The 72,089-nt window shown below is 44.4% G+C and overlaps 1 protein-coding gene across 2 annotated transcripts; it reads right to left on the reverse strand.

The window, feature by feature from the left end:
• Positions 1-18,240: 18,240 nt before the first annotated feature.
• Positions 18,241-51,769, reverse strand: FRRS1L (ferric chelate reductase 1 like). 2 transcript variants are annotated; one of them, XM_075826845.1, is made up of 6 exons: positions 51,629-51,769; positions 47,016-47,212; positions 35,177-35,261; positions 34,220-34,358; positions 33,802-34,048; positions 18,241-23,329 (listed from the first exon to the last, which is right to left on the reverse strand). In XM_075826845.1, the coding sequence occupies exons 2-6, from the start codon at positions 47,206-47,208 to the stop codon at positions 23,157-23,159; spliced, it is 837 nt and encodes a 278-aa protein (XP_075682960.1). In that variant the 5' UTR covers positions 47,209-47,212; positions 51,629-51,769; the 3' UTR covers positions 18,241-23,156. The 2 variants fall into 2 exon arrangements, with proteins under 2 accessions (XP_075682960.1, XP_075682958.1); XM_075826843.1 differs by lacking the exon at positions 51,629-51,769 and adding an exon at positions 51,363-51,596.
• Positions 51,770-72,089: the final 20,320 nt, after the last annotated feature.

Genomic DNA, 72,089 nt, shown 5'->3' on the forward strand with positions numbered 1-72,089 from the left:
TCGCATTTGCAAAGCCCCTGAGGGGAGAAAACAGTGGAAACCCCCCACAAGTGACCCCATTTTGGAAACCACCCATTGAGGAAATGATCTAGAGGTATTGTGAGAATTTTAACCGCACAGGTTTTTTGCAGAAGTTATTGGAATTAGGCCATAAAAATTAAAATCTACATTTTTTTCAAAGAAAATGTAGGTTTAGGCTAAAAAAAACACCACAAAATTTGTAAAGCAATTTCTCCTGAGTACGGCAATATCCCATATGTGGTAATAAACTGCTTTTTGGGCACACAGTAGGTCTCAGAAGGGAAGGAGTGCCATTTAGCTTTTGCAGTACAGATTTACTGGATTGGTTTCTGGGCGCTATGTCACATTTGCAAAGCCCCTGTGGGACCAAAGTAGTTGAACCCCCCCCCCCAAAGAGACCACATTTTGGAAACTGTACCCCTCAAGGTATTCACCTAGGGTTGTAATGAGCATGTTAACCCCGCATGTGTTTTGCAGAAATTAGTGTGCACTCTATGTTGCAGAGTGAAAATGGGATTTTTTCCATAGATATGCCAATATGTGGTGCCCAGCTTCGGCCACCATAACATGACAGCTCTTTAATTATTATGCTGTGTTTCTTGGTTTTAGAAACATCCTACATGTGGCCCTAATCTTTTGCCTGGACATTCGACCAGGCTTGGGAGTGAAAGAGTACCATGAAAAATTGAGGCCTAATTTGGCAATTTACAAAGTATTGGTGCACAATTGCAGAGCTCTGATGTGAAATAATAAAAGAAACCCCTGAGAAGTGACCCCATTTTGGAAACTGCACCCCTCAAGGCATTTATAGGGGTGTAGTGAGCCTCTTCACCCCACAGGTCTTTTCCATAAATCATTGTGCTGCGGATGGTGCAAAGTAAAAATTTACATTTTCCATAGATATGCTGTTTCAGTGGCAAATATGTCGTGCCCAGCTTGTGCCACTGGAGACACACACCCCAAAAATTTGTGAAAGGGTTCTCCCGGGTATGGCGATGCCATATATGTGGAAGTAAACTGCTGTTTGGGCACGCTGTAGGGTTCAGAGGGGAGGGAGCACCATTTGGCTTTTGGAGCGTGGATTTGCTTGGCAGTAGATTTGTTTGAATATTGCTGGTGTTTTCGTTTATAATGTGGGGGCACATGTAAGCCGGGCAGAGTACATCAGGGGCATAGTCAGGTGGTATAATAATTGGGTTAAAAAAACAATAAAATAATCCATAGATGTGTGTTACGCTGTGCTCAATTCTTTCTGTACAGGCCAGTGTCGCACTGATAAATGTCCTTCCTTTTGGTCCACACTCCGCACATTTGCAGTTTGGGGAATTTTGCTGGGAAGTGTTGTCCTGGTATAATACGGGCGCCCTCACTTCCAGTAGATATATTTGGGCCCTACCCTTCCTGGTTCCCTAATTTTAGCACCTTGATAATTCGACTCTTGAAACAGAAGAAATGTTTCCCTCGAGCCGGCACAACTGCATATTGTTTATTTCCTGACTTATGGAAGCCTTAACTAATTGTATTTTTTGATAGACGTAGTGGTATGAGGGCTGTTTTTTTGCGGGACGAGCTTTAGTTATTATTGGTACCATTTTGGGGTAAATGCGACTTTTTGATCACTTTTTATTTCAATTTTTGGAAGACAAAGTGACCAAAAAATAGCAATTATGTCAGTATGTCAGCCATTTCATTGCTGTGGCTCCAATGAGCTGCACACAGCTTAAATGCAGCGATCGCGTTTGAGAGCTGCATTTAAGGGGTTAATGGCGGGAATCTAAGCTAATTTCGTCCCCGCCGTTACAGCCGGATGTCAGCTGTAAGATACCACTGGCATCCAGCGATGGTGGCACCGACTCAGCTTCTGAGCCGGTGTCCACCAATTGTCGTATGGATATGGCAAAATGCGGGAAGCACTATCTTTCCATAATGTATCCATGCGGCAAATGTCGGGAATGGGTTAATGTTTCGATCCTCTCTTCCTCTGACGGAAGAGAGGTAAACGTATACTTACGGTAGTCTAAATCGCCATAATAGGCGTCAATTTCAAATTGTATTCTTTCACTCCTGAGCCCTGACGTATGTCCAGGAAAAAGATTAGGGCCACATGTAGGGTGTTTCTAAGATCGGGAAACACAACATAACAATTTGAGAGCTGTCTTTTCATGGTGGCACATGCTGGGCACCCCATTTTGGACACTGACATTTTGGGGTTATTTTTCTCCTGCATTTGTTGATAAAATTGAATATTTTGAGCTGAAGCTAGGTCTTAGGCTTTTTTCACATCTGCGTCAGGGTTCCGTTCTGGCGTTCCGTCTGAGCTTTCCGTCAGAGCAGAACCCTGACTGAAACAAATAGAAACCATAGGTTTCCATTTGCATCACTATAGATTTCAATGGTGACGCATCCTGTGCAAATGGTTTCAATTTGTCTCAGTTCTGCAAGGGTTCCGTCGTTTTGACGGAACGACGGAACCCTTGCACAACTGAGACAAGCGGAACCATTTGCACCGGATCGTCACCATTGAAATCAATGGTGATTCAAACGGAAACCTATTGTCACGGCTGTGGTCGCGGACTGCCGCCGTTCCTTACCTTGCGACGGCCGCGACCACAGACTTTTGGCATCCCGTCAGCGTCTCCCTCCTAGGAGAAGCCAGCCATTGCAGCCGTCCAGCCCTGCTCTGAGTGTTAAGGTGCGCCCGCTCGGTCCTGGCCCTAAAGTACCAGTGTGCGCACATGTTAAAGTTCCCTAATAACCCCTGTTCATCCTGGACTATAAGAAGGGCTCCGACCTTCCACTCCTTGCCTGAGCGTTGTTGCATTTTTGTATTGCAAATGGTCCCTTAGTGTTTTCCTGTTCCCGTGCCTCGCCTCCTATCTCCTGTATCCCGTGCTGTGTTTAGTTCCTGAGCCTGTTTAGTATCGGAGCCATGCCTTGCGTTGCCTGCAGGAATATACCACGTCTGCTGTCATCTGCCATCCCGGATACCATCCGCCATGTCTGGCGAAACCTGCCATGCCTGCGGGAATACACCACACCTGGTGTCATCTGCTCCTCCTGGTGCCTTCCGCCACATCTGGCGCATCCTGCCACATCTAGCTCTATCTGTGCCAGAGCCCTTGCCGCCATCTGGACTATCCCAGGTACCATTGTGCTACACTTCTTCCATAGATTTTGCATAGCCTGTGAGTTGGTCAGCTGCCTCTCTGATACGGCGAGCGGCCTAGTGGGTCCACATACCCCTAGATCATGACAGTGCACTCAGGCCATGGAACCCGCTGGCCAGTCTAAGATCACAGATCTTGTGATACAGACGGATCTGCGTGACCTACGTGCGTGCCAGGATCAACTCCTCATGACTGTATACTCCATCATTGCCCGACTGGATCAACTCCTTTTCCAGATACTGCTGCCGTTCCACTGCCCGTTACTCCTCCTGTTTGTTCGGATCCACAGTTTCGCTGCCTCTTCCTCCTCGTTATGACGGTGACCCTAGAGCCTTTAGAGGGTTCATCAATCCGTGTACTATTCATTTTAGTCTACGAGCTCATCTCTTCCCCTCTGATGAGGCCAAGGTAGCGTTCATTATCTCACTTCTCGCTGACGAGGCCCTCGCATGCACGAACCCCATCTTGGAACGACAGGGACCTGAATTCGCGGACCTAGCCTTGTTCTTACAGACTTTCCATGCCGTGTTCGAGGAGCCGGGTCGAACATCTTCTGCCGCGGCCACTCTGCTAACCCTCAAGCAAGGAGGGTCCACAGTAGGAGTATGCTATGTCCTTTTGTAACCTGGCAGCAGAGTTGGCATAGAACAATGAAGAGTTGGTGGCAACTTTTTGGCAAGGACTGTCCTCACACATCAAGGACGAGCTAGCAGCCCGCGACCTTTCTTCTACCTTGGATGCTCTTATCCTGTTGGCCACCCGGGTCGACATGAGGATCCAGGAACGCATTAAGTAGGTTCGGCGGGAGAGACGTTTCCACAGACTAGCACTCTCGTTCCAGAAACCTCTATTGCCTCCTCCTGTTGCTCTACCTGAAGAACCTATTCAAGTAGACAGTCAAGTTGTCCGAGCAGGAGAAACAGTGCAAACGCTCTTCAGGTCTGTGTCTGTATTGCGGCCTTAAGGGCCATTTGGTACGACAATGTCCGCAAAAGCCGGGAAACTCCAGCACCTAGGGTTGGTTGTAGAGGCAACTCTAGGTGGGACGATGCCAAATGTCAAAACCTTCCAAATTATCTATTCCTGTGACCATCATCTCTGGAGGGATATCACACTCCCTCTCTGGCTATCTTGATTCTGGAGCGGCCGCAAATTTGATCTAGCAGGATTTAGTGGAACGCCTACATCTACCCACAGTTCTTCTAGAGAGACCCCTTGCTGTTGCCTCTGTAAATGGACTACCATTGTCCGATCCTATTAAGTCTATCCCTAAACCACTGACCTTACAAATCGGAGACCTTCACTCGGAACAGATCACCATCCTCATCCTGCCTAAAGCCATCAACCCTGCCATGCTGGGCCTGCCTTGGCTTCGCCTACATGCTCCAGTTCTCGACTGGAGTTCTGGAGAGGTCCTCCAATGGGGCCCCAAATGCCTTGCCCGCTGCCTGCCACCGGTTCGTCCTGTTTTGCCTTCACTGCCTCAGTCACTCTTCGATCTACTGCCACAATATGCCAGTTTTGCGGTCGTCTTCAGTAAGAAGGAGACAGAGACGCTTGCCCCCCATCGCATCTTTGATTGCCCTGTTTAATTACTTCCTGACGCCTCACCACCTCGAGGTCGAATTTATCCTCTCTCCCTGCCAGAGACCCTAGCCATGTCTGCCTACGTTAAAGAGAACCGAGAGAGAGAGGGTTCATCCGGATTTCAACCTCTCCGACAGGAGCCGGATTCTTCTTTGTGAAGAAAAAGTAGGGATCTCTTCGTCCATGTATCGACTACCAGGGCCTGAACCAAATTACGGTCAAGAATAAGTATCCCCTACCGCTTATCTCAGAACTTTTTGATAGAATTCGTGGGGCTGAGGTGTTCACAAAGCTGGATCTACGCAGAGCTTATAACTTGATCCGTATCAGGCAAGGGTGACGAGTGGAAAACCACATTTAACACTGGAGATGGGCATTATGAATACCTCGTGATGCCATTTTCACAATGTAACGCCCCAGCTATGTTCCAGGAGTTTGTAAATTACATTTTCCAAGACCTACTGTATGTCTGTGTGGTGGTCTATCTGGACGACATCCTGATTTACTCACCTGATTTGTTGACACATCGGAGGCATGTTCGCCAAGTTCTCTCGCAGTTAAGGGGGAATCGTCTGCATGCTAAATTCGAGAAATGTGTGTTCGAGTAGAACTCTTTGCCCTTTCTGGGCTACATCGTATCTGACCGTGGTCTCAAGATGGATCCAGAGAAGGTGTGATCCATCTTAGAATGGCCACGACCACAGGGCCTTCGTTCAATACAACAAATTCTGGGATTTGCAAACTTCTATCTGCAATTTATCCTGAACTTCTCATCTCTGACTGCTCCAATCTCTGCCCTCACCAAAAAGGAGGTGAACGCCAAGGTTTGGCCTCCGGAGGCAGAATCAGCATTTTCTGATCTCAAGAGCGCTTTTACCACAGCATCTGTTCCCCATCACTCTGATGCTTCTCGGCAATTCCTTCTTGAGGTGGACGCCTCTTCCGTAGGTGCGGGAGGACTACTATGCCAAAAGAGCTTCAAAGGCAAGATGGTGGCTTGTTGCTTCTTCTCAAAATTATTCCCTCCCCAGCAGATCGCAAATATTCCATCGGGTATCGGGAATTGCTGGCCGTCAAGTTGGCCTTAGAGGAGTGGATACACTTGCTGCAGGGTGCCATCCATCCTGTTATCATCTATACAGATGACAAGAACCTCACATTCCTACAGTGTGCTCAACGGTTAAATCCACGTCAGGCCAGATGGTCATTGTTCCTTGCCCGGTTTCAGTTTTCGCTTCACTTCCGTCCTGTAGACAAGAATGTGATGTCTGACGCCCTGTCTCGCTCCTTCTAAACCAATGACTCTGAGGAGACTCATCAATACATCATAGATCCTTCTAGGATTATTACTGCTAACCCCCTGCAAATTAGAGACATTCCGCCTGGAAAGACTTTTGTCCGCCCTGCTAACTGGAAGAGAATTCTCCGCTGGGGCCACAACTCTAAACTAGCTGGGCACTCTGGTGTCCATAAGACACAGGACTTGATAGCTCGTCACTATTGGTGGCCAACTCTGCCTGGTGATGTTGTGGACTGTCTACTCATGTGTGAATTGTGCCTCGAACAAATCTACTGGCACCAAACCTGCTAGCCTGCTACTACCCCTGCCTGTTCCTGATGCCCCATGGCAGCATATTGCTATGGACTTTATCACTGACCTTTCTTCTTCAGCGGGATGTACTACAATCTGGGTAGTAGTGGATCGTTTCTCTAAAATGGCACATTTTGTTCCTCTGACTGGTCTCCCATCTGCTCCTCGCTTGGCAAATCTGTTTATTCTGCACATCTTCCGTCTGCACGGATTTCCTCTGCATATTATCTCGGACCGGGCAGTACAGTTTACATCCATGTTCTTGAGATTCCTGTGCAACCTGTTAGATGTAAAACTGGACTTCACTTCTGTCTATCACCCACAGTCCAATGGTCAAGTGGAGAGGACCAATCAAATTTTGGAGAACTATCTCCGTCATATCGTTTCAGCCCAACAAGACAATTTGGTTAAACTTCTGCCTTGGGCGGAATTCTCGTAAAATAATCACAAAAGTGAATCTACAGCCTTATTTCCTTTCTACATTGTGTACAGCCGGAATCCTCGAGTTCCTCTTCCCGTGCCAGCCATGACTAAGTCTGCGATCCTCCAGGCAGTGGGCCGCATGAAAAAGCACGCTGATGAAAGGAGAAAAGTTCTTCCTCAGTTCTCTCCTGGAGTCAAGGTCTGGCTCTCCTCGAGAAACATTTGTCTCAAGATGCCCTCTCACAAATTCTCTCACAGGTTCCTCGGTCCTTTCGAAGTTCTGCAACGGATTAACCCTGTATCCTATAAACTTCGGTTGCCTCCTACTCTTAAGATCCCCAACTAATTCCACGTGTCCCTCCTTAAGCCTATGGTTCTGAACCGCTTCAGTAAAGCTCCTAGTTCTGCAGTTGCTCTCAGCGGTTCGTCTGATGTGTTCGAAGTGAAGGAGATTCTGTAATATACATAGTTACATAGTTAGTACGAAAAAAGACACATGTCCATCAAGTATAAGAGAGTAGGAGGAAGAACTTTCTATCTAGTGGACTGGAGAGGGTTTGGTCCGGAGAGCCAGAAAAGAACCTCTATAAGGAAGTTCCTCTTACGCTCCGGACCCAGAAAGAGGGGGCGTAAGGGGGGTACTGTCACAGCTATGGTCGCAGAATGCCGCTGTTCCTCACCTTGCGTCCGGCCCTGTTCTGAGTGTTAAGGTGCGCGCACTAGGTCCCGGTCTTAAAGGGCCAGTGCACATGTTAAAGTTCCCTACTTAACCCCTCTTCATCCTGGACTATAAGAAGGGCTCCGCCCTTCCACTCCTTGCCTGTGCGTTGTTGTAATTTTCCCATGTTTGTATTGCTAATGGTCCCTTAGTGTTTTCCTGCTCCCACTGTTCCCGTGCCCTGCCTCCTATCTCCTGTATCCCATGCTGTGTTTAGTTCCTGAGCCTGTTTAGTATTGAAGCCGTGCCTTGCCTCGCCTGCTGGAATACACCATGTGTGGTGTCATCTGCCATCCCGGATACCACCCGCCACGTATGGCTCTACATACCACGCCTGCAGGAATGCACCATGCCTGGTGTCATCTGCTCCTCCTGGTGCCTTCCGCCATGTCTGTCACAACCCGCCACATCTAGTTCCATCTGTGACAGAGCCCTTGCCGCCGTCTGGACTATTCCAGGTACAATTGTGCTACATTTCTTCCATAGACTGTGAGTTGGTCAGCTGCCTTTCCGCAACGGCGGAGCCGCCTAGTGGGTCCACATACCCCTAGATCGTGACACCTACTGTTTCCGTTTGTTTGTCAGGGTTCCGTTCTGACGGAAAACTCAGACGGAACCCTGACACTGATGTGAACGAAGTCTAATTGAAAAAAAATGTACGGTAATTTTTTATTTTCACTGCCCAATTCTAATAAAATCTATAAAACACCTGTGGGGTCAAAATACTCACTACACCCGTAGATGAATTCCGCAAAGGGTGTAGTTTCCCAAATGGAGTCACTTTTGGGGAGTTTTCACTGTACTGGTACCTTAGGGACGTGCAAAATTGACATGGTGCAGAGAAACCAATGCAGAAAAATCTGCGCCCCAGAAGCTAAACGGCACACCTTCAGTTCTGAGCCCTGCCGTGTGCCTAAACCGCAGTTTAAACATTTGGGGTATTTCTATACTCTAAAGAACTTGGTTTATAAATCTTGGGGGGATATTTCTCTTTTATTGCATATGAATGTTATTATTTTTCTTAGCTAAAACTACATCTTATTGGAAAAAAATGTAATTTTTTAATTTTCACATCCAAATTCTAATAAAAGCTATAAAAACACCTGTGGGGTCAAAATGCTCACTACACACCTAGATGAATTCCTTGTGAAGTGTAGTTTCCAAAATGGGGTATTTTGGGGGGTGTTTTGGCACCACAAGACCTCTTCAAACCTGACATGGTGCCTAAAATATAATCTAATAAAAAGAAGGCCCCAAAATCCACAAGGTGCTCCTTTGCTTCTGAGGCTGATGCTTTAGTCCATTGGGACACTAGGGTCACATGTGAGGTATTTCTAAAAACTGCAGAATCTGGGCAATAAATATTGATTCGTGTTTCTCTGGTAAAACCTTCTGTGTTACTAAAAAAAAAAAAATGGATTAAAATAGAATTTCTACCAAAAAAAAATGTAAATTTCACCTCCACTTTGCTTTAGTTCATGTGAAACGCCTAAAGCGTTAAGAAACTTTCTAAATGCTGTTTTGAATACTTTGAGGGCTGCAGTTTTAAGATGGAGTGATTTATGGGGGTTTCTAATGTATAGGTCCTTTAGAGCTACTTCAGAACTGAACTGGTCCCTAAAAAAATAGGCTTTTAAAATGTTCTTGAAAATGTGAGAAATTTCTGCTAAACTTACAAAGAAATTGAAAGTGACATTTACAGTCCCTCATCTGGACTCAATATTGACCATTCCTCTGTAGTGTTGTGTAAAAAAAGTATAGTAGATCCGGAGTTTTTTTTTATACATAAAATTTAACTTTTACTATACTCATTCAAAAAAATTCCACTGCTATACTAAATTGGACGTCAGATGCCAGAACTTGGCACCATTCTCTAAACATAGACTGATACATTGCCAGGAAACCCCGCTGCCACTGCAGGATTGTCTGAAAAAGCGCAAGATATCTTTATCAGCATCCAGAGAACATGGGTAAAAGCTGTTGGGCTAATCTCCCCTGATGACTTTGCTGGTCCAGAGGAAACGCGTCGGGAGGAATAGAATTTCTTTGAGAGGTTCCCCGGTCCCCTTGTCCAAAAGGAGTTGGAAATATCGGACATCAGAACGAGTAGGGGGTCATTGACACCAAAAACTTTATCATCGTCTCTCCTCTGGCAAGGAGATAGGTGGCACAAAAGCATATACATATGCTATAAGTGGATAGTAATGTTGGAAAATATGCAAAATTATGCACTAACACAGAAATTATCATCTCGATCGCACTGTCGAGGGTTAAAGTGTAGCTAAACATTTCACAAACTTCTGACATATCATAGTGACTTTTTAGAAGTTTGGTTTGGTGGGGGTCCGAGCATTGAGATCCCCACCAATCGCTAGAACGAAGCAGCTGAAGCGCTCAGCCTCATCGTGTCTGTTCGGCTTTTTCCGGAAATAAATGTATCGTGTACATAGACTTTATATTTAATCCGTACACGATACATTTATTTCCGGAAAAAGCCGAACAGACATGAAGCAGCTGCGCGCTCACACGAGTGCTTCAGCTGCTTCGTTCTAGCGATTGGTGGGGGTCTCAGTGCTCGGACCCCCCAACAATCCAAACTTCTGACGTGTCACTATGACATGTCAGAAGTTTGTCAAACATTTATCTACACTTTAAATGTACTATGCATGAATCTATTATGAAAATGCAGTACAGATTTATTCTATATGAATTTATTGTAGCGTACATGGCCATGGGCCGTCGGGTTTACTCACCTCCCGACGCCCGCAGCCATGGATCCGTGAGCGCTGCATCCAATCTCCTTCCTAGGAGACGCCAGCGCTGGCTGCCGCTCCCTTCTGCTGTGTCCCGTAGGGTGCACGCTCGTGCCCGGCCTTAAAGGGCCAGCGCGCCCACATCAGGAAATCATCATCATCAACGGCCCATGATTTCCTGGTCTATAAGAAGGCCCCAGCCCTTCTGATCCTTGCCTGAGCATTGTTAGTTTTCCCAAGTCTGTCTTGCAAATGGTCCCGTAGTGTTTCCTGTGCCTTGTTACCTGTACCTGTATCCCGTGCTGTTCTTGTTCCTGTCCCTATTAGTGTCGGAGTCGTGTCACGTCCTGTGTCATCTGCCACATACAGAGGAATTCGCCACGTCTGGCGCAACCTGAGGCTTCTGTGCCATCCTCCACGTGCTGTGTCACCTGCCACGACCAGTGTTATCTGCCACGTCTGGAGTAATTCGCCACGTCCGGAGTAATTCGCCACGTCTGGCGAAACCTGCGGCATCTGTGTCATCCGCCACGTTTGACGTTACCTGCTGCACCCATCTCCATCTGTACCAGAGCTGCAGCCACTGTCTGGACTATCCAGGTACCCTTGTGCGGGACATTGTATTGCTGGGGTTCCCTGTTTGGCCAGCTGCCTCCCCGGTACGGCCTAGTGGGTCCACAAACCCACTACGTGACATTATCTAAATGCAAATTTTGTATACCAGTAGAATTTTTTTAAATAAATATAGCAAAAGTTAAATTTTATGTATAAAAAAAACTCTGGATCTACAGTTTTTTTTGCTAAACTTGTAAGCCTTGTAACGTCCTGGAAAAATAAAAGGATGTTAAAAAAAACAATGCCAGCATAAAGTACACATATGAGAAATGTTAAAGAAATAAAAAATTTTATTGCACTGCCCGTTTGTAATGGGCAACTTGTATATGTAAATTATATTTATTTCCTCACCGAGCGTCTAGCTTTCAACACATAGACTTCGTTCGGCTCCCTCGTGAGGTCACGTGATCTGTAAACTGACTCGGCGATTCACACAGCGTCTTAGCCAGTTTCTCTATGTAAATCTATGAGACTGACACTTAGGGTATGTGCACACACACTAATTACGTCCGTAATTGACGGACGTATTTCGGCCGCAAGTACCGGACCGAACACAGTGCAGGGAGCCGGGCTCCTAGCATCATACTTATGTACGATGCTAGGAGTCCCTGCCTCGCTGCAGGACAACTGTCCCGTACTGTAATCATGTTTTCAGTACGTGACAGTTGTCCTGCAGCGAGGCAGGGACTCCTAGCATCGTACATAAGTATGATGCTAGGAGCCCGGCTCCCTGCACTGTGTTCGGTCCTGTACTTGCGGCCGAAATACGTCCGTCAATTACGGACGTAATTAGTGTGCGTGCGCAAATACCCTAAGTATTTTGTGTGGTATAACTGCCTGTCGTACAAGCAGATACATTCACATTTAAAAAAATGCACTTTTTTGTAAATTCTCAAAATTTTGGTGTTTTTCACAAATAAACACTGAATGTATCGACCAACTTTTACCTTTGACGACATAAAGTACAATATGTCATGAGAAAATCTCAGAATTGCTTGGATAGGTGAAAGCATTCCAAAGTTATTACCACATAAAGTGACACGTTCGAGTATGTTCACACACAAACTCAAAAACGTCTGAAAATACTGAGTGGTTTTCAGAGAAAACAGCCTCTTATTTTCAGGCGTTTTTGAAGCTGAAAATGAAGCTTTTTTCAATTTGGGGCTTTTTTTGAGGCTTCTTTTCAGGCGTTTTTTTGAGGTGTTTTTCATAGTGTTCAATGGAAAATCAGCTCCAAAAAACACCTCAAGTAGTGACATGCTACTTCTTTTTACGGAGCGTTTTTTTTTTTTTAAAACAGAGGTGTAAAAAGACCACCCTTATGAACTAAATGCTGTTTTTCCAATTGATTTCATTGGGCAGATGTTTGTAGGCGTTCAGATTCATTTAGGCGTTTTTCGAGGCATAAACGCCCAGAAATATACCTGAAACCACTGCATGTGAACATACCCTTAGATTTGAAAAATGAGGCTCTGTCAGGTAGTTCAAAATTGGCTGCAATGGGAAGGGGTTAATAGGCTGCCAAAATATTAGACTGCTTGTTCAATGTGACAGGTTCACTGATGTCTAGGGCAAGTTGTCAAATCCCCAAATAATCAGTGGAGGGTCCCAGCAATGATACCCCCATGATCAGGTCAGATCTTTTATTTCTCCAGGAGATAAGCTGCAAACTAACCTTTGCTTATCCTGTTATTAAAACAACATGCCTATTAAGCCAAACATGTTTGTGGAAGAGAGGTGTCAGCCGAACATCTGATGTGTGTGGCTAGTATGGTATTGAAATAATTCACATACTCTAAAAGAAATACTCAAAACTTTTTAAAAACAAGATATTTTATTGTACGAATTAGAACCATATACAAACAATACATTCCTTATACTTCAGTAAAAAGACGTCATACTACATACTGTAGCCTTCCCGAGTTCTCCCTAGAGCTTTTCCAGACACTCCTGTTACAGGCTAAATATTTGGATCTCCAAGTATAATAATACCAAAGTTATAAACAGTTACACTGCCTCCTTGATGCACACGATTGCAGTGTTTTTGTGGTCTGTAAAACCACTGATCCATTGCAGTCCACAAAAAACATTTTTTGTGCACCTGTGTGTCATCAGAATTAACAGATCCGCAACAAAAAAGTTGATGTCATCGGTTTAGTCAAGCCACAAACTTGGACTGTAAAATGGCTCGTCCTGAGTTTTGTGGCCCCACACGGATCCGGTAAAACCACGGTCGTGTGCATGCGGCCATAGAAATAAATGGGTCCACAATTTATCCACAAAAATGTGGCTAAATTGCGGAAGCAAACGCACAGAAGTGCGCATGATGCCTTATGTGGGACCGAATGCTTAATCAGATTATAGAAATAGGGTTGGGAACAGCACCACCGTCACTTTAAATGGGGATGTAAGAATGCAACAGACCTTCCTTATAGGCCAGCTCCAGCCCACTCAAGGATTCACAGGAAGAAGAAACAATGTCGCCAGCATTCTAAAAAAGCAAATCTGTTTATTGTCCCATAGTACTCGACACCAGCAACATTTAATCTCTAAAGCCCCATGCACATGACTGTAGAATTCGTCCATATTCGCAATTACGGACCAATTAATTTCTATTGACCACGGGAAGGTGTCTGGGCCGTAGAAAGCCTCCACAAAATATAGGACATGTCCTATCATTTTCTTTTTACGGCCCGTGCTCCGGTTGGTTGTCCGCGGCCATGCCCCTAATCGCGGACTGCGATTACGAGCACGGCCGTATGCATGAGGCCTTAGTGAGCTTTTCACCAGCTTTAACAAGGCTCACTTAGGGCCGAAACATTGTTGGTGTCTGTACTACGGGATAGGGTTGCCTAGCATACCTCAAACAGTTCAATACCATGAATTCATATGTCCGCACAGCTTAGTATTGTAAGGCTGGGTTCACACGAGCACATTAACGTCCGTAATGGACGGACGTATTTCGGCCGGAAGTCCCGGACCGAACACAGTGCAGGGAGCCAGGCTCCTAGCATCATACTTCTGTACGACGCTAGGAGTCCCTGCCTCTCTGCAGGACAGCTGTCCCGTACTGTAATCATGTTTTCAGTACGGGACAGTAGTTCCACGGAGAGGCAGGGACTCATAGCGTCGTACATAACTATGATGCTAGGAGCCCGGCTCCCTGCTCTGAGTTCGGTCCGGGACTTCCGGCCGAAATACGTCCGTCCATTACGGACGTTAATGTGGTCGTGTGAACCCAGCCTAACACATACATATAGTCACTGGCATGATTTGATGTGGCCAGCCCTGTAGACAGAGAAAATGGGGCGTGCACTGCACAGCGCCCCCATGTTCTCGGTCTTAAGTGCTGGCTGCATAAGATCCTGCTCATCATGCGGGCACAGCAAGTGTGTGGGCGCAATCAGGAGTGGGGCAATGGTTGTAATACACAGCCGCAGCCCCGCCCAAAAGGCAGATCAAAGAAAGCTCTGATCTATGCCGTTATCCCCTTGAATGCAGCAATCAAAGCTGACCACGACATTCAAAGGGAAAATAAGAAGGAGGACCTCCCTTTGATCGAGGAACATACCATATATGGACAGACAGCCAGGGTCCAGTGAAGGCCCCCAGGGCTGTCTGACCATATTTCCTCTTAATGCATACTTAGGTATGCCCTAACAACTGCCTGTGTACTATCAGTACACATGCTAATGAACTGGAATATAAATCTGTAAGAAACAAAACACACACACAAATGCACGTTTTTTACAATAAGTAAACATTATTCAAATATAAAATAATATACACATATTTGGTATTTTCGCAACTGTAACAACCTGCACAACAAATTTATAGCGGCATTTATGATGATCGGTGTATGCTGTACAAAAGAAGAAAATAAAAATTGCTTTTTTTCTGCATTTTTGCCAAAATAAAAATGTATATCAATTAAATGATAATGTAAACGTACCAGGAAACAGCACATTCACAAAGTACAACTCGTCCTACAAAAAACAAAGTCTCATACAGGTACGTCAAGAAAAAAGTTATGAGTGCAGGATGCAAAAATATCAAAAAAATTGCTCTGCCCTCAAGGCCAAAATTGCCCGTGTCCCTAAAGGGTTAACCACATTGTTGCGATTATGGAAGGTAAAATGGGGGTCACTTATTAATGTGAGACATGGTGTTATTAATTTAGAATCTCCATGTGCCTCACATTAAGGGAATGTTCACACGATAGACTAAAAACGTCTAAGGGTATGTGCACACACACTAATTACGTCCGTAAAAACAGCCGAAAATAGGCCGTGTGAACATACCCTAATAGTAATTAACCCCATCATGTACCTCACAAATTAACCCAATGTTGCCCATTATAACTTGGAGCAACATGATGTGGTCAATGACAATGTGAGGCACATGAGGGTTAAAAATTGACAACACCATGAGCCTGACATCAGAAAATGGAAGGACATTTTATTTTTGTAAGTATTTTTTATTTTATTCTACTATAGGACAATAAAAAGATTAGCTTTTTCTGAATTCTGAGGTCATTGCTTCTTCCTGTAAATACTTTATCATGTCTTAGGAAAATATATCTTTAATAATAATACCAAATCTTAGTTTTTACGATTCTCTTTTTATCAAATGTTTTACAAATGATTTGTGGAATGCAAACTAGCTGTGTAGCCAAAGCTCTCAACCAGTGGCACGAGACTAAGGCTTTATTCAGACGAACGTAAAATACGCGCGTGCAACGCGCGTGATTTTCACGTGCGTTGCCCGTAGCTATATTTGTCAATGGGGCCGAGCAGACATGGCAGCGTTTTTTGCGCAGCGTTGCTCCGTTGCCAAAAACTCACGACATGTCCGTTGATTCAGCGTTTTCAACGCATCACGCACCCATTGAAGTCAATGGGTGCGTGAAAACCACGCATGTCGCACGGAAGCACTTCCGTGCGAACTGCGTGTTTTCGCAACAGCTGTCAAAAGGATGAATGTAAACAGAAAAGCACCACGTGCTTTTCTGTTTCCGAACATCCAAACGGAGTGTCTTTGCGATTAGCGAACCCCGACAACCGAAGCTAACTTCACCGGGTTCGGCCAAACTCGTTTTGGCCGAACCCGGCAAAAAAATTTCCGGTCTGCGACGTCGGGAGACATTCACTGTGCATGGTGCTGAAAGAGTTAAACTGTTTCAGCACCATGGACAGTGACTTGCGATCCCAAAATACATGAACCTGTAAAAAAAAACGAAGTTCTAACTTACCGATTACTCCTGTCTCCTTCCTGCAGTCCGGCCTCCCGGGATGACACTTCAGTTCAAGTGACAGCTCCAGCCAATCACAGGCCAAGCACAGGCTGCAGCCAATCACAGGCTGCAGCGGTCACTTGGACTGCCGCGTCATCCAGGGAGGTGGGGCCCGATGTCAAGAGAGGCGCGTCACCAAGGAAACGGCCGGGAAGTTCTCGGTAAGTAGGAACTTTATCTTTTTTTTTACAGGTTTTTCGCTGTTGTGTTCGGCATTCACTGTCGAGGGTGCTGAAAGATTTAGCTCTTTCAGCACCTTGGACAGTGACGGGCGTCGACAAGCCTCATCTCTATGATGCCGGCTGCGCGAAAATCACGCAGCCGCGCATCAGACACGGATGTCACACGCAGCTGTCAAATGGTTTTTGCGCGCGCAAAACGCTCGTGTGAATCCAGCCTAAGATTAGGATGCAAAGTCTGTTAAGGGGTTTCTATTCCACAATAACATTTCAACGGTAACCTAACTTGGATCTTGGAACATTGACAATTACAAATTTGTAATGTGTGAAATGGCACAGTCTTTACACCTTTGTTTTGAGCGTAATAGGGAAGGAAATCGGGTTCTATTCACACCAGTGTATGTTCGAGGTATGTGCTAGGAAAGATCCAGGTGCATACACCGAATGTATCAATTGGGCCCTATTGACCTGATGTATGGCAATAGTGTCCTTTTGGCAGGCGTCACTTATAGATAAAAATTGTATACCACAAGTTGTTTTATTGCAGTGGGACGCTATATAGTGGCATATGTCGGTGCCTTCTGTCACAGGTTTACATTAGGAAATACTCCTGTCTCCAACAGAATGCTGAAATACAGTGTGAATCGAGCCTCAGAATAATACTTTTTGACAGATATATGATGTCCTCAAAATTCAGGTACCATTTTTTTGTTTTTCAAGTGCTACATATTGGTTCTGTAACTGCAAAATACAACATCTATCTACTAGGGTCTGCCAAAGCAATATATACGGCTAGGGCAGAGCAACTTGCAATTTTTAGGGTATGTGCACACGATGAGAGGCTTTTACGTCTGAAAAGACAGACTGTTTTCAGGAGAAAACAGCTGCCTCGTTTCAGCCGTAAAAGCTCCTCCTCGCATTATGCGAGGCGTCTTTGACGCTCGTAATCTTGAGCTGCTCTTCATTGACTTCAATGAAGAACGGCTCAAATTACGTTGCAAAGAAGTGTCCTGCACTTCTTTGCCGAGGCAGTCAATTTACGCGTCGTCGTTTGACAGCTGTCAAACGACGACGCGTAAATGACAGGTCGTCTGCACAGTACGTCGGCAAACCCATTCAAATGAATGGGCAGATGTTTGCCGACGTATTGTAGCCCTATTTTCAGACGTAAAACGAGGCATAATACGCCTCGTTTACGTCTGAAAATAGGTAGTGTGAACCCAGCCTAACAGAGTGACAACCACCTCAATTCAACATTGATTTGTCGATCATGCAGCTTGCATGACTGAGACAAAGGGTATGTTTATAATGCTCTCCCTTATATCTCTCTGTGAGACGTTTTGAGGAATCTTAGCGTATTGCAATAGCAGCAAAGTGAATGGGATTTTAACACATCTTATAAACATGCTGCATAAATTGAGCTGCTAAACGCTAGCGTTATAAGGCTGGATTCACACAGCGTTTTGCTGCTTTTTCGTGTCATTTTTAATGCATTTTTTTTAGCGCGTGCCAAATGCTACATTAAAGTCTGTAGGAAAAATATACTTTGCACTACACACAACTGCGTTTTTGTTTATGGTGTTTTTGAGGCAATTTTGTGGTTTTCTCTATAGGACTTCAAAATTGGCAGAAAGAAAATGCATGTTACATTTTAATAACGCTATCTTTTATCGAATTTTTTTTTATTTTATGCAGTTTAAATTGCCAGAAAAATTCTGTGTGTGAAGGAACCTTTAAGCTGCGTATTCACAGCAAATTCCAAAGGTTAAAAAATAAAAAAAGCCTTTACTTACCCCTAGTGGTGTTGCCATAGCAACGGGTTTCTGCTTTTCCGCCTGCTCTGTGTCCAGGTTGCCCCCTGTGACGACATTTCATCACATGTGACCCCTGCAGCCAATCACAGGCTGCAGCGTTCACATGTGATAAAATATGTCATAACAGGGGGCAACCTGGACACAGAGTAGCCGGAAGAACAGGGACGCATTGCTATGGCAACGCTAAGAATGGTAAGAATAGGCCTTTTTCTATTTTTCTAGAAGCTGGTTTCCGCAGAGTAAAATCTGTCTGAATATACGAACACCATTTGGTTTGAATATACGGCCGGATTTCCCTGCGTGTTCTGGGTCGTACAAGCTGCGGACTTTTATTGGGTGAACATACCCTCAGGGTAGATTCACATGTGGCAGATTTTGTTGCAGACATTTCAGTTCCATTCATCTGAATGGGGTTGTTTCTGCAGTAGTGCATGGATTTCTGCAAGTTCTATTTAAATGAATGGAACTGATTTTCAGTCACAGAAATTTCTGCAATAAATCGGCTGCATGTGAACTAAGGGTATGTTCACGCACAAAAACGTCTCAAAATACGGAGCTGTTTTCAGAAGAAAACAGCTTCTGATTTTCAGACGTTTTTTGTGCCACTCGCGACTTTTTTTACGCCCATTTTTGGAGCTTTTTTCAATAGAGTCTACGGAAAACGGCTCAAAAAACGTCCCAAGAAGTGTCCTGCACTTGTTTTTCGCATAAAAAAATGCCGCGAAAAATGCTCCATCGGAACAGAACGCAGTTTTCCCATTGAAATCAATGGGCAGATGTTTGGAGGCGTTCTGCTTCCGATTTTTTGGGCGTTTACGGCCGTGTGAATATACCCTTAGGCCACATTCACATGGCAGTATTCTGGTCAGTATATGTAAGCCAAAACCAGGAGTGGGTCCAAAATACAGAAAGAGGTGCAAATCTTTCCATTATACTTTTTGTCTGTGCACATTCACCTCCGGGTTTTGGCTTCCAAATACTGATCCAAAACACTGCCATGTGAAAGTGGTCTAATGGCAAGGGTATGTTCACACGACAGCGTCCATTACGGCTGAAATTACGGAGCGGTTTTCAGGAGAAAACAGCTCCTGAATTTCAGACGTAATTGCTCGTACTCGCGTTTTTTGCGGCGGCAATTAATTGGAGCTGTTTTTCAATGGAGCCAATGAAAAACGGCTCCAATTACGTCTCAAGAAGTGACATGCACTTCTTTGACGCAAGTGTCTTTTTACGCGCCGTCTTTTGACAGCGACGCGTAAAAAAAATGCCCGTGTGCACAGAACATCGTAACCCCATTGATTTCAATGGGCAGATGTTTGCCGGCGGTTTGGAGCCGTATTTTCGGACGTAATTCGAGGCGTAAAACGCCCGAATTACGTCCGTAAATAGGGTGTGTGAACATACCCTAAGGCTACACGGTGCGACACTAACCTGGTCGCTATGCGGCCAACAACAGCACCGGCACTATGTTCAGCGCGGCTGTCAAATAGCCTGTTAATGACTGTGTGTTGTTGCGGGTAAAACGTCCCTTTACCTGCAAAAATGTGCGGACATTAATTATTAGACTATTTATGGCCGCACAATTTTGCTTATTTGCTTATAATACGTAAGGCTTCTTCCCACACAGCAGTATTCTGGTGAGTATTTTGCATCAGTATATGGAAGCCAAAACCAGGAGCGGATCCAAAACATGGAAGAGGTACAAATCTTTCCATTATACTTTTTCTGTTTATTGTCCACTCCAGGTTTTGGCTTCTAAATACTGACCAAAATACTGCCGTGTGAGAGTGGCCATTAGTCTGGCAGCAGGGGGGCTGTTGTGCTGCTCCATCTGCACATGCTTAATTGGTCACCGCGCAGTACTGTAGAGACCCACCAGAGAGAGGTTTCTGGGAAGTGGCAAGTAGGCTTACATAGAGTGATCAAAATGTGTACTAAGAACCACATGCTAAGTTTTTGAAAAAATTGCTAAACAGATATAGATGACTGCAAAACTTGGCTGTGAGGACCATGTCTTCCTCTTTTTAAAACAAACACGATAGGGGAATTTTTTCAAAACTGGTGCAGAGGAAAAGGGTCATTTTTGCCCATAGCAGCCAATCAAATTTTACCTTTAATTTTGCAGAGGTCCTTCAGAAAATGAAAGGCGAAACTTGGTTGGTTTCAATGGGTAACTACGATACTCTTCCTTTACACCAGCTTTGCTCTCCTTATTGGCAGTTGGCCAACACCTTTTTCCTCTTTATTCATGGCTACTTGTGGGTGTGGTCACAAAATGTTGCAGACATCACTAAAGCTGGGTTCCCACCTGTGTCTTTTGTTTCTGATGTTCTGCTCCGTCAGAGCAGCAGAACAACAAAAATACCGGAAGCGCCGATTCCGCTGTACGACAGACACCATTGCCGCCCGACGGAACCCATTGACTTTAATGGGTTTGGATCGGGTTTCCGTCAGGTTGTCCGTGGTTTTAATCGTAAACAATAGCAAAGCATGCTGCGCTATTGTTTCCGGTATTTTCGGCCGGATCTGTGACAGAGGCCCCTAACGGAGCCTTCAAGGCAGATGTGAACAGGTCCTAAGGGTGCGCTCCCACGTTATCGCACAATTTTGCTTGAAGCACTGTGGTATTACTGGCAAAATCATGCGGCCATTGGATGCCGCATGTGGTCGTGGTTCACATCTTTATGAGGGTAACATACTGGTATAATCATCCGCATGTTGCCACCGCAGAGTGGGAATGCACCCCTATGAGGGTAACGTACTGATCTAATCATATATTTAGTGGGGTAAAATTTTTACTACAAATTAATGGAAGATTGTTTCATGAGGGCTATGACCTTTTGTTGAGTAAACACTTTTACAGAACCAGCTGGCTTTTGGTATATGAGAAATCAAAAATACTGTCAGAAAAATAATCTATAATGGCTTCTAAAAAAAACATGTAAATTAAGGCTGGGTTCACACACCCTATTTACGGACGTAATTTGGGTGTTTTAACCTCGAATTACGTCCGAAAATACGGCTACAAAGCGCCAGCAAACATCTGCCCATTCATTTGAATGGGTTTTACGAAGTTCTGTGCCGACGGTCATTTTTTTTACGCGCCGCTGTCAAAAGACGGCGCGTAAAAAAGACGCCCGCGTCAAAGAAGTGCATGTCACTTCTTTGGACGCAATTGGAGCAGTTTTCCATTGACTCCATAGAAAAACAGCTCCATTTACGTCCGTAATGGACGCTGCGGAAAACACCTGCACATGCCATTACGTCTGAAATTCAGGAGCTGTTTTCGCCTGAAAACAGCTCCGTAATTTCAGCCGTAACGGACATGCACGTGTGAACATACCCTAACAGTTAATAGTTCATCATATCTAAAACAAATGAGATAAGATCTTGTGTGGTCCATATGATGGATTTTATGTTGGGCAACCTGTTACTATAAGGCCTTATTCACACAAGCGTATTTCATGTCAGTGTTACGCAGGTTAAAACAACGGACGTCACACGGACCTATGCAATTCAATGGGGCCATTCAGACATTGTGTTTTTCACGCAGCGTGTGTTCGCTGCGTGAAACTCACAGCATGTCCTATACTTGTGCGTTTTTTGCGCATCACGCACCCATTGAATTCAATGGGTGCGTAAAAATCACGGACAGCACATGGACGCACATCCGTGTGTCATGCGTTTTTCACGCAACAGTTGCTAAAGAAATGATGAGAAAAAAAAATCACCTCCTTCAGTTTATTTTGCTGACGTGTGACATACGGATGACATCCGCGCGTAAAAAAACGCAGACACGCACTCTACAAGAATGTCACGTGGAACTGCAACGCAAGAAAAACGCTCAAAAAAGGGTCAGTTCACACATTGCGTAAATACTGCAGATTTTTCACAACGGAATTTGTTACAGAAAATCCGAAGCAAATACAGTAGCAGCAAAGTGGATGAGATAAAACAAATCTTATCCACACGGAGCATAAATACTGAGCTGGAAAACGGCTCAGAAATTGAGCTGCGGTGCCGAATTGTATTCCGCAGCATGTCAATTGTATTTGTGTAAACGCTGCATATTTGTTGCGGGTTTTCCCCATTGAATTCAATGGGGAAGTAAAACAAATAGCAGATGTTGTATTTTTTTGCGGTGGCTTCGTATCGATTCCGCTGCAAAAAAAGCAGCTCAGAAAAATAAAATGTTATACTTACCCAGTAGTCTGTGTTTCTTTCTCCAGGCCAGCCTCCTGGGATGACGTTTCATCCCATGTGACCGCTGCTGCCAATCACAGGCTGTAGCTGCGGTCACATCGGATGAAACGTCATCCCAAAAGGCCGGCCTGGATGACGTCAGGGAGCCGGCCTCCTGGGATGACGATTCATCCCATGTGACCGCCGCTTCAACCAATCACAGGCTGCAGCGGTCTCCTGGGATGAAACGTCATCCCAGGAGGCCGGCCTGCTAACAGGCTGGCTAAGTGCTGCAGTTTTCCGCAGTGGACATTCCAAGCGAAAAACTGAACAATAGTTTGGTGCGGTTTTTGGCCCGGAATTCCCTGCAGCGGATACGCCGAGTGCTTCTGCACAGCGTATCCGACCTGTGCAAACTCAGCCTAATAGTTAGAGTATTATGGTTTGGAAGCCTGAATGATAGAGATATGCAGTTTTAAAACATCGACTTGTAAAAGCTTTAAAAGCTGCCATAAGGAAACTATAAATGTAAGAGACCCTGTATATGATAGATACCTCAAATTTTACATAACTTTTTACACATATTAACAATTGATATTGTAGTTAATCTTGGCACATGACTAATGACTATGTAACCACCACATTAGTTTTACCAATACCTTTTGTAACTGTAAAATATTAAGTCACTGCTGGATTAACATATAACGTATTGCCTGTTGTTCCAGCAGAAAATGACATAAAATGTCAAGCACAAGACGGAGAACAAATTGTCCACATATTCTCTGTCTGATTCAAAGGTTAACAAATGCAGCCTTACGGGGTTCCCATTAGCAGATAGAAGGTCAATGCAACAATCAGAAGAAGGCAAAAAGGAGAAGAAAAGGTCTGGTAGGCTGCTGACGGCATGAAAATATCTTCATATCGGTAAATGCTGACTACATTCTCTGATACCGGAGGGGAGTCAATATCATGCCGTGTTATTGAACCTGGAAAATTATAGGAAAAATATTTTTAGATGTAAGGACCACAGACCGCATCATAATCACTCATGCATCTTTACTGAAGAAACACTGGAAGTTCAGGGACCTCTCCCATACAATATCTTATAAGCATTTTTGTAGTATCATGTTCTACAAGAATATTTCAAACAGTAAAGTGATTATACATTATGGACAATTCAACGAGTTTGACAGTGTCAATACAGAAAATTAAAGTAGTCATAAATTCCATATATTAAAGGGTTATTCTGCAAGATATGCCATAAATGTCTGATAGATGCGGCTCCCAGCTCAGGGACATGCACCTGCCTCCAGAATTGGGGTTACCAGACCCCCGTCCTGCCTGCTCAGCTATTTTGGTAACTCCTATAGAACAGAATAAAGAGCCTCACAACTAATTCTCTTCCTGGATGCGGCTACCTTGCTGCTACCTCGACAGGCAGGATGCGGGTTGGGTGACCACCATTCTAGAGGTAGGTGCTGGTTCCACACCCACATCTATCAGACATTTATGGCTTATCCCGCAGATATGCAATAAATGTCTAAAATGGGAGCAGGGGCAGATTAAGGGTATTATAGGCCCGGGATGTTTGGAAACTCTGGGCCTCCTTCAGCACAAAATTTGAACCGCTTATATAAACCAAGGCTTGGGCACTCGTTTCTGCAGACAGCCAAGGCTAGACCCTCCTAAATCTGTGCACTCAGCAACACCCCTAAACACACACAAATTTGCGAACAAATATAGATAAACTTACCATTTTTGCAGTATTCTCTGAGGGTCTTCTGGTTAATGAATTGTACTCCTTGATGCTATTGCAGTCACTTCCCCTTACCTTTCTGTGGATCTCCCTTTATTCACTTCACCTGCTTGTACCCTCATAGTCACTCGCCATGTACTAGACCTTTCCGTCCTTGGTTTCTCTCCCATTTAACACATTTAAAGGGGTTATCCCATAAAAAAAAATTTTTTTTATCCCCTATCAACAGGGTAGGTGATAAATGTATGATCACTGCGGGTCCAAACAGCTTGTCAATGTGTCCACAGGATAGGTGATAAATGTATGATCGCTGTGGCCTGACTGCTGAGACCCTAAGCAATCATGAGAACGAGGGTCCCGTGAACCCTGCTTGAATGGAGCGGTAGTCACGTGTGCATACGGATCCATTCATTCTTTATGGGACCCACGGAGATAGCTGAGTACTGTACTTGGCTATTTCCAACAGTCCTATAGAGCAGTGATCCCTAAAAGTTGTCCAGTTGCCCCGAATGTCCGCTGTGGAAAACTTATGATCATTTAGCCGGCCTGCTAGCAGGCTGGCCTCCTGGGATGACATGTCTGTGATTGGCTGCAGCGGCAGTCACATGGGATGTAACGTCATCCTAGGAGGCCGGCCCTCTGACGTCATTCAGGTCGGCCTCCTGGGATGTTTCATCCCATGTGACCGCCATACGTCCCAACCGTTCCGGATTCAGCGGGACAGTTCCACATTCCGGGCGGCCGCTGTCAACTGTATCTGCGTCCTCAGGACACAGATACAGTTGAACCCAATTCTGAAGCAGCTTCAAAATTCGTTCAGAGAGGAGGAGCAGAGGGAGCTCCTCCGCTCACCGAAGACTCCCAGGCACAGCACTACTTTAAGCGCTGTGCTCGGGGAAGCCCATGACGTCACTGTCCATATATGGACAGTAAAGTCAGTGGCTACTCCTTGAGCGGAATCCCCATTACCGATTATCTGGCCGGGGATTCTGCTCCTAGAGGAAACCCCTGAGGTCACTCTCCATATATGGACATTGACGTCAGGGGCTCCTCCTGGAGCGGAATCCCCTGCAAGAGTCAGCAACGGGGATTCCGCTAAAGGAGTAGCCACGGACGTCACTGTTCATATATGGACAGTGAAATCAGGGCTTTCCTTTAGGAGCGGAATCCCCGGCCTATGCACTGGCTGGGGATTCTGCTCCTAGAGGAAGTCTCTACAGGGGGGTGGCACTATCTTCAAGGGGGTGTGGCACTATCAAAATAGACACTGGCACCATATAGGGGCACTATCTACATATGCACTGTCTACAAGGGCACTGGCACTTTATATGTGGGCACTGACACTAGGGGCAGCTTTGGGGGCATTAAAATATATAAGGGCAGCTAGGGGGCATTATAATGTATGGGGCATTAAGCTGTATGGGGGCATTATACTGTATGCGGGCATCTGTGTTGGCTTTATACTCTATGGGTGCATCTATGTGGGCATTATACTGTGTGGGAGACACTATGGGAGCATGATACTCTGTGCGCTGAACCGGGTTTGGATGGGATTAGAAGCGTGGATTGAAAGAAAAAAAAAAATTGACGCCACACGCGCCGTATCGGTTGTCCCTCTTTGTGATACTTGAAAGTTGGAAGGAATGGTGACCGCCGCTGCAGCAGTCACATGGGTTGAAACATCATCCCAGGGGGCCGGCTTGGAGGAAGAACACTAATTGGTATGGGCACCTTGCCTGTGTCTCTTACTCTCTCTGCTCCCTCCTCCTGCTCATCCCTATCCAAAAACTTCAATGGGCAGGTTGTGTATTGACACACCTCCACTTCCCGTAGTCCATCTTCTCTACTCTGTAACTAGGGACGGATTCTGCATGACAAAAGGGGGTGGACAGCAGATTACATAACGGGAGAAACCTAGTGGCAGTAACTTCACACAGAATTTGCATGGATTAAACTAAATTTTAACAGTAAATAAATTATAAAGTTGATCTATATCAGGTAAGTTAGTGGCCATTAAAGCCAACATGACCCACAGTTATGTCATGGTGTCCGCGTGGGCACAGGAGCGAACACCTTGTAGCCCAGCTTTGACTGACAGCCGGGTTCCCGCTGCAACGGCCGGGAGATAACTCACGGCCATTTAACCCCTTAAGGACACGGCCAATTTTGGCCTTGAGGACAGAGCAATTTTTTTAGACTTCCCTCTTTGCATCCCGACGCTCATAACTCTTATTTTTTCTACGACGTAGTTGTATGAGACTTTGTTTTTTGCGGGACGAGTTGTACTTAATGTATTAGTACAAAAAATGGTACCTACATAATCGTTTCATTTCTATACATTTTTATTTTGGCGAAAATGCAGAAAAAATAAAGCAGTTCTGCTGCAGTTTTAATTTTTTTATTTTTTACACCATACACCGACCATAAATAATGGTATACATTTGTTGTACAGGTTGTTACGGTCGTGGCGATACCAAATATGTCTATATTATTTCATGTTTTGGGACTTATATTTTAAAAAGTTTATTATAAAAAATTTGTGTTTGTGTATTTTTTTTACTTTTTAATTATTCATCATTAATTTTTTTTTACATTCATTTAACTTTTTTTTTTTAATCCCTTAAAGGGATTTATCATTTTTATTTTTATTTTGTAACTGCAATGTACTGGCATAGATCTTTATGCCAGTACATTAGCCTGTGTACTGATTGTACACAGGAAGTTGTTAGGGCATACCTCAGTATGCCCCAACAACAGGAAATATGTTCAGACAGCCCTGGGGTCCTTCAATGGACCCTGGGCTGACTGGCCATATGAGTTGTGGGCTTTGATCGCGTCACAGTTATTTTCTGTGACGCGATCAAAGCGCAGTCCCCTCTCCTTGAACGCCGTGATCAGCTTTGATCACGGCATTCAAGGGGTTAACGGCGGAGAGAAGATGTTTCTCTCCTCTCCGCTGTCAGAGCGGGGCCGTGGCTGTATATTACAGCCGTTGCCCCGCTCTTGATCGCGCGCAGGGACGGCTGTCACACAGGACGAGAAAACAAAATATAAAATGTAATAAATAGTTCCTATGTACCCCAAAATGGTACTAATGAAAACTAAATAGTCTCCCACAAAAAAAAGCCCCACATATGGCTACATCGACGGAAAAGTGTAAAAAAAAATTATGGCTCTTGGAATGCAGAGATGCAAGAACAAATTATTTGAAGAAATAAGTGTTTTTATTCTGCAAACGTGGTAAAACATAAAAAAATACATATTTGCAATCGCCGAAATCGTAGAATAAATGTAATATGTTATTTACACCGCGTGGTGAACAATGTTAGTTTAAAACGCAAAAAACAATGGCGGAATTGCTGTTTTTTCCATTCCCCTCAGAAACAGTTAATATGTACCCCAAAATTGTGCTATTAAAAAATACAACTTATCCCGAAAAGTACAAGCATTCATTTGGCTTTGCCGACAGAAATATGTAAATGCTATGCAAAAAAATTCCTGCACACCTTTACACCAAAATAGGCTTGGTAATTAAGGGGTTAAACAGTTGCCTAAAGAGGACATGTCTGTCTTAGAAAATCACTGTATTCCCCATGAAATAACAAATCTGGAGTATCTATTCTTAGAACTCTACGTTGTACCGTTCACCTGTTATTCCTCCTAGAAATTTTATTAATAAATTGAAAACTAGGTGTTGTGTTGCCAGTTGTGGGTTTGTCCTTACACAGGCTGACACTGTCCAATCAGCGCTGACAGAGAGACTGTAGGGACACGCCCCTTTGACAAGGGGAATGGTAACACCCAGTTGTCAATTTATTCATAAATTACCAACCGACCGTGGAGCCGGGGGCATTCAGCGTCGATCTCTCGGTCATGCAACTTGCATGACCGAGACAACAGGTATCATTACAATGCCCTTCCTCTTCTATATATAGCGCTGTCAGAAGTTTTCAGGCCTCAAAACTGCTGCCAGTTTTCCTTTAACTCCTTGCTTTATTTGTACAGGCATGTATGTCCAAATATACCTGCGAGTACGGTTGACCTGTCGCTTCCATGCTTGAAAGGCGCTGATTGACAGGGCAAGTCATTCTGCCCTGTCAATCAGCGCATTTGAACGACGCGTCGTTCAGCTCCAGCAGACCTGATCAGAAGAGAGCAGATCTGCATTGCCACTAGATGGCGTGGGAACGGGATCAGGGTGAGTATGTAATTGTTTGTTTTTTTTCTACTAAAACTGAGTGGCATTATCTACAGGGGGGCTCTATATGTGGGGCACTATATACAGGGGGGTCTATATGTAGGGATGTGGGGCATGATCTACAGGGGGTCTATATGTGGGGAACTATATACATGGGGAGCTATATGTGGGACACTATATACAGGGAAGGGCTATATGTAGAGCACTATCTATAGGGGGAGCTATTTGTAGGGCACTATCTATAGGAGTGGCCTATATGTGGGACACTATATACAGGGGTGGGTTACCTGTGGGGCACTATCTACAGGGGGGCTATATGTGGGACACTATATACAGGGGGAGCTATATGTGAGGTACTCTCTACAGAGGTGGGTTATATGTGGAGCACTATAGGGGGAGCTATTTGTAGGGCACTATCTACAGGGGTGGGTTATACGTGGGACACTATATAGAGGGGTGGGTTACCTGTGGGGCACTATCTACAGGGGGGCTATATGTGAGGCACTATCTACAGAGGTGGGCAATAAGTGGAGCACTACCTATAGGGGAAGCTATATGTAGGGCAACACGGTGGCTCAGTGGTTAGCACTATTGCCTTGCAGCTCTGGAGTACATATGTGGGCACTATCTACAGAGAGCTGTATGTGGGGCACTATCTACAGGGGCTTCTATGTAGGGCACTATCTAAAGAGGCTCTATGGGGGGTCATTATCTATAGGGGGCTATGGGGGCACTATCTACAGGGGGCACAATGTGTGAGTGTGACAGTGTATGGTACTATTATAATCAGGGACACAGTGTATGGAGCTATTATAGTTGGAGGTGCAGTGTATGGCGCTTTATGATATTTAGAGGTGTTGAGAATTTTAACTTCGTTTATAGGTACAGAAATGTTTTAAAATTAAGAAGCTGAAGACATTGAGCGAAAAACTGCAGAAATGGGTCGTGGCCGGGAGAAATCCATCATAGAGATCTGGACTGGAGGGAGAAGAAAAGAACTAGAAAATAACTAGAATCTGAGACGTCACCGGTGAGTCACTTAATGTAAATGTTTATTCTGCCTCTAATTAGTACTGTAGTACAGTACTGTACTGTATGATCTGCAGCGAGATGATGGGTGGTATGATTTTTTTTTTTGTCAAACAGCATTTCCCAGCATATACTTACTATTGTTTGGGCCATGCTGGGAGCTGTAGTTTTACGCCGTACAAACCTATACGGCAGGGGTTGCACGAAATTAAGCTGTATTTCTTCTGGTGTTGTATATATGTACCGAGGTTTGTTCTGGTGCTGTATATATGTACTGAGCTTGGCTCTCGTGACGTATATATGTACGGAGCTTGGTTCTGGTACTGTATACATGTCAAGGCTTGGTTCTAATGCTGTATTTATGTACTGAGCATGGTTGTTGTACACTATATATGTATTAGCTTGGTTCTGGAGCTGTAATTATATAGGATATATTTATAATAACAAAATTGCAGGTCACATGGAATTGTTCTTAATTCGTTGTATATTTCATGGAAACCTGTCTGGTAGTTTTAACCCCTTGAACCGCCACCATTCGGTAATACATGACCTGACAATATTTCCAAATGTATGTTTTTCAGATGCAGAATCTTTAAAGTTAACTTTTATAATGGCGCACACTATATTCTAATTACTCATTAAAGGGCCATGGGGCGGTGCCACTATCCTGAAGAGTGACATAGTCCTGCCTCGAAACCTACCTTTCCATGTTTGATTGACATCCCACTGGCTGATACAACTTTCTCGGATGAGCCATTGCCTTGTACTACTTGGGGGGCTGTGTGGCACTATACACAAGGGGGAGCTGTGTGGCACTATACGCAAGGGGGGGCTGTGTGGCACTATACACTAGGGGAGCTGTGTGGCACTATACACTAGGGGGAGGGCTGTGGCTCTATCTACAGGGGGCTGTGTGTGGCGCAATCTACAGGGGGCTGTGTGTGGCACTATACAGTAGGAGCTGTATAGCACTATAAACAGTGGGGGCTTTATGGCAAGATCTACAGGGGGCTGTATGGCACTATCTACAAGGACGAGGTGGAGGCACTATCTACAAGTGGGTGTGACACTGTCTATAGGTGGGGCTGTGTAGCACTGTCTACAGGGGTGGCTGTATGGCACAATCTACAGGGGGCACTATCTATAAGGGGGGGCTACGTGTGACACCTGGGGGGCCCCAATCAAGAGTTTGCTATGGGGCCCAGTCTTTCCTAGTTACTGTCCCCACAACCAGTTCTCTGCATAGTTATCCTCTGTTCACTACAAAGAAGTCAATATAAGTAGCTTTCCACCCAGCTTGTCAGGGAAGGAGCAGTGCCTCTGCAGTAGCATAGCAGTATAGCTGAGGAGCAAGGGCGTAACTAGGATTCATAGGGCTAGTTTTAGTATATCGTTTGCAGACAAAATTACAGGGGGTAGATAGTAGTGTCATAAATCAGAGAACCCACAGAAAACAGAAGGGCACTTGTTTTTCCCTATCAAAATGAATGTTTTTTTTGTTGTTTTTTTTAAATCAGACTGGGCTCCCTCAGCCCCTGGGTCCCATAGCAGCTGCGACTTTAGTTACGTCCAAGCTGAGGAGACTCCTTTTTCCAGTAGCGGACACAGACATCTGAGGGCCCCTTGCTCTTCAATATCTCAGCATATACAGTATATTAGATTAGCAACACAAGATAATGAGAAAACATCTAAAAGGCCATTAATGTCTGGCTGTATGTGTACGTACAGTATATTTGCCTGGATGTTTGTCCAATGTATCTTGTGAGCTTGTTTTATGCGTACGTATGAGCACGTCCATGTATGTGGTGAGCTTTGAGCAATCGGCTGTTCTCCTCCACTAACAGAGGCACTCTGAGCATGGAGAGTCACCCGATACACAGAGCCACCCCTGTCCGGCACATAGAGTGCATCCATCACTTCAGTTAAATAAAACAGCAGCTGATTTCTGCTGACAGAGAAGGTATGTGGGTCGGCCTGGGGTGGCTCTCTGTGTCAAGCAGCTGCCACAGATGTTGGAAGCCATAGTAATAATGTGTTGCTTTTCCAGCACTATGTGCTGGACTGCCCAGGCGGGTGTTTGCCTTTGTGTGAGTGTAACTAGGCATGCCCCGCTAGCTAAACCCCTTGTATCTATCATCTAGGCTTCTTTCTGTTACTTTATCTATGCACGGAGCTTGGATCTGTTACTGTAGCTATACTATAAGATTGGTTCGGTTATCATATCAATGCTTTAGGCTTAGTTATGTTAGCAGATCTATGCTTTGAGCTTGGATCCTTATTCCTGCTCTAAGCTTGGTTCTAATACCAGCAGTGCTCAGTGGTTAGCATTGTTAGCTTGCAGCACAGAGGTCTTGTGTGCAAATATGACCAAGGACAAAATCTGCATGGAGTTTGTATGTTCTCCCCAGGTTAGCCTGGGTTTGCTCCGGGTACTTTAGTTTCCTCACACACTCTAAAAACATAGTGATAGGTTAATTGGCTTCCTATGAAATTGGCCGTTATATGCATCTGCCTGAGATAGGGAAATTAGATTGTGAGGGACAGGGACTGATGTGAATAGTGACACTGTCTTTACAGCGCTGCAGACTATATTGGCACTGTTTAAGTAACAGAAAAATAAATAATACCATATCTTTGCAGTTACTCCCAGTATGGATTGCATATTTATGTACTAACCTGGTTTCTTATATCATATCTATTCAATAAGCTTGGTTCAGATACCGTATCTTTTTGCAAAGCTTTCTTCTGGTACTGTATCTATACACTAAACCTATGTTTTTAGGGGGTGCACAAATGGTTTGAAGTTCTGCTGCGATGTGCCACACAATGTCCCCTCACTTTAACTGCACACCCTGACAAATGGGCTGCACACACCTCTGGATACAAATGTCATATTCTGACACTGGGGGTTGGCAAGTTCCCCTTGCCCCAGGATATCAGTAACATCAGTATCAGCTTTATAGCTCTATGGCGGATAGTACCCTTAATCCATCACTGGTATCATACAGGTTGCAAAGGATTAGAAAACCATGGGTGCTTTCTTCCAATAACAGTGCCACACCTGTCCACAGGTTGTGTGTGGTATTGAGGTCAGTCCCATTAACTTTATTATGGGGGCTAATGCCTTCCTCTGTATCAACACGGTAGGATTATAAGTTGGACTTAATGGAGCTTTGTCTTTTTTCAACCTTGTAACTGTGTTTTACTAATCTAAGGCCCCATTCTAATCACAAAGGCACTACGTTTATCTTGTACGTCGGGAAAGCACCCAATGTACAAGATAAACGTGTCCATAGGGCTCCATTATCCCGACGGAGACCAAAAGTGTCCTTTTGGCCTCCATTCGAGCTGGTATACATCGGTTTTTGAAGGATGGAGCAGCATAGTAGACTACGCTATTCCATCCCGAGGGATTCCGTAGAAAAACGTACACCGGACATTATAAATTTTTTAACATGGGAGCCTATGGGTGACGGATGCCACTGTATGGCATCCGCCACAGGTATACGTTAAACCTCGGGGAGCTCCCGACATCACTGTCCATATAGGGATAGTGAAGTCAGGAGCTTCCACAGTGTTGGAGTCCCTGAGCATAGCGCTATTAGATGGCTCTGTCCCAGGACTCCAGCCCCCTGAAAACTGAAGTCATGAAGAGTGTTGGAGTCCCTGAGCAGATCATCAACTGATGCTCTGCTTGCCGAATCCAATCCAATAGGGAAGTACTGAAGTCGCTGTCCATAAATGCACAGTGACGTCAGTAGTTTTGCCAGGGCCAGTCCCCAGGCAACGTATCCCACTGTATGCCATAAAGTGGGATACATTTGGGCCTTTTGTTGGAGGGTCTTCCCTATGTATACCTCCGACGGAAGCCCCTAACGTGATGTGAATAGGGCCTTAGTCTGAACAGTTATCTTCTAAAGACACCATTATCTTTATATCATTTTTTAATTATAGCTCTAGACAAAGTTTAAAATACATCATTGTGGTGTTTACATTAAAACCATGATGTAGATGTAGCACAGACCAGTGTAAGTTTATTGTTACTTGAAAAGGTAAACCAGTTTTAATCACTTGGTGGCAGTGGACTTTACACATAAAAATCTTACAACCTTACATACGTACGCCTCAATTTTCTCCTTCTACCAGTCTGGTACCCATGCAGAAACTTGGTTTAACATTGGTGCGTCATGACCTGTTAATAGTAATCATCACTTGACCATGGTAGCCAATGGCCGCCGCCTGACATGTAGTCACGTGACAAACTATTTGCTGTTGAGGTCACAGACTGTAGGAACAGTAAGGCAAGTATATGGAGAAGTTTGCACCACATTGGTGGCATATATATTAGACACTGAATTCTGGCACATGCTAGATCTGTATATAGTAAATATGGAACTTGTAATATGATGGAACAAAAATATCATACATAATAAATATATGTTACACTTGGGTTAAAAAACAATGAGTTTCCCCACCTTGAATTGCGGGGCCCCAGGCAAACAGATAATACCAGCTTAAGTGCAAATCCACTATTGTCTCATCTCTAGGAACATATACAGGACGTTTGAAACGACAAGTTACACGGTTGTTTTCAAATATGCCTTCCTCATCTCTGGCTGGATTCCTCTGGATCTCCTTAGCCCACTGGCCAACATTATAAAAGTGTTGTATGCGTACCCTTCCGTTATCATCATGTACACAGGCCATGACATCATCCCCTCCCTACAATAGAAACCTTTCATTAGCATCAGTATAAACTTAATATACATAATTAAATAGTATTATGATTTCAGCAACTAAAACTTATTTCATTGGATGAAAAGTTATGCAATTTTCCAATATAATATCTATTTATTCTTCACCGTTTTTTTAGTAAGGTGTTTCATTATTTACCATTTTTTTGTCAGAAGAAAACCCAACCGCTACCCATCCATCAGTGTCAGCACTAAGCTCAAACTCAACATCCGCCCCAATACGACGGTAGCTTAGAAAGTAATCACAGTTCTCAGCATTACATCCAGGTTTGCCATACCTAAAAGTAAACCAATACAAGTTCTAGTTAAGCGATTCACTCCAAACAGTGGCAAGTAGTTAGCTAAAGGGGGTTTTCCCCGTCTCATAATATGGAACATCACAAAGATATGGCATCACTATCTGAATAGTGGAGGTCCGACTTCTAAGACACCTAATCATCCGGAGAATGAGAGGCACAGCGCTAGTTTAGTGCTGTTTCCCCATAACGTTTTTTTTCTGCGCATCGGTGCACCCGGCCACCGGCTGTGCAGGGAACTGCAGCACGACCCCATTAAATAGTGCGATGCTGAGGTTCCCTGCACAGCAGGGGAACGGGAACATCACTGTGCAGCAAAAAAATAGTGAAGGGGCCACAGAACTAAACTAGCCAGAGGTCAGATTCCCACCGGTCAGAAAGTGATGGCATATAATACATATGGATCCTTAATAGGCATGTATTTTCCATGAAGGGACGAGTCGTCCCACTGATCATTTGTATATATGAACCTAGTTAGAAAAACTACATTCTCTCTAGTATGGAGTAAATTACAGTATCTTTGCAATAGGTTCACAACTAAACAGATTACATTGAGAGTCTATATACAGTAATTAAATGTTTGCATCAGACTGGCAGATGTGGTGGATGAACTGTAAAGGATAACTATGTTTTACATATAATTAATTTGAAATAAATCTTACACTTGGAACATAAAAGGAATAAAAATGCGTTAGTATTACTGCATCAAGATCTAACTAGGCCTCAAGATACGAATAAACCAAGAAATCTGTACAACATTGAGATTGTCGAAATGTACAGTAGAATATACGCATACTGACCTAAAGCATCCTTTAGTTTTTCCACAGTCATCTACACGTATCCTTGCAAAAGGATCAACTGGAGGGGCAGTGGGAAAAGGATACCCTGAAAAATATACACAATGGCGTTAACCCATTACCGCAGCAGCCAGTTTTGACCATCCTGACAGAGCCTCATTTTTGAGGACGTTAGAGGGCTTATAAATTTAGCAGACATTTTTCACATTTGCAAGATTATATACTAGCATTCCATATAAAATTACCCAATTTTAAAAACTGCACCCCTCAAAGCATTCAAAACAGAATTTGGTGAGTTTGTTAACCCTTTCACATGAATTAAAGCAAAGTGGTGGTGAAACGTAAACATTTCACTATTTTTTTGCAGATATTTAATTTTTATTTTTTTTCTGTAACATAAAAGCTGTAAACAAAGAAAGGGAAATTAAAATGTATTACCCTGATAAAGTTTTTAGAAATATCCCATATGTGGCTATAGTGTGCTACTTGTCTCAAACACAGTCTTCAGAAATGAAGGAGCAGCTTGTGGATTTTGGGGCCTCCTTAGGCCTCATGCCCACTTCCGTTTTTTCCTTCAGGGTACTAGCCGTTCTTTTGACGGCTAGCACCCTGACCCATTCATTTCAATGGGGCCATGCACACTTCAGTTTTTTTTGACGGTCCTGTTCTGTTCCAACAAAAGTAAAGCATGCCCTTACCCGTGACCGTGGGGCCCATACAAGTCAATGGGTCCATCAAAAAAAAACTGAAGGCACACGGAAGGCATCCGTGTGCCGTCCGTGTGTGACGGAGCTGTAGCCTAGCAACGGCCGGGCGGGCAGAAGTACACGGAGAGAGAGATATTGCACTGCACTAAATCGGCAGCCCCTTCTCTCTATCCAGCACAGAGAGAGAAGAGGCTGGCGATCAGTGCTGGATAGAGAGAAGTGGCAGCCCTTTCAGGCAGAGTTTCTGCAGCGGAACGCAGCGAAAGAAAGAAAAAGAAGTTCATACATACCCCGGCCGTTGTCTTGGTGACGCGTCCCTCTTTTGACATCCAGTTAGACCTCCCTGGATGACGCGGCAGTCCATGTGACCGCTGCAGCCAATCACATGGGATGAAACGTTATCCCAGGGGGCCGGATTGGAGGAAGCAGGGAGTTCTGGGTAAGTATAAACTTTTTTTCTGAGTTTGTAGCGGAAGTCGCTGCACCTCACTATTTGTTGCGGGTTTTTGAAGGAAACATTAGAAATCTATATTGTGAGCGCTGCGCATGGTACTCAATGTCCAGGGTGCTGAAAGAGTTACTGCCGATCATTGCAGCCCCTTCTCTCTATCGAGCACTGATCAGCAGCCTCTTCGCTCTATCCAGCACTGATCGTAACTCTTTCAGCACCGTGGACAGTGACTACCGCTGGACAGTGAGTACCATGCGCAGCACTCACAATATAGATTTCTAATGTTTCAGGACCCTGTCGCTGTCCATGCTGTGTACCGCTATTCACAATGAAACACTGTGCCCGCACTGATATCGGGTGCATAGTGTGAATGGGAATTAGTTTCCTCTCGGAAATGGAGACACGGAAGTGTACACGAAGTACACACGGGAACCACACTGATCCGTGAAAAATGGCCGTGAAAACGGTGATGGAAGTGTACATGAGGCCTTATGGTTAGGTTGTTTTCCAGGCACCATGTCCAGTTTGCAAGGGCATAAACAAAAATTTTCAAAAACATAAACACCCCAAAGAAGAAATCATTTTCGAAAATTACAGCCTTCAAGCTTTTTGACCCCACATGTGTTTCATAGATGTATGACAATACCCGATCTGTTGTTGTAAACTGCTGTTTAGTCACATGGCAGGGCATAGAAGGGAAGGATCGCTATTTGGTTTTTTTGAGGGCAGATTTTTCTGGATTGGATTCTGGGCACCATGTCACATTTGCAGAGGCCCTGAGGTACCAGCACAGTGAAAGCCCTCTAGAAGTTAAACCATTTTGGAAACTACACAACCAAAGGAATTCATCTAGTGGTGTAGTGAGCATTTTGATACTACAGGTGTTCTAGAGAATTTATTTTAATAGGGCCGTGAAACGGAAATTTTTTTTTTTCAAGATGCGGTTTTAGTTAAAGATTTTTATTTTTCACAAGAAACATTGGAGGGGGGAATAAAAAAAAAACCAAAAAAACACCACCCAGAATTTGTTATAATTTCTTCCAAGTATGGAAATACCCCATGTGTGTTTGTAAACTGCTGTTTAGGGCAGATACACACGAACGTTGCGTTTTTGCGCACGCAAACAACGCTGCGTTTTGCGCGCGCAAAAACCATTTGACAGCTGCGTGTGTCATCCGTGTCTGATGCGCGGCTGCATGATTTTCGTGCAGCCGCCATCATAGAGATGAGGCTAGTCGACGCCCGTCACTGTCCAAGGTGCTGAAAGAGCTAACTCTTTCAGCACCCTCGACAGTGAATGACTAACACAATATCGAAAAACCTGTTGAAAAAAAATAAACAGTTCGTACTTACCGAGAACTTCCCGGCCGTTGCCTTGGTGACGCGTCCTTGGTGACGCGCCCTTGGTGACGCGCCGCTCTTGACATCTGGCCCCACCTCCCTGGATGACGCGGCAGTCCATGTGACGGCTGCAGCCTGTGCTTGGCCTGTGATTGGCTGCAGCTGTCACTTGGACTGAATTGTCATCCCGGGAGGTCAGACTGGAGGAAGACGCCAGGAGTTATCGGTAAGTCAGAACTTTGTTTTTTTTTCTACAGGTTCATGTTTATTGGGATCGGAAGTCACTGTCCATGGTGCTGAAACAGTTTAACTCTTTCAGCACCATGGACAGTGACTATCTCCTGACGTCGCGTACCGATAATTTTTTTGCCGGGTTCGGCCAAAACGAGTTCGGCCGAACCCGGTGAAGTTCGGTTCACTTGTCCGGCTTCGCTCATCGCAAAGACACTCCGTTTGGATGTTCGGAAACAGAAAAGCACGTGGTGCTTTTCTGTTTACATTCATCCTTTTGACAGCTGGTGCGCTGTTTCAGTCGGTTCGCACGGAAGTGCTTCCGTGCAACCTGCGTGGTTTTCACGCACCCATTGACTTCAATGGGTGCGTGATGCGCGAAATACGCAGAGTTATTGAACCTGTCGCGCTTTTTGCGCAGCAGACAAACGCTGCGCAAAAAGCACGGACTGTCTGTACTGCCCCATAGACTTGTATTGGTCCATGCGTGCCGCGTGAAAACCACGCGGCCCGCACGGACCGAATACACGCTCGTGTGAATCCCCCCTTAGACACACGGCAGGACTCAAAAGGGATAAGCTCCATTTGGCTTTTGGAGCGCAGATTTTGCATGATTGGTTTCTGGGCACCGAAGTCCCTGAGGTACCAGTGCAGTGCAAATCCAAGGCTGGGTGATATGGCTTAAAAATAAATTCTTAATTTCTTTCAAACTCATGGCTGATCCTTGATTTTAATCTTAATGTGCATTCTGCATTTATGTAAAAGCATGGAGTTCAATAAAGCAACGTACACATTCTGTGGGTCTATGCTGGGATTTGTAGTACAGTGCTATAAGGGTATTCTGGGATTTGTAGTGCAGTGCTGTGTAGGCCCTGTTCAGTATTTTTTGTCACGTTTTTGTCGCGGAAACCGCAGCAAAAACAACGGCCAAAATTGACTCAATGGGAGGTAGAGGCGTTTATTTTACTGCGAGCAAAAAAAACAAAAAAAAAACTGTCATGGTAAAAAGCAACATGCCCTATCTTTAGGCGTTTTCCGCCTCAAAAACCTCATTGAAATCAATGGGAGACGGAAATAGACGCGTTTTTCGGCAAAAACGCTTGCGGTTATGCCATCTTTCTGTTGAAGAGAGCTTTTTTTTAAAAAAAAAAAAAGCCTAAAAAACGCGTGTGGTGCAAGACCACTTCAAAAAACCGGAGCTGATTTTTCCAGGCAGAATTTTCTGCCTGCAAAAAACTCAGTGTGAACATGTGCTGTAAGAGTATGCTGGGATATGTAGTACAGTGCTGTAAGAGTATGCTGGGATATGTAGTGCAGTGCTGTAAGGGTATGCTGGGATATGTAGTGCAGTGCTGTAAGAGTATGCTGGGATATGTAGTGCAGTGCTGTAAGAGTATGCTGGGATATGTAGTGCAGTGCTGTAAGAGTATATTGGGATATGTAGTGCAGTGCTGTAAGAGTATAATGGGATTTGTAGTGCAGTGCTTTAAGAGTATAATAGGATTTGTAGTGCAGTGCTGTATGCTGGGATTTGTAGTGCAGTGCTGTAAGAGTATGCTGGGATATGTAGTGCAGTATGCTGGGATTTGTAGTGCAGTGCTGTAAGAGTATAATAGGATTTGTAGTGCAGTGCTGTATGCTGGGATTTGTAGTGCAGTGCTGTAAGAGTATAATGGGATTTGTAGTACAGTGCTGTATGCTGGGATTTGTAGTGCAGAGCTGTAAGGATATGCTGGGATTTGTAGTGCAGAGCTGTAAGTATATGCTGGGATTCGTAGTGCAGAGCTGTAAGGATATGCTGGGATTTGTAGTGCAGTGCTGTAAGGATATGCTGGGATTTGTAGTACAGTGCTGTGGGGGTATGCCCGGATTTATTAGTACAATGATGTAAGGGTATGCTGGGATTTATTGTACAGTGCTGTAAGGGTATGCTGGGATCTGTAGTGCAGTGATGTAAGGGTATGCTGGTATCTGTAGTGCAGTGATGTAAGGGTATGCTGGTATCTGTAGTGCAGTGATGTAAGGGTATGCTGGTATCTGTAGTGCAGTCCTGTTAGTGTATATTGGGATTTGGAGTACAGTGCTGTATGCTGGGATTTGTAGTGCAGAGCTGTAAGGGTATGCTGGGATTTGTAGTGCAGTGCTGTAAGAGTATACTGGGATTTGTAGTACGACAGGTCCTATACTTGAGCATTTTGTAAAAAAATAAAAATAAATAAAGAATCACACGTACGCACTTCCGTGTGCCGCGCGTGATTCGCACTACAGTTGATGAGATAAAACTACCTCCTTCATTTAGGTTTCTAAACATTAAAACCACGTGTCATAACGAGGCCTTACGCGCAAAAAAACACGCAGTCACGCACCAAACACTGATGCCACACGGAACTGCAACGCGCGCAAAACGCACACGTTCGTGTGAATTTCGCCTAAGGCCTACTTCACGAGCGTATTTCACGTCCGTGTTACGCGCGTGAAAATAACGCACGTCACATGGACCTATGCAAGTCAATGGGGACATTCAGTGTTTTTCACGCAGCGTGTCTGCTGCGTGAAACTCACTGCATGTCCTATACTTGTGCGTTTTTTGCGTATCACGCAACCATTGAAGTCAATGGGTGCGTGAAAATCCACGGACAGCACACGGACGCACATCCGTGTGCGGTCCGTGATTCACGCAACAGTTGCTAAAGAAATGATGAGAAAACTAAAACCACATACTTCAGTTTATTTTACGGAAGTAAAAAACGCATGACATACGCGCGTAAAAACCGCTGACAAGCACCATACACTGATGTCACACGGAACTGCAACGCAGGAAAAACGCTGCGTTTTTTACGCGCGTAAAACGGACACGTTCATGTGAATAAGGCCTAAGGGTATGCTGGGATTTGTAGTGCAGTGCGGTAAGAGTATAATGGGATTTGTAGTGCAGTGCGGTAAGAGTATAATGGGATTTGTAGTACAGTGCATAAGAGTATGCTGGGATTTGTAGTACAGTGCTGTAAGAGTATAATGGGATTTGTAGTACAGTGCATAAGAGTATGCTGGGATTTGTAGTACAGTGCTGTAAGAGTATGCTGGGATGTCTACTGCAGTGATGTAAGGGTATGCTGGGATTTGTGGTGCAGTGCGGTAAGAGTATGTTGGGATTTGTAGTGCTGTAAGAGTATGCTGGGATTTGTAGTACAGTGCGGTAAGAGTATGCTTGGATTGGTAGTTCAGTGCTGTAAGAGTATGCTGGGATTTCTACTGCAGTGATGTCAGGGTATGCTGGGATTTGTAGTGCAGTGCGGTAAGAGTATGTTGGGATTTGTAGTGCGGTAAGAGTATGCTGGGATTTGTAGTACAGTGCTGTAAGCGTATGCTGGGATTTGTAGTACAGTGCTGTAAGAGCATGCTGGGATTTGTAGTACAGTGCGGTAAGAGTATGCTGGGATCTGTAGTCACGGTGGCAGTAGTGCTCAGGTGAACAGACACTGTAGGGAGGAAGAAAGCTTTTTTTAAACATAAGCAGGCTATAAAAAAAAAAAAAACCCTGTACAAACTGCATCTGAAAAACCTTGCGCGGTTTTTCATTTGAGTAAACATTGCATTTTTTTTTTTTTTTTAAGGTGTTTCAACATAATACACCTGTATAAAAAATTGGAAACTATATGCCCAGCACAACAAAACTGACAGGGAAACGAGAAGAACCGCGCAGAACTCAACGAATGAATGAATTGCCTGATAGACTGTAAAAACGCCTAAAGAAAACACTAAGGATAAGGCCACACGGAGCGGCCCTGACATGGTCGCAACGCGGCTAACAAACGGTCTGTCAAACAGCTTGTTCGCGCCGTAAAAACAGTCCCTTTATCTGCAAAATCGTGCGGCCATGAATTAATACACCCTTTATTGGTGCACGATTTTGCAAATTACAACAACTTACCCCCTATTCATTCTCTATGGAATCGCTGGAAAAAGCCGAACACTGCACTCGGCTATCTCCGGCGCTCCCATAGAGAATGAATGAAGTGTCAGTGCGCATGCGCATGTAACCAGAATAACCCTTAATGAGGTATTTGACAGCAGATCCTACATAGTGCCAGTGCGGCTTGTTGGCCGCGTTGCGACGGTGTCAGGTCCGCTCCGCGTGGCCATAGGCTGGAAGTACATAGGGCATTCTGATCGCATTTTTGCCACGTTGGTATTGCAGTTTTGTATCAATTTCATGTGCTTCTTGAACTGAGAAACACGCATTGTAAAAACCACAAGCGTTGTACCGCAAATCGCTGCGGTTTTGTGATGCAACTATTGCAGGTGAAGCACATGGTTTCAATGAACTTCATACAATGCATTCGAAAAGTTTTCAGACCCTTTAAATTTTTTCACATTTTGTTATGTTCAGGCCTTGTGCTTAATATAAAAAAACAAAAAAACACGTTTTCCCCATCATTCTGCACGCAATCCCCCAGAATGACAAAGTGAAGACAGAATGATAGTAATCTTCACTAATTTATTGAAAAGGAAAAACTAAAATATTGCATTGACATAAGTATTCAGACCCTTTACTCAATACTTAGTTGAAGCCCCTTTGGCAGTGATAACAGCCTCCAGTCTTTCTGGGTATGATTCCACAAGGTTTGCACCCCTGGATTTGGGTATTTTCTGCCATTCTTCTCTGCAGATCCTCTCAAGCTCTGTCAGATTGGATGGGGGCAGCCACTGTCAGATCTCGAAAGAGATGTTCGATTGGACACTGCACCACTCAAAGGACATTCACAGAGTTGTCCCTAAGCCACTCCTGTGTTGTCTTGGCTGTGTGCTTCGGGTCATCATCTTGTTGGAATGTGAACCTTCGGCCCAGTCTGAGGTCCAGAGCGCTCTGGATCAGTTTCTCATTAAGAATATCTCTGTACTTTGCTCCATTCATCTTTCCCTCAACCCTGACCAGTCTGCCTGTTCCAGCCACTGAAAAACACCCCCACAGCATGATGCTGCCACCACCATGCTTCACTGTAAGGGGGGATTCAGACGAGCGCGATTTGCGCGCGTGCAGGCCGCGTATTTTCTGCGCATCACGCACAGCACTATAGAAGTCAATGAGGCAGTTCAAACAGTGCGTGATTCTTGCGCAGCGTTTGTTCGCTGCGTACTATACGCGACCGGTTCAAAAACTCTGCGTATTTCACGCATCACGCACCCATTGAAGTCAATGGGTGCGTGAAAATCACGCGCACCACACGGAAGCACTTCCATGGGACGAGCGTGATTCGCGCAACAGCAGTGAAAAGGATGAATGAAAACCGAAAAGCACCACGTGCTTTTCTGTTTCCGAACATCCAAACGGAGTGTCTTTGCGATGAGCGAAGCCGGACAAGCGTACCGAACTTCACCGGGTTCGGCCAAACTCGTTTTGGCCGATCCCGGCAAAAAAATTATCGGTACGCGACGTCAGGAGATAGTCACTGTCCATGGTGCTGAAAGAGTTAAACTGTTTCAGCACCATGGACAGTGACTTGCGATCCCAAAATACATTAACCTGTAAAAAAAAACCGAAGTTCTAACTTACCGATTACTCCTGTCTCCTTCCTGCAGTCCGACCTCCCGGGATGACACTTCAGTTCAAGTGACAGCTCCAGCCAATCACAGGCCAAGCACAGGCTGCAGCCAATCACAGGCTGCAGCGGTCACTTGGACTGCTGCGTCATCCAGGGAGGTGGGGCCCGATGTCAAGAGAGGCGCGTCACCAAGGACGCGTCACCAAGGACGCGTCACCAAGGCAACGGCCGGGAAGTTCTCGGTAAGTAGGAACTTTATCTTTTTTTGTTACAGGTTTTTCGCTGTTGTGTTCGGCATTCACTGTCGAGGGTGCTGAAAGATTTAGCTCTTTCAGCACCTTGGACAGTGACGGGCGTCGACAAGCCTCATCTCTATGATGCCGGCTGCGCGAAAATCACGCAGCCGCGCATCAGACACGCATGACACACGCAGCTGTCAAATGGTTTTTGCGCTCGCAAAACGCTGCGTTGTTTGCGCGCGCAAAAACGCAACGTTCGTGTGAATCTCCCCTAAGGATGGTATTGGGCAGACGCTTAGAATTTAGGCCAAAAAGTTCAATCTTGGTTTCATCAGACCACAGAATCTAATTTCTCAGTCTGAGAGTCCTTTAGGTGCTTTTTTTTGCAAACTCCAGGCAAGCTTTAATGTGACTTTTAGGCCGGATTCACACGAGCGTTGCGAACCTCGGGACATAAAAAAAACTTTTTCATGTCCGAGGTGCATCTGTGCTGTACGCTTTCGGGACGCGTTATCACGCACCCCCCATAGACTAGTCTATGGAGGGATGCTTGAAGTGCAAAAAAAATAGGACATGTCCGATTTTGTCACGGACCCCTCACACGGTCTGTTGAAATAACAGCAGTGAACGGCCCCCTTGAATTACACAGGTCCGTGAGACGGCCGTTGTTTTAATGGCCGTCACACGGACATATACGTTCGTGTGAATAAGGCCTTACTGAGGAGAGGCTTCTTTCCCGCTCTGCCATAAAGCCCAGATTGGTGGAGTGCTGCAGTGATGGTTGACCTTCTGGAAGTTTCTCCCATCTGAACTCAGGATCTTTGGAGCTCAGCCAGCGTGACCAGTTGTTCTTACCAAGCCCCTTCTCCCCCGATTACTTAGTTTGGTGGAGCGGCCAGCTCTAGGAAGAGTCCTGGTTGTTCGATACTTCTTCCATTTAAGAATTATGGAGGCCACTGTGCTCTTGGGAACTTTCAGTGCAGCAGAATTTTTTTTTGTACCCTTCTCCAGATCTGTGCCTCCACACAATCCTGTCTCTGAGCTGTACAGGCATGTCTTTCCTCCTCATGGCTTGGTTTTTGCTCTGATATGCATTGTCAGCTGTGAGACCTTATATAGACAGGGGTGTGTCTTTCCAAATCATGTCCAATCAAATGAGTTTACCACAGGTGGACTCCAATCAAGCTGTAGAAACATTTCAAAGATCTAGAGAAATGGGCGGCCCCCAGAGCTAAATTTCCAAGTGTCATAGCAAAGTGTCTGAATACTTAAGTCCATGCGAAAATTGAGCTTTTCATTTTTAATAAATTTGCAAAAATTTCTGAAATTCTGTTTTCACTTGGGGTATTGAGTGCAGAATGTTGGAAAAAAAACGTTTCTTTTATTTTAACACAAGGCCTCAACATAACAAAATATGAAAAAAGTGAAAGGGTCGAATATGGTATTGATCCCGCCGAAAAAAATGGAAACCTTACGAAAAGGAGACAAACGGAAACCATTAGCAATGGAAGCTTTACCATTGCAATCAATGGAAATGCAAACAGAAAGCTATGGTTTCCATTTGGTTTCCATTTGGTTTCCATTCATGGGTTCCCCTGACGGAACCCCGAAGCATTTGTAAACGAATCCTTAGTCATTGATTTGCTGCGGCTCCACATAATGTGCTTCTAAGGCTGGGTTGACACGTCACGGCCAAAATGCATTTTTTTTTACCACGAATCACAGAAAAACCAGGCAGTTATTCAGCGATCTTGCGAAAATCGCAGCAAAATGGAGCGGTTATGCTGCAAATTGCTGCAAAAAAATGCATTTTGCCGCAACGGAAAAACCAAGCCTTAATTGCTGTGAAAAATGCATTGCAAAAAGAGCATGTGATCTACTGCGGTTTTGGAATGCGGATTTTTGCCGTAAAATTATTACAGGTGAAGCTCATTGAAACCGTGTGCTTAACTTGTAATAGCCGCATGGCCACAAATACCGTGGCGATTCGTGGTAAAACGCATGCGGTTTTCACAATGTGTTTTTCACAGCATTTAACAAACAGATGATAAATCGCTACAAAACTGAAATAAAAACACGGTAGAAACGCGATCAAAACGCGCCTAAGAGGTCAGAGCATGCATGCACATCATACACACAATGACAATAATTGTGCTTACTTATTTGTTCAAGAATGTATACAATCAAACAGGTTATAAAAAGAAGAATGGTCGGGGTCCAACCTCTAGTATCCCCAAGGTCGCTGAGAACAAGGGGCTCTTAGTCCCATTCTCAGCTGGAGAGCATGCGCTGTCCCTCTCTATTTACCGTGCCCCCCACCACCATTCTAACTTTAATAACCTTTCTGATTGACAGGTTCTAAAAGTAAAAGAGGGTTTTTTTTTGGACGACCCCTTTAAGTAAAAGATCAGGTATCAGGTCCTCATGTATCTCAGAGAAAACGGCCTTATTACCCACAGGAACCAATCAGAGTTTAGCTTTTATTTCTAAACTACACAGAGACATTACATGGTAAAGAGTGCAAAGCCATAGCATCCACAGAGATTTACAAAGGAAAAATATGCAGTTTATTCTTCACCAATAAAAAAAGTGTCAGGTTTCAGCAATAACAATGTATGCTTGATAAAGATGTGTATGTGGATGCTGTAGTTTTCTACTTTTTTCTATTACATTTGGGGGAGCCCATTGACCATGCTGTGTATGTAATGCACAGGATTTGCTTGTTGATCTTCGGTAGTTTCCTGCTTATGCAGCATTAGGACTGAGAACTCCAGACCACAGACTGGCAGATTATGTGGATTTAACTCTATTATAGATATGGATTTATCAAAAACAAAATGGGACAATGAACTTATAAGGTTAACATAGCACGCGACCCTCACAAATGAATTGATCATTTTAAAGAATATTTCCCTTTAGCCACTGTAAATGATTCACTTTACAATTGAAAACTGTAAACCATAACCCACAGCAACCAACATAACCTGGTGTAATTCCCTAAAATGTACACACAGTACAATGAATGATTTGTCCTCATTCTGCTCAGTACTAATCTGTTAACAATTATTCATATAGGTTGTCCAGGATTAGAAAAACATGGCTGCTTTCTTGCAGAAACAGCGCCACACCTGTCCTATGGTTGTGTCTTGTATGACAGCTCAGCTTTATTGAAGTGACTGGGGCTGAGCTGCAATACCACCCACAACCTGTGGATAGGTGGGGCACTGTTTTTGGAAGAAAGCAGACATGTTTTTCTAATCCTGGACAACCCTAGATTACCCCTTCCTATCTTCCAGAAGCTACCATATTTTCACAGAGATATTTCCTGACCTTCTTCAGATAAATATCTCAAGTCATAGAACTCAGAAGCAAAGGTGCCATAAGAGTCTTGGTGTTTCTCGTCCAATGCGGCGTCTCCCTGGTCTGTGCGGCTTCCCCTTGCGGCACTCTCATCCGCGGGGCTGGCCCCAGTCAATGATAAAAAGAATAACCAAGTCCCCAAACGTAGACACTGCAGAATCATGGCACTTTAAGAAAGGAAGAGAAATAAGATAACATGTACATATACTGTATCAAAATATTTATTTTTTCAGAATTATTCACACTCTTAGGCCTCATGCACACGACCGTAAAAACTCCCGTTATTACGGGTCGTAATTACGACCCGTAATAACGGGCTCATAGACTTCTATTGGCGACGGGTGCCTTCCCGTTTTCTCACGGGAAGGTGCCCGTGCCGTTGAAAAAGATAGAACATGTCCTATTTCAGGCCGTAATAACGGCACGGACAGTCCATAGAAGTCTATGGAGCTCTCGTAATGACGAGTGACTACATGTGTGCACCCGTCATTACGGCAGCGTTGCTAAGCGACGTCAGTAAATAGTCACTGTCCAGGGAGCTGAAAGAGTTAACTGATCGGCAGTAACTCTTTCAGCACCCTGGACAGTGACTACCGATCAGTATAAACCTGTAAAAAATAAAAATAAAAGACTTTCATACTTACCGACAACTTCCTGCTTCCTCCAGTCCGGTCTCCCGCCCGTTGCCTTGGTGACGCGTCCCTCTCGACATCCGGCCCGACGTCCTGGATGACGTTTCAGGCCATGTGACCGCTGCAGCCAATCACAGGTCAATCACAGGCTGCAGCGGTCACATGGACTGCCGCGTCATCAGGGATGTCGGGCTGGCTGTGAAGAGAGGGACGCGTCACCAAGACAACGGCTGGGTAAGTATGAATTTCTTTAACTTTTATTACAGAAAAGGCTGTCCTTTCTCTCTATCCTGCACTGATAGAGAGAAGGGGCTGCCGATTAGTGCAGTGCTATTTTGCCGCCAAAAACGTGCCCGTAAATACGGGTGGAATACGGGTGACACCGGACCCATATTTACGGGCACGGGTTCGTAAATACTGGTGCAAAACGGGTGGAATACGTGTGACACCGGACCCGTATTTACGCCAGTATTTACGGGTGGGAAAAAATACGGTCGTGTGCATGAGGCCAAAATGTTACAACCAAAGATGGCCATTCACATTAGATGAAAGTCTTTTGATTCAAAGTACTGAAACTCCAAATTAAACAGCTCCTGTCTTAGGGCCTGTTCACATCAGCGTTGTGCTTCCGTTTGACATTCCGTTGAACTGTTACATCAGAGGAACAGATTAAGGCCTCATTTACACGAGCGTGTGCGTTTTGCGCGCGCAAAAAACGCAGCGTTTTGCGTGCACAAAAGGCACTTGACAGCTCCGTGTGTCATCAGTGTATGATGCGCGGCTGCGTGCTTTTCGCATAGAGATGAGGCTAGTCGACGTCAGTCACTGTCCATGGTGCTGAAAGAGTTAACTGATCGGCAGTAACTCTTTCAGCACCCTCGACAGTGCATTCCGATCACCATATCGCGTAACCTGTTAAAAAAAAAAGAGGTTCGTACTTACCGAGAACTTCCCGGCCCTTGCCTTGGTGACGCGTCCTTGGTGACGCGCCTCTCTTGACATCTGGCCCCACCTCCCTGGATGACGCGGCAGTCCATGTGACCGCTGCAGCCTGTGCTTGGCTTGTGATTGGCTGCAGCGGTCACTTGGACTGAATTGTCATCCCGGGAGGTCAGACTGGAGGAAGAAGCCGGGAGTTATCGGTAAGTCAGAACTTTTTTTTTTTTTTTGACACGTTCACGTATATTGGAATCGGAAGTCACTGTCCATGGTGCTGAACCAGTTTAACTCTTTCAGCACCCTGCACAGTGACTGTCTCCTGCCGGGTTCGGTCAAAACGAGTTCGGCCGAACCCGGTAAAGTTCGGTTCGCTCATGTCTAAGACACTCCGTTCGGATGTTTGTAAACAGAAAAGCACGTGCTTCCGTGCGGCATGCGTGGTTTTCACGCACCCATTGACTTCAATGGGTGCGTGATGCGCGAAAAACTCAGAATTTTAGAACATGTCATGAGTTTTACGCAACGCACTCGCGCTGCGCAAAATTCACGCATCGTCTGCACTGCCCCATAGAGTAATATAGGTGCGTACGACACGCGTGAAAAGCACGCGCGTCGCACGCGCGTATATTACGCTCGTGTAAATGAGGCCTAACAGAAAGACAAACAGAAAGTAACGTTTCCGTTTGTATTTCCATTGACTTCAATGGTATTTCTCTGTTTCAGTTTGCCTGCATTCTGCTAGGATTCCATTTTTTTCACTGAAACAATAGCGTAGCGCGCTGGCAAACTGAAACCGAAAAATACCATTGAAATCAATGGTAATGTAAATGGAAACAATACTTTTTGTTTGTCCTTCCGTTTATCTGTTCCTCTGACGGAACAGATGAACGGAAAGCCAAACGGAAGCCCGACACTGATGTGAACAGGCCATTAGTAGGGTATCCGCAGATTACAAGCGCTCCTTCTCCATGAATTCTTCTGTGGGGAAACAAAAGTGATAAACCATATGGGGAATATTTTGTTGCACCCTTTGGGACAGTCACTTTAGTGGAGGGTTAATTCTGCAGAATTTTTTGTGTAAATGAGTAAGTCTGATAAATGTATTAAATAAAAAATAGTATGTAACTATGAACGACCTTTAAATGTAATATGAAACATAAACCTGGTCATAGATGCTGAGAACGGCAGAGATGAAGAAGTACATGCACCGAAGATATGGAGTAGTTCAGAAATGAAAAGATTAATTTTAATGATACAAATATATTTATATAAGTCTTAGGGTATGTTCACACGCACTAATTACGGACGTAATTCGGGCGTTTTTGCCCCGAATTACATCTGAAAATAGCGCCTCAATAGCGTTGACAAACATCTGCCCATTGAAAGCAATGGACAAACGTTTGTCTGTTCACACGAGGCGTAATTTACGCGCCGCTGTCAAAAGACGGCGCGTAAATAGACGCCCGCGTCAAAGAAGTGACCTGTCACTTCTTTGGCCGTAATTGGAGCCGCTATTCATTGACTCCAATGAATAGCAGCGCTAATTACGCCCGTAATGGACGCGGCGTTCAAGCGCCTGCACATGCCGTTACGGCTGAAATTATGGGGATGTTTTCAGGCTGAAACATCCCCGTAATTTCAGCCATTACGGACGCCCTCGTGTGAACATACGTTCAGACGTGGCGAAATTGCTGTGGAATTCCGCTGCGGCTGTTTTTTACATTTGTTTCAATACATTAATAGGCAAGTTAGTTCAGACGTTGCGGAAAACTCCGCTGCGGACCATAGGCTGCGGTGCGTAATTTTCCCTCCGCAGCATGCACTGTCTGTTGCGGAGAAGAAGCGGAATTTCACTGCGTATTTCAGCCTTTGCAATGCAAAAACTGAAATCTGTGGCAAGTCCGCTGTGATATCTGCAACGTCTGAATTACCTGTCAAATATGCAAATGTTGCTGCAGATTCGTTGCGTAATTGCCCCAAATCTGCACCAACATTTGCAGCGGAAAAACTCCTCCACGTCTGGCCATGCCCTTATTGAACACTGAAAACCCATCAGTGGAAAGGATCATTCCGACTTCATCAGATTGTCACATATATGTCACAATCGACAGTTTCGTCAGATTTGACGGGAAGAATAGTGCTGCATGCAGAATTATTTGCCTGTCAAGATGACGGACACCACAGCGTTCGATAAATCCGGTAACGCGTTGTGGTTTCCATTTATGACAGAAACCATGAAGCAAGTGTGACCATAGGCAACTCTAGTTGGGTACTTGAACATATATCAGTATTTATATTAACCCCATCATCAGGATTGAGCCACACGTGCCATATTGAGGACTTCTTTTCACAGGCCAGTGAGGATAAAGTAAACTGCTGTCCCTGAAATCCCATGAGGGCAGATTTCTATAGGGAACACATTCTGGACAACCAGAGGTCCTCCGGTATTAGTCAAAGGCCTAGTCATAATCCCTCTGTGTCTACAGTCTATGTACAAAGGAACCCTTGTGCCACATACTGTCTAATATGAGAGAAATTAGAAATAAAACTGCAAACAGAACACTATGGAGCAGGCAGCGGCCCCTGTATATGGAGCATTACATATATCATGTTATAATATATGACTGGTTACATAGAGGTAGAATACAGCGTGTATCTATCACCCTATGGCTGCAGGGAGATACGTGGTGCTGAAACAGCTCCTCACACCATTTTCTCCGGAGCCTCCGGCCTGGACGTACTGTACCTTCCTCCGCAGCTGGACTCACTCCGGCCCCTCTGTGAATGTGCGTCCACCCGCCGCTTACATGGAGACCCGGGCTACACGGACGGCCGCCGGATTTCTCTGCTAGGAGGGCCCGCTGATTGCATCATGGTCATGTGACCGATGCGGGGGTCTCGGGAAGAGAGATCAGCTGGGACAGAAGAGGCAGGTGCTACGTGTAGATACAGTCTGTTCTCACGTGGAAGGCGAGGGGTATATGTGCATTATGTACACACACGTATATTTACCAATGTAATTCCGTCTATAAATGGTGCATGCGTTTTCCGGGTAGAGCCCCTCCTGTAGACAGTCGTAGTCAGGGTTGCACTAGAGTGCCAGCTGGCAGTCATTCTGCACCCGCCGTACCCAAGCTATCTGGACTCCTGCCATGTGGGAGATTTACTTATTCTGGGAGTTTCGTTTCCCCATATTTTGGGGAGGCTCTTAAACCAATGCTGTGAGGTGCCCCCCCCTGGATGTAGGTGGGGAGGAAGATGTAACAGGTGATCATAAACCGCACAGGCCTTTCTCTGGCTGCAACGTAAGGGTTTGTCCCCACGCAACGGAATTGCTGCAAAAAATGTCTGCAGTAATACCGCTGCGGAAAAACTGCACCATTTCCTGCGTTTTTTACTGCAGAAAATGGTGCGGAATTTGCTGCGTCTTTTTCAGTGCAAGGAGACGGTGATATCTCCTCTGAAAAACGCAGGAATTCAGACCACTTTCTGCAGCAGGAATTGACATGCTGTGGTACGAAAAATATGCACCACAGGTCAACTTCTGCTCGGAAATTTTACGCAGCGTGTGGATGAGATTTGTTAAAGGGAAGGTGTCGCTAGAAATTATGAAACAAATTTTCAGTTAAACAATTAGTATTTGAGTGATTACACCTTATTTTATTTTTTTTTACATTTTTCACAAGTCAGGAAATATTATAAATTAGATTCTAATTTATAACATTTTCATGTGCTGGCCACTAGAGGGAGCAGTTCCCAAAATTGCAGCATGGTCACTGTGGTAAAGCAACCTCATTGATTTATGCTGCAAATTTGGGGAAGACACACTCTCTAGTGTCCTCACACAATCCCCCCTAGTGCCAGGAGAAGGAGAGGTTTGAATCTTCAAACCTCCTACACTGTGTGCCGCCATTTTCTGAGAGACTGCACAGTGTAGGAGGATTAGATACAGGGCTCAGCAGACAGTATAACACGAACTTACACGAACATGATACACACATCACATACACGAACATAAATTACCTTCTCCTGCCGCCGCCTCCTCCTCCGCTGGTCTACGCTCCTATTCCTTGCGCCTTCGCCTCGTTGAACATATGGCTGGAGGCCGCGGCCAGAAGTCGTCATCTTACTGTCCGGCAGCGGCTTCCGGTCCACATGAAAATGGCGCCGGATTTCGCTCTACGAACGAGCTTCGTTTTGGTCTGTATGGGAGAGCCACATGCTCCATTCCCACACAGATGGCGTACGCTGCAGAGAATAGAACGTCTCCCGTTCGCATTCTCTATGGGGTTGTATGTGCCGTATTCCATCACTGTATGTGTCGTTAATTGACACATACAGAGATGAAAAAAAAAATGGCAGCCCCCATAGGGAAGTAAAAGTAAGAATACAGTAAAAAGTAGAAAGTCACAACACTAATAAATACATTTTTTTGTTTATATTTTATTAAAAGCAATATAATAAAAAAAAAATCATGACACCTTCCCTTTAAGTCTCAGCAATTCCGTTACGTGTGGACAAGCCCTAACTCCTAGATCTTATTTTAATGTATTACTGAGTTCAAGAGACTAATTTTATGATAAATGAATGAATAAATGTATCTTTTTTAATTGTTGGCACAGACTATGACATGCCCAAATAGAAAAAAATTAAGAAGCTCTGTCCTGAACAATGGAGGAGGGTAGGTATGTATGAGATAGATCACAGCATGTCACCATATAGTGTGAGCCTTTTCACTTAACGTTTTATAGTCTTTATTTGAAGTATACGCCAGCAAAAGCACCTGGCTTAGGCTTTGTTTGCATCTGCGCCAGAGTCCTATTCCGTCTGAGCTTTCTGTCGGAACGGGACCCTGACTGACACAAACGGAAACCAAAGGCACCTTTGCGCCTTTTATAGCAATAATCCGTCAGTCTCGTTCGTTCCTCTTCTTATGCCAATACCTTTTTGTGGTACATGCGACTTTTTGATCAGTTTTTATTAAAAAAATGTTGAGAGCTAAAGTGACCAAAAACAGCAATATGTGTGGTGTGTATATGTATGTGTGTATATATATATATATATATATATATATATATATATATATATATATATATATATATATATATATATATATATATATATATATTCAAAAGAAGATCTTGCAGCACTCCAATAGATGATAAGAAATTGTAGTTTTATTCAGTCAATATCAAACAGTGCAACGTTTCAGTCCTGCAATAGGACCTTTCTCAATCTACCTATTGCAGGACTGAAACGTTGTACTGTTTGATGTTGACTGAATAAAACTAAAATGTCTTATCGTCTATTTTAGTGCTGCAAAATCTTGTTTCGAATACTCTATTTAGTCCAAGAATCAGGACTACTTGCTGGGCACCCAGACACAAATTTTCTTGTTGTGAGTGCTGCTGCTCTTGTTTTCTGCTTTTATATATATATATATATATATATATATATATATATATATATATATACTACCGTTCAAAAGTTTAGAGTCACTGAGAAATTTCCTTATTTTTGAAAGAAAAGCACAGTTTTTTTCGATGAAGATAACATTAAATTAATCAGAAATACACTCTATGCATTGTTAATGTGCTAAATGACTATTCTAGCTGCAAACGTCTGGATTTTAATGCAATATCTACATAGGTGTATAGAGGCCCATTTCCAGCAACCATCACTCCAGTGTTCTAATGGTACATTGTGTTTGCTAACCGTGTTAGAAGGCTAATGGATGATTAGAAAACACTTGAAAACCCTTGTGCAATTATGTTAGCACTGCTGTAAACAGTTTTGCTGTTTAGAGGAGCTATAAAACTGACCTTCCTTTGAGCTAGTTGAGAATCTGGAGCATTACATTTGTGGGTTCGATTAAACTCTCAAAATGGCTAAAAAAAGAGAGCTTTCATGTGAAACTCGACAGTCTATTCTTGTTCTTAGAAATGAAGGCTATTCCATGCGAGAAATTGCCAAGAAACAGAAGATTTCCTACAACGGTGTGTACTACTCCCTTCAGAGGACAGCACAAACAGGCTCTAACCAGAGTAGAAAGAGAAGTGGGAGGCCCCGCTGCACAAATGAGCAACAAGACAAGTACATTAGAGTCTCTAGTTTGAGAAATAGACGCCTCATGTAATGGCAGGAAGGAGGTGAAGGGAAAGTGAGCCCTAATCTACCCACCGCCCTGTCCCTGCCTACTTGCAACGACCCGCCCTAGGCGATGGGGTACAACTGGGCGGCAGTCCCTACGCTGTCTAAGTGCACGGGAGAACAAACAGGGAACACGCAAGGGAAGGGGCAGTAGCCCACGGAATGCCGCGAGGAAACGGAGCGGTGAATGAATAGTCAGGACCAGGGAAGTGGAGTATACCAACGTGAGCATGGAGAAGGAAGCAAGCCAGGGGCAAAGCGAAGCAGGTTAAGCGGAACTGCAGCAAGGCAGAAGCACGGCAGAAGCAGGCTGGAGCAAGCAGCAGTGGGGCCAGGAATCCAGAAGAATTACAAGCACTGAGGAAGAGAACACGGCAGGTAATAAAGGACAGGGGGCGGAGCTAATTCCGACTGACCAGGCCACGATAGGCTCTCCCACTCCTGAGCCTGCCACCCTGGTTGGTGGGAGATGGTGTCAGTCTAACAGGTCTGGCCTCAGGTGTGGATTGATTAATCCCAGGAGTATACCTAGACATAGTACCTGGCAGATCCCTAACACCTCACAGGTACTCAACTGGCAGCTTCATTAAATAGTACCCGCAAAACGCCAGTGTCAACGTCTACAGTGAAGAGGCGACTCCGGGATGCTGGCCTTCAGGGCAGAGTGGCAAAGAAAAAGCCATATCTGAGACTGGCTAATAAAAGGAAAAGATTAATATGGGCAAAAGCACACAGACATTGGACAGAGGAAGATTGGAAAAAAGTGTTATGGACAGACGAATCGAAGTTTGAGGTGTTTGGATCACACAGAAGAACATTTGTGAGACGCAGAACAACTGAAAAGATGCTGGAAGAGTGCCTGACGCCATCTGTCAAGCATGGTGGAGGTAATGTGATGGTCTGGGGTTGCTTTGGTGCTGGTAAAGTGGGGGATTTGTACAAGGTAAAAGGGATTTTGAATAAGGAAGGCTATCACTCCATTTTGCAACGCCGTGCCATACCCTGTAGACAGCGCTTGATTGGAGCCAATTTCGTCCTACAACAGGACAATGACCCAAAGCACACCTCCAAATTATGCAAGAACTATTTAGGGAAGAAGCAGGCAGCTGGTATTCTATCTGTAATGGAGTGGCCAGCGCAGTCACCAGATCTCAACCCCATAGAGCTGTTGTGGGAGCAGCTTGACCGTATGGTACGCAAGAAGTGCCCATCAAGCCAATCCAACTTGTGGGAGGGCCTTCTGGAAGCATGGGGTGAAATTTCTCCCGATTACCTCAGCAAATTAACAGCTAGAATGCCAAAGGTCTGCAATGCTGTAATTGCTGCAAATGGAGAATTCTTTGACGAAAGCAAAGTTTGAAGGAGAAAATTATTATTTGAAATAAAAATCATTATTTCTAACCTTGTCAATGTCTTGACTATATTTTCTAGTCATTTTGCAACTCGTTTGATAAATGTGATTGTGAGTTTTCATGGAAAAACACAAAATTGTCTGGGTGACCCCAAACTTTTGAACGGTAGTATATAATTATTATATTTTTTATATATATAACGGGTTATATAACGCTATCTTGTGATAGTTCGGACTTTAACGGACCAACACAGAGAAAATGTATAATGAAAAAATTTGCTCCACTTCTGTGTTTTGGACCCTCTCCTAGTTTCGGCTTACAAATACTGAAGCAAAAGACTGATCACAATACTGGCATGTGAAAGTGTCCATAAGAGCTTGTAATTTTGATATTTTTAATGTTTAGTAATTACATTATTTTTATTATTGATGTTGCCAGTATATGAAGCCTTTTAGGTTCTCCTGTGTATTTCTTACACATTCAAGGCCAAACCCTTATGCCATATTAAAAGTGAAAGTTCACCTTTGGAGAACAAATGCTTGTTTGCTACAGTCTTTGTTCTCAACCTTGGGTATGTGTACCCTAGGGGATACGTCTCATGTCTTTAGGAAGTATTTCCACAGTCCTTCTACACTGTGCTTTTATCAGGTGCAGCACAGTGTATGATCACGGTCTTGGGGGTACTTTAGCCCTTTGACATCCACCATACATGTTTGATGGATTAGCGCCGTCTCAGGTACATGCGACTTTTTGATCACTTTTTATCCTATTTTTTGGGAGGCAAGGTGACCAAAAAACAGCAATTCTGCCATAGTTTTTTAGTTTTTTTTTTATACAGTGTTCACCAAATTACATGTTAACTTTATTATGCGGGTCCGTAAGATTCCGGCGATACCTAATTTATAGCAGTTTTTTATGTTTTACAACTTTTTGCACGATAAAATTACTTCTGTAAAAAGAATGTATTTTTTCTTTCGCCATGTTGTGAGAGCCATAACTTTTGCATTTTTTCGTCGACGGAGCTGTATGAGGGCTTGTTTTTTGTGAGACGAGCTATAGTTTTTATAGGCACCATTTTTGGATACATGCAACTTTTTGATCACTTTTTATTTAAATTTTTGTAGGGCAAAGTGACCAAAGAACAGAAATTCTGGCATTATTTTGTAAAGGATCTGCCAGACACAGCTTCTGTGTCGACACCCGTGGGTAATCAGTCTGCACCTGCTCCTAAGTCTGAGAGAGTGACACGATCTTCTACCAGTCAGGCTGGGAGGCTGAGGAGTGGGAGAGCCTATCACAGCCTGGCCAGACGGAGCTAGCTCCCGCCCTCTGTCTATTTATACCTGCATTTCCTGCTCCTCCTTTGCCTGTGATTCTTTTCTGTTTCCTGGCCCTGCTGCTCCTGCTATGATTATTGACCTTGCTTCATTTTTGACCCTGGCTTTACTGACTACGCTCCTGCTCTGCGATTTTGTACCTCGTGCACTCCTGGTTTGACTCGGCTCGTTCACTACTCTTGTTGCTCACTGTGTTGCCGTGGGCAACTGCCCCATTTCCCTTAGCTTCTGTGTACCCTTGTCTGTTTGTCTGTCGTGCACTTATTGAGCGTAGCGACCGTCGCCCAGTTGTACGCCGTCGCCTAGGACGGGCCGTTGCAAGTAGGCAGGGACTGAGTGGCGGGTAGATTAGGGCTCACCTGTCTGTCTCCCTACCCCGTCATTACATAATCACAGGCCCATATACCATTTCTACCCTGGTCCCTGACACAACTATGAACCCCCTTGAGACCCTGGCTCAGCAAATGCAGGGCCTCTCCCTACAGGTCCAAGCCCTGGCTCAGAAGGGCAACCAGCATAATGCTACCCTGGTAGTGCCCCCCACCTCACCACTTGAACCCCACCTCAAGTTGCCTGACCGGTTCTCATGGGACCGGAAGACTTTTTTCTCCTTTCGGGAGAGTTGTAGGCTCTGTTTCCGTTTAAAGCCCCACTCCTCAGGTTCTGAGAGCCAGCGAGTGGGTATAATTATGTCCCGGCTCCTGGACAGGCCCCAAGAATGGGCCTTCTCCTTGGCTCCTGAGGCCCCTGAACTTTCCTCTGTTGATCTTTTTTTTTCCCTCTCGGGCTCATATATGACGAGACTGACAAGACTGCCTTTGCCGAGAGTCAGCTGGTGACCTTACGTCAGGGTAAGAGACCCGTTGAGGAGTACTGTTCTGACTTTAGGAAGTGGGGTATAGCTTCTGGGTGGAATGACCCTGCCTTGAGGTGCCAGTTTAGATTGGGTCTGTCGAACGCCCTGAAAGACCTGTTAGTTAGCTATCCCTCTTCTGACTCCCTAGATCAGGTTATGGCTTTAGCGGTACGTCTTGACCGACGTCTCAGGGAACGACGACTGGAACATTTTTGTGCCTTCCCCTCTGACCCCCCCATGATGGCTCCCGAGGTTCCGTTGCTTCATTCTTCCACGGAAAACTTGGATGAACCTATGCAACTCGGGGCCTCCGTCTCTCCCCAACAACGTAGAGAGTTCCGCAGGAAGAATGGTCTCTGCTTCTACTGTGGGGATGACAAGCATCAAGTGAACAACTGTCCTAGGCGTAAGAATAAGCAGCCGGAAGAACTTCTGCGCCTAAGTGACCATCGGGGAGGTCATTTGGGCGCACAGGTATTTCCCGTATATATGAAATCTAATAAGATCTTGCTTCCCTTTCAGGTCTCTTTTGAGGGTAGGTCTGCCACCGGCAGTGCCTTCGTGGATTCAGGATCTTCTGCTAATATTATGTCTGTGGAATTTGCTATGTCTCTTGCTATGCCATTGATTGACTTGCCTAAACCTGTCCCGGTAGTGGGTATCGACTCCACTCCTCTTGCTAATGGTTATTTTACACAGCATACCCCTGTTTTTGAACTCCTTGTTGGCTCCATGCATTTGGAGCAGTGCTCTGTACTAGTGATGCAGGGATTATTGTCCGATTTGGTTTTAGGCCTTCCCTGGTTGCAGATGCATAATCCTACGTTTAACTGGAATACTGGGGATCTTACCAAATGGGGTAATGAATGCATGACGTCATGTTTTTCTGTTAATTTGATCTCTCTCCCTGAGGAGGTGAACACTCTACCTGAGTTTATTCAGGACTTCGCTGATGTTTTTTCTAAAAAGGCCTCCGAAGTGTTACCTCCTCATAGAGAATTCGAGTGCGCAATCGATTTGGTACCAGGAGCTAAGCTCCCTAAGGGTAGGATATTTAATCTCTCTTGTCCCGAACGTGAAGCCATGAGAGAGTATATCCAGGAATGCCTGGACAAGGGTTACATTCGTCCCTCTACTTCTCCGGTAGGTGCTGGCTTCTTCTTCGTAGGGAAGAAGGATGGTGGTCTTATGCCGTGCATTGACTACCGAAACTTGAATAAGGTCACTGTAAGGAACCAGTATCCCCTTCCATTGATTCCTGATCTCTTCAATCAGGTTCAGGGGGCCCAATGGTTCTCTAAGTTTGATCTACGGGGGGCTTATAACCTTATCCGCATCAAAGAGGGGGATGAGTGGAAGACTGCGTTTAACACGCCCGAAGGTAATTTCGAATACCTCGTCATGCCCTTTGGGTTGTGTAATGCTCCCGCGGTCTTCCAGAATTTCATAAATGAGATTTTAAGAGACTACCTGGGGGTATTTCTTGTAGTGTACCTTGATGACATACCTGTGTTTTCCAAGGACTGGTCCTCCCACATTGAGCATGTCAGGAAGGTGCTCCAGGCCCTTCGGGAAAATAAACTGTTTGCTAAAACTGAAAAATGTGTGTTTGGGGTGCAGGAGATACCATTTTTGGGTCAAATCCTCACTCCTCATGAATTCCGCATGGACCCTGCTAAGGTTCAGGCTGTGGCTGAATGGGTCCAACCTGCCTCCCTGAAGGCGTTCTAGTGCTTTCTGGAGTTTGCTAATTATTACAGGAGATTTATTGCTAACTTCTCGGTCATCGCTAAGCCTCTTACGGATCTTACTCGCAAAGGTGCTGACCTCCTCCACTGGCCTCCAGAGGCGGTCAAGGCTTTTGAGGTCCTTAAGAAGTGCTTTATCTCGGCCCCTGTGCTGATTCAGCCTAACCAAATGGAGCCATTCATCGTGGAGGTTGACGCCTCCGAGGTGGGAGTGGGTGCTGTCTTGTCCCAGGGTACCAGATCCCTCACCCATCTCCGTCCCTTTGCCTACTTCTCCAGGAAGTTCTCGCCCACTGAGAGTAACTATGATATTGGCAACCGCGAACTCTTAGCCATTAAATGGGCATTTGAAGAGTGGCGCCACTTCCTGGAGGGGGCTAGGCAACAGGTAACGGTCCTTACCGACCGCAAGAATCTGGTTTTCTTAGAATCTGCCTGGAGGCTAAACCCGAGACAAGCTCGATGGGCGTTATTTTTTACTAGATTCAACTTTTTGGTCACCTATAGGGCTGGGTCTAAAAATATTAAGGCTGATGCACTGTCGCGTAGCTTCATGGCCAGTCCTCCTTCGGAGGAAGATCCTGCATGTGTTTTGCCTCCAGGTATAATCATTTCCTCTGTTGATTCTGACTTAGTCTCCGAAATTGCGACTGATCAAGGTACAGCTCCCGGGAACCTTTCTGAGAACAAGTTGTTTGTTCCCCTGCAATTCCGGCTAAGGGTACTCAGGGAAAATCATGACTCTGCACTATCTGGCCATCTAGGCATCCTGGGTACCAAGCATCTCATTGCCAGAAACTATTGGTGGCCTGGGTTGCTTAAAGACGTTAAGGCCTACGTCGCCGCTTGTGAAATTTGTGCTAGGTCCAAGACTCCCAGGTCCCGACCAGCGGGCTTACTATGTTCTTTGCCCATTCCCCAGAGACCTTGGACCCATATCTTCATGGATTTTATCACCGATTTTCCTCCATCTCAAGGCAAGTCGGTGGTGTGGGTTGAAGTAGACCGTTTCAGTAAGATGTGACACTTTGTGCCCCTCAAGAAACTACCCAATGCTAAGACGTTAGCTACCTTGTTTGTCTAACACGTCCTGCATCTCCATGGGGTTCCTGTCAATATTGTTTCTGACAGAGGGGTACAATTAGTTTCATTGTTTTGGAGAGCCTTCTGTAAAAAGTTGGAGATTGATCTGTCCTTCTCCTCGGCCTTCCATCCTGAAACTAATGGCCGAACTGAGAGGACTAATCAGTCTCTAGAACAATATTTAAGGTGTTTTATCTCTGACTGTCAATATGATTGGGTCTCCTTCATTCCCCTCGCCGAATTTTTCCTTAATAACCGGGTCAGTAACTCGTCAGGGGTCTCCCCCTTTTTCTGTAATTTTGGGTTTAATCCACGGTTCTCCTCCGTTTCACCTGGTAGTTCCAACAATCCCGAAGTAGATGTCGTTCATCAGGAACTGTGCACAGTCTGGGCCCAGGTTGAGAAGAACCTAGAGGCGTCCCAGAGCATACAAAAGACTCAGGCAGATAGAAGTCGTTCTGCTAACCCCTTGTTTGTGGTCGGGGATCTGGTGTGGCTATCTTCTAAAAATTTGCGCCTTAAAGTCCCGTCCAAAAAATTTGCTCTCCGATATATAGGGCCGTACAAGGTCATTGAAGTCCTTAACCCTGTCTCCTTCCGACTGGAGTTGCCCCCGTCTTTTCGAGTACACGACGTGTTTCATGCCTCCCTCCTTAAACGCTGCTCCCCGTCCTTGGCTCCCTCGAGGAAACCTCCTGTCCCTGTTCTCACCCCTGAAGGGGTAGAATTCGAGGTGGCCAAGATTATGGACAGCAGGATGGTCCAAGGCTCCCTGGTCCATTGGAGAGGATACGGGCCTGAGGAGAGGACTTGGGTACCCGCCCGGGATGTTCACGCTGGGGTATTACTCAGGAGGTTCCATCTTCGCTTCCCCAATAAGCCAGGTCCACCTAGAAAGGGTCCAGTGGCCACTCTTAAAAGGGGGGGTACTGTAAAGGATCTGCCAGACACAGCTTCTGTGTCGACGCCCGTGGGTAATCAGTTTGCACCTGCTCCTAAGTCTGAGAGAGTGAATCGATCTTCTGCGATTTGTACCTCGTGCACTCCTGGTTTGACTCGGCTCGTTTACTGCTCTTGTTGCTCACTGTGTTGCTGTGGGCAACTGCCCCATTTCCCTTAGCTTCTGTGTACCCTTGTCTGTTTGTCTGTCGTGCACTTATTGAGCGTAGGGACCGTCGCCCAGTTGTACACCGTCGCCTAGGACGGGCCGTTGCAAATAGGCAGGGACTTAGTGGCGGGTAGAATAGGGCTCACCTGTCTGTCTCCCTACCCCGTCATTACATATTTTTTACGGGTTTTTTTACGCCGTTCACCACGTGGAATAAATGACATAATATTTTTATCGTTTAGGCCGTTATGGTCGCGCCAATACCAAATATGTATGGTTTATTTATTTTTTTCAATAATAAAGGACTTGATAAGGGAAAAAGGGTGATTGTGTTTTATTTTATTACTTAAAACTTTTATTATATTTTTTACAACTTTTTTTCACATTTTTTTGTCACTTTTTTTTACACTTTACTTTAGTCCCACTAGGGGACTTGCAGGCCAACTGTCAGATATTTTTTAATACATTGCACTACCTACGTAGTGCAATGTATTAGATCTGTCAGTCATTCACTGACAGCAAGCCGATTAGGCTTCGCCTCCGAGCGGGGCCTAATCGGCTATCGTAATGGCAGACAGGAGGCCATTGTTAGGTCTCCTGATGTCATAATAGCAGTCGGCAGTCGTGCGATTGCAGGGCACAGCAGCCGATCTGCTAGCAACCACAAAGATGCAGCGATCGGATCCTGCCGTTACAGGTGGATGTCAGCTGTAACATACAGCTGATAGCCACCGCTGATGACGCCGGCTCATCTCCTGAGCCGGCGCCATCTTGCCGGCAGCTACGGAAGCCTTTCAGGCCCCACCTCCGGGCGGGGGGCTGTAAGTTTTCCGTGCTAGGCACACCTGGAAGCCACTATTTGGCCTCCAGTTGCCATTGCAGCCACCGACACCCCAGTTAACTACGGTCCCTGCCGTTACAGCAGGATGTCAGCTGTCAGATACAGCTGACATCCGGGGATGATGCCACTGACTCAGCTTCTGAGCCGGTGCCAAACATTTGGCGTAAGTATACAACATTTTGCGGGAAGCACTGGATTTCCATGTCGTATACTTAAGACAAATGTCGGGAAGGGGTTAAGAGTTAAACAGGAGGACTTGGAAAACAGGGACAGACGCAGCAATTTGCGATTTGTGGGCATCCCAGAAATCGTGAAAGCTGATCACCTAGTGGACTACCTTAGCAAGATACTCCCTCAAGCCCTTAATCTTGATCTCGGGGGTGACCCCCTCATGATTGAGAGAGCACGCAAATTGGGTCCTCCTAAATCTAACCGGGGAGTAGGAGACGCCAGACCTCGTCCCGAAATACCTTTATTGGGCAGTAAAGTTTTGAGAGCTTACAGACACCAGAGGGAGCTATTGATTAATGACTCTAAAATCCTGATATTTCAGGACTATTCAGCTGCTGTTTCACAAAAAAGCAAAAAGCCCTTGCACCTACAGTACTGTGCAAAAGTTTTAGGCAGTTGTGCAAAAAATGCTGCAAAGTACGAATGCTTTCAAAATTAGAAGTGTTAATAGTTGTTTTTTTTTATCAATTAACAAAATACAAAGTGATTGAACAGAAAATAAATCTCAATTAAATCAATATTTGGTGTGATCACCTTTTACCTTCAAAACAGCATCAATTCTTCTAGTTACACTTGCAGAAAGTCATGGATTTTGTAGGATTATAGTCAGGTGTATGATTAACCAATTATACCAAACAGGTGATAATTATCATCATTTTCATATGTAGTCATTAACTGTAACAGAAACAGCTGTGTAGGAGGCTTAAAACTGGGTGAGGAACAGCCAAACTTTGCTACAAAAGTGATGTTTTGGGAGTAGGTTTCAAGTTACAGGTCCACCATGGCAAGGCTGAGCACAGCAACAAGACACAAGGTAGTTATACTGCATCAGCAAGGTCTCTCCCAGGCAACGATTTTAAAGTAGACTGTAGTTTTAAGATGTGCTTTTCAAGCTCTTTTGAAGAAGCACAACAAAACGGGCAACGATGAAAACTGTAGATGCAGTGGTCGGCCAAGGAAACTTAGTGCAGCAGTTTAACATCTTCACGCGCTGCTCCGCAATAGTACGTCCTGCAGAGGGGTTGCTTCCCGCATCAGGACGTACAGATGCAGAGTAGCGCGTGAAGAGGTTAAACTGCTGCACTAAGTTTCCTTGGCCGACCACTGCATCTACAGCTCTCTAACGGACAGTGTCCGGGAACTGGGAGGTCAGCTGTCCCCGACAGCTGACACTCCAACCTTGCCGGTCAGCAGACCATCGCCGCTGATTTCGGCAATTAACCCCATAAATGCGGCGACGATTGCGTTCGCCACATTTAAGGGGTTTGAAGCACATCGTCAGCCCCCACGAAGTGATTGTGGGGGCTGCCGATGCTTGTCGTGGTAATCGGAGGTCAAACAATGACCTCCGGGTTGTCATGTACGGAAGCCTTGGAGGAGCAGCCTCCGGCCGGTCCTCCGAGGCTTCCTGTCAGTGTGACTGTCACGTCACAATGACAGTTGGAATGCACTACACTACGTAGATAGTGTAATATATTCCAGCAGCGATCAGAGCTGCAAGTCTAAGGCTATGTTCACACAGAGTATTTTGGGGGAGGAATATCTGCCTCAAAATTCCGTTTGGAACTTTGAGGCAGATTTTCCTCTCCCTGCACTCCGATTTTCGCGGCGATTTTCGTGCCGTTTTTTGCCCGCGGCCATTGAGAGCCGCGGGCATAAAACAGCGCGAAATACGCTTTCTCTGCCTCCCATTGAAGTCAATGGGAGGTCAGAGGCGGAAGCGCCCGAAGATAGGGCATGTCGCTTCTTTTTCCCGCGAGGCAGTTTTACTGCTCGCGGGAAAAAGACGCCGACGCCTCCCATTGAAATCAATGGGAGGCGTTCTCGGGCCGTTTTTGCCGAGTTTTGCGACGCGGTTTCCGCGTCAAAAAACTCGGCAAAATACCCCGTGTGAACATAGCCAATGTGTCTCCTTGTGGGCAAAGTGAAAAAAGTAAAAAAAAGTAATAAAAATGTTTTAAAAAAGTGTAAAAATAAAAGTTATAAGTTATATAAACAAACACTGCATTTTTTTTCTATAATAAGACTTTCATTATAGGAAAAAAATGAACACGTTAAAAAAAGTACACATATCTGGTATCATCGCGTTCGTAACGACCCCAACTATAAAACTGTATTGTTATTTTTTCCCGCACGATGAACACCCCCAAAAAAATCAATAAAAACTGCACCAGAATCGCTATTTTTTGGTCACCCTCACTCCCAAAATAGAGAATAAAAAGTGATCAAAAAGTTGCATGTACCCGAAAATAGTACCGATAAAAACTACAACCCGTCCTGCAAAAAACAAGCCCTTACACAGCTTTTTTGACTGAAAAATAATAAAAAAAGTTACGGCTCTCAGAATATGGTGACAGAAAATAAATTATTTTATAAAAAAGTGATTTTATTGCGCAAACGCTGCAAAACATAATAAAACCTATATACATATGGTATCGCCGTAATCGTACCGACCCGCAGAATATAGTAAAATTTTAATTTATAGTGCACGGTGAACGCCGCAAAAAATAAACTAAAAAACATTGTCAGAATTGCTTGTTTTTGGTCACCTGGCTTGCAAAAAAATTTAATAGAAAGTGATCAAAAAAATTGCATGTACCCCAAAATGGTACCAATGAAAACTACAGATTGTCCCGCAAGAAATAAGCCCTCACACAGCTCCAGTGGTGAAAAAATAAAGACGTTCTGGCTCTCAGAATATGGCGATGCAAAATGTGCAGTGTTTTCTAAACGCGGGTAACATCCGACACCATTTATCAGTGCGACACCGGCCACACATCTATGAATTATTTTTTATTTACCGCATTATTATACCCTCTTATTATGCCCTGATGTTCTCCGCACAGATTACATATGCCCCCACATTATAAACTGAAATACCAGCGATACCCAAAACAGAAAAACTACCAAGCAAAATCTGCGCTCCAAAAGCAAAATGGCGTCCCTCCCTTCTGAGCCCTGCAGCGTGCCCAAACAACAGTTTACGTCCACATATATGGCATCGCCATACTCGAGAGAACCCGCTTAATGCTTTATGAGGTATTTGTCTTCAGTGGCACAAACTGGGCACAACATATTATGCACTAAAATGGCATACCAGTGGAAAATTGCAATATTCACACCATCCGCTGTGCATTAACCCCTTTGCGCACTATGACTTAATAGCATGTCATGGTGCGGGGGTTGATGTATGGAGCGGGCTCACGTGCTGAGCCAGTTTTATACGCTGTGGGTGTCGGCTGTGTATTACAGCTGACACCCGGGACTAACGGACAGGGACAGCGATCGTGTGGTTACAGAAGCCTGTAAAAATAACAATATACTGCAATATATAGTATTGCAGTATATTGTACCCGCGATCCAATGATCGCTGGTACAAGTCCCCTAAGGGGACTAGTAAAATGTGTAGAAGAATTAAAGTTATTAGTAGTGAGAAAGAAAAAAGTTTAAAGTTAAAAAATAAAACCTTTTCCCATTTTTCTTCTAAAGTAATGTAAAAAATAAACAAAATTGGTATCGCTACGTCCGTAAAAGACCGAACTATTACAATATACCATTATTTAACTTGCACGGTGAACACCGTAAAAAACTTAAATAATTTAAACCGCCAAAATCGCTGTAGTTTTCGTTTTTACCGCACATCGAAAGCTGTAAAAACGAAAACCCCAAAAAAGGGAATCAGATTTTTTTCCTATATTACTATATTTTCCTATTTATTTTCAGTTTCCCAGTACTTTTTATGGCACTTTAAATTGTGTCAATAGAAACTACAATTCCTCCCGCAAGAAATAAGCCCTCACACTGCTCTACTGACGGAAAAAGAAAAAAGTTATGGCTCTTGGAAGGCGGGGAGTGAAAATGAAATTAAGAAAGCAAAAATTGGATCAGTCCTGAAAGGGTTAACTCATTTCTAATAAAAAAAACTTATGACCACATGTGGAGTATTTCCGTACTCAGGAGAATTTGCTTTACAAAAATTGGTTGTTTATTTCTCCTTTATCCCTTGGGAAAATGAGAAAATGCAACATTTTAGTGGAAAAAAATTGTTATATTAATTTTCTCCGCCTAATTCTAATAAATTCTGCAAAAGACCTGTGGAGTCTAAATACTCACTATAACTCTAGAAAAATTCCTTGAGGGGTGTTTCCAAAATGGGGTAACTTGGGGTTTTCCACCGTTTTGGTCCCTACAGGGCGTTGCAAAGGCGGCATGGCACCGAAAAACAATCCAGCAAAATCCGTGCTCCAAATTCCAAATGGCACTCCTTCCCTTCTGAGCCCTGCTGCTGGTCCAATCAGCAGTTTATTACCACATATGGGATATTGCTGTAATCAGGAGACATTGCTTTACAAATGTTGGGGTGATTTTTCTCCTTTAGTCTTTGTGGAAATAAAAAAAATTAGCCTAAACCTACATTTTCTTTGAAAAAAATGTAGATTTGAATTTTTATGGCCTAATTCCAATAACTTCTGCAAAAAACCTCTGCGTTCAAAATTCTCACAATACCTCTAGATCATTATTCCTCGTAAATATTAAAAATTTCTATGGGATTTTCATTTTTACAGACTAATTCCAATATATTTAGCGAAAAACCTGTGTGGTCAAAGTGCTAACTATACACCTACATAAATTCCTTAATAGGTGTAGTTTCCTAAATGGGGTAACTTTTGGGGTGTTTCCACTGTTTTGGCACCACAAGACCTCTTCAAACCTGACAAGGTGCCTAAAATATATTCTAAAAAAAAAAGGAGGCCCAAAATCCACTGGGTGCTTCTTTGCTTCTGAGGCAGGTGTTTCAGTCCATTAGCACACTAGAGCCACATGTGGGATATTTCAAAAAACGATAGAATCTGGTTAATAAATATTGAGTTGCATTTCTCTGGTAAAACCTTCCGTGTTACAAAAAAAAATGTATTCAAAATGAATTTCGGCAAAAAAAAAAATAATTTGTAAATTTCACCTCTACTTGCTTTAATTCCTGTGAAACGCCTAAAGGGTTAAAACGCTTTGTGAATGCTGATTCGAATACCTTGAGGGGTTTTCAAAATAGGGTGACTTCTGGGGATTTTCTAATATATAAGGCCCTCAAAGCCACCTCAGAACTTAACTGGTCCCTGAAAAAATGGCCTTTTGAAATTTTCTTTAAAATATGAGGAATTGCTGCTAAAGTTCTAAGCCTTGTAACGTCCTAGAAAAATAAAAGGACGTTAAAAAAACGATGCAAACATAAAGTAAACATATGGAAAATGTTAACTAGTAACTATTTTGTGTGGTATTACTATCTATTTTCCAAGCAGATACGTTTAAATTTAGAAAAATGCTAATTTTTGCAAATTTTTTCTAAATTGTGGTGTTTTTCAGAAATAAATCCCAAAATTATCGACAACATTTTTTCACTAACATAAAGTACAACATGTCACGAGAAAATAATCTCAGAATCGCTTTGAATAGGTAAAAGCATTCCAACATTATTACCACATAAAGTAACACATGACAGATTTGAAAAAATTGGCTGTGTCCTGAATGGGTTAAAGACACATCATGCTTACTTCCCTTCGAAATCGGAAGATGTCTATCAGTACCATCTGCTCAGAACTGTCAGAAACCAGTGGGACCTAGGTACGCCCATCTACTTTTCGGAGATGTCTGGCCCGAAGTGGTCTTCATGGAAAAATTGCAGCCAAAAAGCTATACCGTTGACATGAAAACAAGGCCAAGCGACTCAACTATGCATGAAAAATAGGAACTGGGGTGCAGAAAAATGGCAGCAGGTGCTCCGGACTGATGAGTTAAAATTTAAAATGTTTGGCTGTAACAGAAGGCAGTTTGTTCACCGAAGGGCTGTAGAGCAGTACAATAATGAGTGTCTGCAGGCAACAGTGAAGGTGGAGGTTCCTTGCAAGTTTGGGGCTGCATTTCAGAAAATGGAGTTAGGGATGTGGATAGGATTATTGGTGTCCTCACTGCTGAGAAATACAAGCAGATACTTATCCATCATGCAATACCTTATGGGAGGTGTCTGATTGGCTCCAAATTTATTCTGCAGAAGGACAACGACACCAAACATACAGCCAATGTCATTAAGAACTATCTTCAGCGTAAAGAAGTACAAGGAGCCCTGGAAGTTGTGATATGGCCCCCACAGAGCCCTGATCTCAACATCATCGAGTCTGTCTGGGATTACATAAGGAGACAGAAGGATTCGTGGAAGCCTACATCCACAGAAGATCTGTGCTTACACCTTGTTCCAAATTATTATGCACATTGGATTTAAGTGTCATAAACATTTAATTATTAGTTTTTCAATTAAACTCATGGATGGTATTGTGTCTTAGGGCTCTTTGGATCATTGTAATCAATCTCAGACACCTGTGATAATTAGCTTGCCAGGTGTGCCCAATCAAAGGAAAACTACTTAAGAAGGACGTTCCACATTATTAAGCAGGCCACAGGTTTCAAGCAATATGGGAAAGAAAAAGGATCTCTCTGCTGCCGAAAAGCGTGAAATAGTGCAATACCTTGGACAAGGTATGAAAACATTGGATATTTCAAGAAAACTTAGGCGTGATCATCGTACTGTGAAAAGATTTGTGGCTGATTCAGAGCACAGACGGGTTCGTTCAGATATAGGCATAATGAGGAAGGTTTCTGCCAGACAAATTAATAGGATTAGGAGAGCAGCTGCTAAAATGCCATTGCAAAGCAGCATACAGGTATTTGAAGCCGCTGGTGCCTGTGGAGTCCCGCGAACCTCAAGGTGTAGGATCCTCCAGAGGTTTGCAAGTGTGCATAAAGCTATTATTCGGCCACCCCTAAACAATGCTCACAAGCAGAAACGGTTGCATTGGGCTCAGAAATACATGAAGACTAATTTTCAAACCGTGTTGTTTACTGATGAGTGCCGTGCAATCCTGGATGGTCCAGATGGATAAGTAGTGGATGGTTGGTGAATGGCCACCATGTCCCAACAAGGCTGCGATGTCAGCAAGGAGGTGGCGGAGTCATGTTTTGGGCTGGAATCATGGGGAGTGAGCTGGTAGGCCCCTTTAGGTGTGAAAATGACCTCTGCAAAGTACGTAGAGTTTATGACTGACCACTTTCTTCCGTGGTACAAAAAGAAGAACCGTGCTTTCCGTAGCAAAATTATCCTCATGCATGACAATACACCATCTCATGCTGCAAAGAATACCTCTGTGTCATTGGCTGCTAAGGGCAAAAAACGCGAGAAACTCATGGTGTGGCCCCCATGTTCCCCTGACCTCAACCCTATTGAGAACCTTTGGAGCATTCTCAAGCAAAATATCTATGAGGGTGGGAGGCAGTTCACATCAAAACAGAAGCTCTAGGAGGCTATGCTGACATCCTGCAAAGATATTCAAGCAGAAACTGTCCAAATACTCAGAAATTCAATGGATGCAAGAATTGTGAAGGTGATATCAAAGAAGGGGTCCTATGTTAACATGTAACTTGGCCTCTTAAGTTTTTTTTGATTGAAAGAGCTTTTGATTTCTGTAAATATGACCTCCTGATGCTGCAAATTCAACAAATTACCATTTTAGTTCTCTTTACAACATTTAAAATGTTTTGATCTCTGTGCATAATAATTTGAAACAGTGCATTTTGAGTTTTTTACTTCTAAAAAAAAATCTGTTATGATTAGGAGATTTGTTCAATAAAATTCGCATTATACTCAACGGTTGATGGCTTGAAGATTATACTGACTGTCACTTGCATCGACTATTTAGGAAAATCAGCGAAAAATAACATTTGCATAATAATTTGGAACGCGGTGTATATGAAATTGTTCCCACAAAACTGTATATTAAACTGCTCAGCTCCTATTACTCTATACCATGTAGTAACACGGGGGCGGGTCCCTCTCCTGTCAGTGGTACCCACCGCTGACTCTCCTACCTCCTCCAGCGGCCTTCCATTGTCCTCCGCTCACGGTAGCACTGTCCCTGTATCCAGTTATCTACTGTTGTCAGCCTGTATTTGGTTATCTATTACCAGCCTGTATCCAGCCCGCTATTGCTATCTGTGGTCAACCTGTATCCGGTTATTTATTACAAGCCTGTATCCAGTCCGCTAATGGCATCTGCTGTCAGCTGGTATCCAGCTACCCTCTGCCTGCTTCTGTCCAGCGACCCGCTATCCATCTGTCACCAGCGATCCGCTATCAGCTTCTATTCAGCTTCCCGCTGTCAGTTTGCCTCCTACTGTCGGGGACAAGCCATGAATCTTCCAACCTTCAAGGTTCCATCTGCCAGTGCCTGTTTCTAATCCGTAAGGCCGACAGCTGCTACGCCGGGACCACCTCAAGAGGTAGCATCCTGATAGCCTCCACGTAGCGAAGATCAGATCCCGATGTAGGGGTTAAAGGGTTTAAACCGGGGATGCTACTTAGATAACGCTCTTAGAGATGGCTCTATGCCAATCTGGGGGAGTAGCCCAGTTGTTTCACAACCTGCTGGTCATAACACGTTACCTGCAGATCAGACACCATGTTTAATGTGACAGGCTCCCGTTAATAAATTTACTACAATGCAGACTTATCAGGTCCCCAAATTTTCTAGGTAGTAACCCAGGTTTGACACCATCTTATTTTTATTTTTAGTACCTTTGCAACTCCTGTGAGGAACAGATCCAAGGAATTCATTTGTGTGCTACAAATCAGCTTGTCACTGCATAAACTCTGAATTTAGCTGCCAGATATAACACTGCCCTCCAGTATAAATCAAAAGAGATGATCTTTTATATTACCTGA

Source organism: Rhinoderma darwinii, chromosome 5 (genome assembly GCF_050947455.1).
Source record: "Rhinoderma darwinii isolate aRhiDar2 chromosome 5, aRhiDar2.hap1, whole genome shotgun sequence".
In the NCBI taxonomy this organism is placed as follows: Eukaryota; Metazoa; Chordata; class Amphibia; order Anura; family Rhinodermatidae; genus Rhinoderma; species Rhinoderma darwinii.

Bases quoted from the DNA above. Each gene is read 5' to 3' on its own strand.
- FRRS1L (XM_075826845.1), bottom strand. From the start codon at position 47,208: ATGATTCTGCAGTGTCTACGTTTGGGGACTTGGTTATTCTTTTTATCA. The intron at 35,262-47,015 runs GTCAGGAAATAT...TATATTTTTCAG, and splicing joins GAGATATTTATCTGAAGAAG to GGTATCCTTTTCCCACTGCC. The intron at 34,359-35,176 runs GTCAGTATGCGT...GTTTACTTTTAG, and splicing joins AAAACTAAAGGATGCTTTAG to GTATGGCAAACCTGGATGTA.